Source organism: Oncorhynchus tshawytscha, linkage group LG26 (assembly GCF_018296145.1).
Source record: "Oncorhynchus tshawytscha isolate Ot180627B linkage group LG26, Otsh_v2.0, whole genome shotgun sequence".
In the NCBI taxonomy this organism is placed as follows: Eukaryota; Metazoa; Chordata; class Actinopteri; order Salmoniformes; family Salmonidae; genus Oncorhynchus; species Oncorhynchus tshawytscha.
In genome coordinates this window covers 27222085-27294173 of record NC_056454.1, presented here as the reverse complement: position 1 = coordinate 27294173, position 72089 = coordinate 27222085, and the positions used below count along the sequence as shown (strand labels likewise).

Here is a 72089-nt window from a genome sequence, read left to right as displayed (position 1 = left end):
CCAACATGTCAGATTTCAAAAAGGCTTTACGGCGAAAGCAAACAATGCTTTTATCTGAGTACAGCATCCCAGCAAACAAACACAATCATATTTCAACCCGCCAGGCATGACTCAAAACGCAGAAATAAATATACAGTATATCACAAGTAAGTACACCCCTCACATTTTTGTAAATATTTGTGACAACACTGAAGAAATGACACTTTGCTACAATGTAAAGTAGTGAGTGTACAGCTTGTATAACAGTGTAAATTTGCTGTCCCCTCAACTCACACGGCCATTAATGTCTAAACCACTGGCAACAAAAGTGAGTACACCCCTAAGTGAAAATGTCCAAATTGGGCCCAAAGTGTCAATATTTTGTGTGGCCACCATTTTCCAGCACTGCCTCAACCCTCTTGGGCATGGAGTTCACCAGAGCTTTACAGATTGCCACTGGAGTCCTCTTACACTCCTCCATGATGACATCACAGAGCTGGTGGATGTTAGAGACCTTGCACTCCTCCACCTTTCGTTTGAGGATGCCCCACAGATGCTCAATAGGGCTTAGGTCTGGAGGCATGCTTGGCCAGTCCATTACCTTTACCCTCAGCTTCTGGTCGTCTTGGAGGTGTGTTTGGGGTCATTATCATGTTGGAATACTTCCCTGCGGCCTAGTCTCCGAAGGGAGGGGATCATGCTCTGCTTCAGTATGTCACAGTACATGTTGGCATTCATGGTTCCCTCAATGAACTGTAGCTCCCCAGTGCCGGCAACACTCATGCAGCCCCAGACCATGACACTCCCACCACCATGCTTGACTGTAGGCAAGACACACTTGTCTTTGTACTCCTCACCTGGTTGCCACCACACACGCTTGACACCATCTGAACCAAATAAGTTTCTTGGTCTCATCAGACCACAGGACATGGTTCCAGTAATCCATGTCCTTAGTCTGCTTGTCTTCAGCAAACTGTTTGCGGGATTTCTTGTGCATCTTTAGAAGAGGCTTCCTTCTGGGACGACAGCCATGCAGACCAATTTGATGCAGTGTTCGGCGTATGGTCCCCCCCCCACCCCCCCACCACCCCTTCAACCTCTGCAGCAATGCTGGCAGCACTCATACATCTATTTCCCAAAGACAACCTCTGGATATGACGCTGAGCACGTGCACTCAACGTCTTTGGTCGACCATGGCGAGGCCTGTTCTGAGTGGAACCTGTCCAGTTAAACCGCTGTATGGTCTTGGCCACCGTGCTGCAGCTCAGTTTCAGGGTCTTGGCAATCTTCTTATAGCCCAGGCCATCTTTATGTAGAGCTACAATTCTTTTTTTCAGATCCTCAGAGAGTTCTTTGCCATGAGGTGGCATGTTGAACTTCCAGTGACCAGTCAGTATGAGGGAGTGTGAGAGCGATGACACCAAATTTAACACACCTGCTCCCCATTCACACCTGAGACCTTGTAACACTAACGAGTCACATGACACCGGGGAGGGAAAATGGCTAATTGGGCCCAATTTGGACATTTTCACTTAGGGGTGTACTCACTTTTGTTGCCAGCGGTTTAGACATTAATGGCTGTGTGTTGAGTTATTTTGAAGGGACAGCAAATTTACACTGTTATACAAGCTGTACACTCACTACTTTACATAGTAGCAAAGTGTAATTTCTTCAGTGTTGTCACATGAAAAGATATATTCAAATATTTACAAAAATGTGAGTGGTGTACTCACTTTTGTGATATACTGTATAATTCATGCCTTACCTTTGACGAGCTTCTTCTGTTGGCACTCCAATAGGTCCCATAAACATCACAAATGGTCCTTTTGTTTGATTCATTCCGTCGCTATATATCCAAAATGTCCATTTATTTGGCGTGTTTGATCCAGAAAAACACCGGTTCCAACTCGCGCAACATGACTACAAAATATCTCATAAGTTACCTGTAATCTTAGTCCAAACATTTCAAACAACTTTCCTAATTCAACTTTAGGTATTTTATAACGTAAATAATCGATAAAATTTAAGACGGGATAAACAGCGTTCAATACCGGAGGAAAACAAAGTGTAGCGAGCTTTCAGGTCACGCACCTCTAACAGTGCTACTTCTTCATTTCTCAAAGGAAAAACCTCAACCAATTTCTAAAGACTGTTGACATCCAGTGGATAGGAACTGCAAGCAAGTCCCTTTAGAAATCTGGATTCCCAATGAAACCCATCAAAAAAAAATCGGAATGGTTTGTCCTCGGGGTTTCGCCTGCCAAATAAGTTCTATTATACTCCCAGACATCATTCAAACAGTTTTAGAAACTTCAGTGTTTTCTATCCAAATCTACTAATAATATGCATATCTTAGCATCTGGTCCTGAGTAGCAGGCAGTTGACTTTGGACAAGCTTTTCATCTGGACGTGAAAATACTGCCCCCTATCCCAATGAAGTTAATAAGAGCATCGTACCTACATATCCCAGACAGAAGCCAAGAATTACAGGCAACATCCGCACTGAGCTGAAGGCTAGAGCTGCCGCTTTCAAGGAGCGGGACTCAAATCCGGATGCTTATAAGATATCTTGCTATGCCCTGAACCATCAAACAGGCAAACTGTCAATACTGGACCAAGATCAAATCCTACTACACTGGCTCTGACGCTTGTTGGATGTGGCAGGGCTTGCAAACTAAATATTTTTAGAAATCTGGATGAAATCTGGATCCATGAGCAGTGCAGTGACACGTGCCTACCAGATGATCTAAATACCTTCTATGCTCGCTTTGAGGCTCACAGCACTGAACCATGCATGAGAGCACCAGCTGTTTCGGACGACTGTGTGATCACACGCTCCGTAACCGACGTGAGTAAGACCTTTAAACAGGTCAACATTCACAAGGCCGCAGGGCCAGACAAATTATTAGGATGCGTTCTCAGAGCATGCAATGACCAGCTGACAAGTGTCTTCACTGACATTTTCAATCTCTCACTGTCCCTGTCTATAATACCTACATGTTTCAAGCAGACCACCATAGTCCCTGTACCCAAGAACGCCAAAGTCATTTAGACGGGTTACCATCGGCCCGTAGCACTTACATCTGTAGCCATGAAATGGTGCACATCAACACCATCATCCGCCCCAACAGATCCACAGATGACACAATCCCACCTGGACAAAAGGAACACCTATGTGAGAATGCTGTTCATTGAGTACAATCCAGCGTTCAACACCATAGTGCCCTCCAAGTTTATCACTAAACTAAACACCTCTCTCTACAACCTGATTCTGGACTTCATGACGGGTTGCCCCCAAGTGGTGAAGGTAGGCAACAACACATCCGCTACGCTGACCCTCAACATGGGGGCCCCTCAGGAGTTCCTGGTTAGTCCCATCCTTTACTTCCTGTTCACCAATGACTGTGTGGCCGTGTATGACTCCAATACCATCATTAAGTTTGCCGACGACACAATGATGGTAGGCCTCATCGACGACGATGAGACAACCTAGAGGGAGGATGTCAGCGATCTGGCAGTGTGGTGCCAGGACAACAACCTCTCCCTCAATGTCAGCAACACAAAGGAGCTGATTGTGGACTACAGGAAACGGAGGGCTGAGCATGCCCACATCAACAGGACTGTAGTGGAGCAGGTCGAGACCTTCAAGTTCCTCTGTGTCCACATCACTATTGAATTATCATGGTCCAAACACACAAACACATTTGTGAAGAGGGCACGATAACATCTCTTTGGCAAGATTTGGCATCGGTCCTCAGATCCTCAAAGTTAAACAGCTACACCATTGAGAGCATCTTGACTGGCTGAATCACCACTTGCTATGGCAACTTCTTGGCATCTGACCACAAGCCGCTACAGAGAGTAGTGTGTACGGCCTAGTACATCACTGGGGCCGAGCTCCCTGCCATCCAGGACTTCTACACCAGTTGGAACCAACAGGACCCTGAACAGCTTCTACCCCCAAGCCATAAGACTGCCAGATACAGTGGGGCAAAAAAGTATTTAGTCAGCCACCAATTGTGCAAGATCTCCCACTTAAAAAGATGAGAGGCCTGTAATTTTCATCATAGGTACACTTCAACTATGACAGACAAAATGAGATTTTTTTTTCTCCAGAAAATCACATTTGTAGGATTTTTAATGAATGTATTTACAAATTATGGTGGAAAATAAGTATTTGGTCAATAACAAAAGTTTATCTCAGTATTTTGTCATTGCCAACAAAGGATATATAACAGAGGTCAAACATTTTCTGTAAGTCTTCACAAGGTTTTCACACACTGTTGCTGGTATTTTGGCCCATTCCTCCATGCAGATCTCCTCTAGAGCAGTGATGTTTTGGGGCTGTTGCTGGGCAACACGGACTTTCAACTCCCTCCAAAGATTTTCTATGGGGTTGAGATCTGGAGACTGGCTAGGCCACTCCAGGACCTTGAAATGCTTCTTACGAAGCCAATTCTTCGTTGCCCGGGCGGTGTGTTTGGGATCATTGTCATGCTGAAAGACCCAGCAACGTTTCATCTTCAATGTTCTTGCTGATGGTAGGCTTTGTTACTTTGGTCCCAGCTCTCTGCAGGTCATTCACTAGGTCTCCCCCATGTGGTTCTGGGATTTTTACTCACCGTTCTTGTGATCATTTTGACCCCTCGGGGTGAGATCTTGCGTGGAGCCCCAGATCGAGGGAGATTATCAATGCTCTTGTATGTCTTCCATTTCCTAATAATTCCTCCCACAGTTGATTTCTTCAAACCAAGCTGCTTACCTATTGCAGATTCAGTCTTCCCAGCCTGGTGCAGGTCTACAATTTTTTTTTTCTGGTGTCCTTTGACAGCTCTTTGGTCTTGGCCATAGTGGAGTTTGGAGTGTGACTGTTTGAGGTTGTGGACAGGTGTCTTTTATACTGATAACAAGTTCAAACAGGTGCCATTAATACAGGTAACGAGTGGAGGACAGAGGAGCCTCTTAAAGAAGAAGTTACAGGTCTGTGAGAGCCAGAAATCTTGCTTGTTTGTAGGTGACCAAATACTTATTTTCCACCATAATTTGCAAATAAATTCATTAAAAATCCTACAATGTGATTTTCTGGATTTTTTTCCCCCTTCATTTTGTCTGTCATAGTTGAAGTGTACCTATGATGAAAATTACAGGCCTCATCTTTTTAAGTGGGAGAACTTGCACAATTGTTGGCTGACTAAATACTTTTTTGCCCCACTGTAGTTTGTCCGGGTAGTTATTGGTTAATTATCTACATAATAATTTTGGCAAGTCGGTTAGGACATCTACTTTGTACAAGACACAAGTAATTTTCCCAACAATTGTTTACAGACAGATTATTTCACTTATAATTCACTGTATCACAATTCCAGTGGGTCAGAAGTTTACATACACTAAGTTGACTGTGCCTTTAAACAGCTTGGAAAATTCCAGAAAAATATGTTATGGCTTTAGAAGCTTCTGATAGGCTAATTGGCATAATTTGAGTAATTTGGAGGTGTACCTGTGGATGTATTTCAAGGCCTACCTTCAAACTCCGTGCCTCTGCTTGACATCATGGGAAAATCAAAAGAAATCAGCCAAGACCTCAGAAAACAAATTGTAGACCTCCAAGTCTGGTTCATCCTTGGGGGCAATTTCCAAATGCCTGAAAGTAGTGCGTTCATCTGTACAAACAATAGTATGCAAGTATAAACACAATGGGTCCATGCAGCTGTCATACCGCTCAGGAAGGAGACGCATTCTGTCTCCTAGACATGCACGTACTTTGGTGCGAAAAGTGCAAATCAATCGAAGAACAACAGCAAAGGACCATGTGAAGATGCTGGAGGAAACCAGTACAAAAGTATCTATATCCACAGTAAAAACGAGTCTTATATCTACTTAACCTGAAAGGCCGCTCAGCAAGGAAGAAGCCAATGCTCCAAAACCGACATTTAAAAAGCCAGACTACGTTTTGCAACTGCACATGGGGACAAAGATCGTACTTTTTGATCGTCCTCTGGTCTGATGAAACAAAAATAGAACTCTTTGGCCATAATGACCATTGTTATGTTTGGAGGAATAAGGGGGAGGCTTGCAAGCTGAAGAACACCATCCCAACTGTGAAGCACAGGGGTGGCAGCATCATGTTGTGGGGGTGCTTTGCTGCAGGAGGGACTGGTGCACTTCACAAAATAGATGGCATCATGAGAGAGGAAAATTACATGGATAAATTGAAGCAACATCCCAAATGGACAATGACCCCAAACATACTTCCAAAGGTGTGACAAAATGGCTTAAGGACAAAGTCAAGGTATTGGAGTGGCCATCACAAAGCCCTGACCTCAATCCCATAGAACATTTGTGGGCAGAACTGAAAAAGCGTGTGAAAGCAAGGAGGCCTACAACCTGACTCCGTTACACCAGCTCTGTCAGGAGGAATGGGCCAAAATTCACCCAACTTATTGTGGGAAGCTTGTGGAAGGATACCCAAAATGTTTGACCCAAGTTAGGCAATGCTACCAAATACTGTGTTTGTAAACTTCTGACCCACTGGGATTGTGATGAAAGAAATTAAAGCTGAAATTAATCATTCTCTCTACTATTATTCTTACATTTCACATTCGTAAAATAAAGTGGTGATCCTCACTTACCTAAGACAGGGTATTTTTACTAGGATTAAATATCAGGAATTGTGAAACTGAGTTTAAATGTATTTGGCTAAGGTGTATGTAAACTTCTGACTTGGAAGTGTACATATCTACCTCAATTACCTCATACTCCTGCAAATCTATCCTGTTGCCTAGCCACTTTATTATCACTACCTTTTATGTACATGTCTCCCTCAATTACTTAATTCCTCTGCACATCTATCCTGTTGCCCATCCACTTTATCACTAACTATATGTACATAATTACCTCAATTACTTTACTTTCCTCTGCACATCACCTCAGTACTAGTACCCAGTGTATAAAGCCAAGTTATTGTTACTCATTGTGTATTCATTCCTTGTTTTTTATTTTTCTATTTCCTTTTTTTCCCCCTCTGCATTGTTGGGGTAAGCATTTCACTGTTAGCCTGCAACTGATATTTTTCTATTAAATTAATTTTTTTGTACCTTTTAAAAATTTTTTTTTGACTAGATCTGTATACTGCAAGTGCGTGGATTGTAAGCGTGTATCACCATTGTAGAGCTATGTGGGGTGCAGTGGGACTTGATGCATTATTGATTTATTGAGGCGTTTTGCAGGTTGCCCCTCTGTTCCATCTCACTACTCTCTGCTCCACACCAGCACGACTGTGCCCACCGGCCACGCCACACACAGTCAGGATTTAAATATTTCATAACCCAGTTTTCATTAATATAATCACACACAGTCAGGCTTTAAATATTTCATAACCCCGTTTTCATTAATATAATGGGAATTATCCAAGTCACTAAATCTAATTATCAGGTGTGAAGTTCACTCACCCATCCCCTCCCTCCACCTCTCCTTAGCCCACACACATAATAAAATGTAAGCTCTACATAATCCTCCACTCCCCACTTCTACCTTCGCTCTCCCGTGCTCCTCATTTTCTCTACCTTTTGATGTGCTTATAGTCCTCCCCTCTATTGTCTTCCTCTCCTAGTCTCTCTGGCCAGCTCTCTCTCCTTACTTTCTCTCTCTGTCCTCCAACTTTCAGTTAGGAGGATGTGTCTTTGGCCCCAGGCTGTGGGGATTAGCTCTGTTGGACCTGGAGATAATGGGACTGCCTCGATGGAGAGGGGAAGGACGGGAGAGGCCTGAGGGTAGATAAGAAGTGGAGATGACAGGAAAGGCAATGAGAAGAAAAGAAAGGACTGGATTGGTGAGAGGAAGGCAGAGAGGAGAAAGGAAGAGGGGACAGGAGTGGTGGGTTATAGTGGGGTGAAGGAGATGATGGGAAGGTGAAGGGTGTGCTGGAGGAGGATGGATGAGTGGTGAAAAGGAGTAAAGCCCAAGTCTGGTCCTCTGCCTTAAAGCCCCTGGTGACCGGCTTAGCAACAAACAACTGTGCATTTAATTAGGCCTGTCTGGTACTGAACGAAAACACACACACAAACTTGCTTGGGTGGGGGATATGTAAAGGACTACCTCTGCCTTGAGGGTTACTGGAGCAATAGCTAGAAATAGCCAATCAAGCATAGAGATGGTATCTGTTCTTCTGCCAGATTTTTCTAACCCATTTCCAATTTACTTCCTGAATTGGCTGAACTGAAACGGAATTGACCCCGACCCTAGCTAGCAGACGTGGCTACTGTATGTATAGCAGTCAGAGAATGAGGGTTTCTAGTATTCACTATGCACTGCTCTGCTCTCCATGTGGTTTGTCAGTTGGGGATTAGCTCCTATCACTTCTGAGACATCTTGCTCCGTCTGCTCTTCTCCTCTGTCAGTCTCTCTCCTCTCCTGCTCAGTTTCTCTCGCTCTCTCTTGGTCTTGAATGCGCACACATGAGAACATATTAAACTATTTCCTCACAGAAATAGCTATGTTTGGCTATAGGATGGGTATCACTGCTATGACACAAAGGAAAGGATATTTACACAGCTCCATACCTCCCTTACCCTCAGTCTGTCTCCCCTGTAGAGCATCAGAATTATCTCCAATACCAGCATCCACGCCACATCATAATTCTATGTATACAATGCACACCTTTGGGGCACTGTCGTGTTCAATTGGACCACTGTGCTGAAGGGGAAAAAGTGGTCTACATGCAAGATTTGAGGTCCTGTAGCTCCAATGTCAGAACTCCTCAGTGTCATTGTGGTCCATCGTGTTAATGATGCAGTGTTATTCATCTCCGAGCATAAGAGGTTAATCCTACATAAATTGTTTTCTGTGCCCCCGTCAGTGTTTAAATCCCTGTTGAGTGGTGTGGGGCAGGTTTTTAAACATTTACATTAAACCATCCCTCAAGGTGTCTGCCACGTTGTTGCCCACCAGTGAAACACGCACTCACTATGCGTACAGTACATCTGAACCCAGTTTTGGTCTCTTCTAGACAGTAGTCTGTACATGAACCAGGTTTACCTGTGATTGTGTTAAGAGGCTTTTCTCTCTGACCAGCGTCACAGTCCAGCTTCAGACCATCAGATGATGGACCCACAGCTAGCACAACACTGACGTGTGTGTGTGTGTGTGTGTATGTGTCTATCCTAGTGTACTGTTGAAGACAACAGTGGTATGGTCTGAGGAAGAGAGCCAGAGATGTGTTTTCTATTTATTTATCTGGTGATACTGAGAGCTCCTTCCTTTGTCTGTGACTGCAGGTGTGTGTGTGTATTACTTGACTGGGCCCCAGGAGCTCTATCTAGCTCTATATACAGTCATGGCCAAAAGTTTTGAGAATGACACAAATATAAATTTTCACAAAGTCTGCTGCCTCAGTTTGTATGATGGCAATTTGCATATACTCCAGAATGTTATGAGTGATCAGATGAATTGCAATTAATTGCAAAGTCCCTCTTTGCCATGCAAATGAACTGAACCTCCCCCCCCAAAAAAAAGATTCCACTGCATTTTAGCCCTGCCACAAAAGGACCAGCTGCCATGTCAGTGATTCTCTCGTTGACACAGGTGTGAGTGTTGACGAGGACAAAGCTGGAGATCACTCTGTCATGCTGATTGAGTTTGAATAACATTTTGGAAGCTTCAAAAGGAGGGTGGTGCTTGGAATCATTGTTCTTCCTCTGTCAACCATGGTTACCTGCAAGGAAACGCGTGCCGTCTTCATTGCTTTGCACAAAAAGGGCTTCACAGGCAAGGATATTGCTGCTAGTAAGATTGCGGTTCAATTGTTGTGAAGAAGGCTTCAGGGCGCTCAAGAAAGTCCAGCAAGCGTCAGGACCGTCTCCTAAAGTTGATTCAGCTGCGGGATCGGGGCACCACCAGTACAGAGCTGGCTCAGGAATGGCAGCAGGCAGGTGTGAGTGCATCTGCACATACAGTGAGGCGAAGACTTTTGGAGGATGGCCTGGTGTCAAGAAAGGCAGCAAAGAAGCCACTTCTCTCCAGGAAAAACATCAGAGACAGACTGATTTTCTGAAAAAGGTACAGGGATTGGACTGCTGAGGACTGGGGTAAAGTCATTTTCTTTGATGAATCCCCTTTCCGATTGTTTGGGGCATCCGGAAAAAAGCTTGAATGGAGAAGACAAGGTGAGCGCTACCATAAGTCCTGTGTCACGCAGCGCATCTTCAACCCCAGGAGGCTGAAGAAATTCGGCCTGTCACCAAAAACACTCACACTTTTACAGACGCACAATTGAGAGCATCTTGTCGGGCTGTATCACCGCCTGGCACGGCAACTGCTCCACCCACAACCGTAAGGCTCTCCAGAGGGTAGTGAGGTCTGCACAACGTATCACCAGGGGCAAACTAAGTTTTTTTAAATTTTTATATTTGATCTTTATTTAGTCAGTTAAGAACAAATTCTTATTTTCAATGATGGAAGGCCAAAAAGATCATCAAGGACAACAACCACCCTAGCAGCTGCCTGTTCACCCCGCTATCATCCAGAAGTCGAGGTCAGTACAAGTGCATCAAAGCTGGGACCGAGAGACTGAAAAGCAGCTTCTATCTCAAGGCCATCAGACTGTTAAACAGCCATCACTAACATTGAGTGGCTGCTGCCACCATACTGACTCATCTCTAGCCACTTTAATAATGAAAAAATTGATGTAATAAATGTATCATTAGCCACTTTAAACAATGCCACTTTATATAATGTTTACATACCCTACATTACTCATCTCATATGTATATACTGTACTCTATACCATCTACTGCATCTTGCCTATGCCATTCGGCCATCACTCATTCATATATTTTTATGTACATATTCTTATTCATTCCTTTACACGTGTGTAAGGTAGTTGTTGTGAAATTCTTAGGTTAGATTACTTGTTAGATATTACTGCATGGTTGGAACTAGAAGCACAAGCATTTCGCTACACTCGCATTAACATCTGCTAACCATGTATATGTGACAAATAAAATTGGATTTGATAGGTCCTCTCTCCTTGTGCACGCTCCTGATAGATCCTCTCTCCTCGTGCACTCAGTGGTGGAAAAAGTACCCAATTGTCATACTTGAGTAAAAGTAAAGATACCTTAATAGAAAACGACTCAAGTGAAAGTCACCTAGAAAAAATCATACTTGAGTAAAAGTCTGAAAGTATTTCGTTTAAATGTATCATAAGTAAATGTAATTGCTAAAATATACTTAAATATCAAAAGTATAAATCAAATTTGATTTGTCCCATGCGCCAAATATAACCGGTGTAGACCTTACCGTGAAAAGCTTACTTACAAGCCCCTTAACCAACAATGTAATTTACCCCCTTTTCCTCCACAATTTCTTTGCGTTCTTGTCTCATCGCTGCAACTCCCCAACGGGCTCGGGAGATGCAAAGGTCGAGTCATGCTTCCTCTGAAAAATGACCCACCAAATCGTGCTTCTTAACACCCGCCCGCTTAACCCCGAAGCCAGCTGCACCAATGTGTTGGAGGTAACATGGTCCAACTGACATCCGAATTCAGCATGAATGCGCCCAGTCTGCCACAAGGGGTCGCTAGATTGTGATGAGCCAAACCGTCCCCTACTCCAGACAATGCTGGACTCCCAGTCACGGCCACTCGGGAGGCCACCAACAAAGCAGTTTTATGAAAATCGAGTTAAAGTATTTGCTAAATAAACTAAAGTAAAAAATGAATAAAAATTAACACAATAAAATAACAATAATGAGGCTATATACAGGGGGTACCGGTACCAAGTCAATGTGCGGAGGTATAGGTTAGTCGAGATAATTTGTACATGTAGGTAGGAGTAAATTCCTTATATTTAACAACATTTGAACATCTTGGCCATGTTCTGTTATAATCTCCACCCTCCACCCGGCACAGTCAGAAGAGGACTGGCCACCCCACAGCCTGGTTCCTCTCTAGGTTTCTTCCTAGGTTTCGGCCTTTCTAGGGAGTTTTTCCTAGCCACCGTGCTTCTACACCTGCATTGCTTGCTGTTTGGGGTTTTAGGCTGGGTTTCTGTACAGCACTTTGAGATATCAGCTGATGTACGAAGGGCTATATAAATACATTTGATTTGATATTAAGCAAACCAGACCACACCATTTGCTTTTTTTACAGATAGCCAGAGGCACGCTCCAACACTCTGACTTAATTTACATACTAAGCATGTGTTTAGTGACTCCACCAGATCCGATGCAGTAGGGATGACCAGGGATGTTTTCCTGATAAGTGTGTGAAGTAGACACTTTTCCTGTCCTGCTAAGCATTCAAAATGTAACAAGTACTTTTGGGTGTCAGGGAAGATGTATGGAGTAAAAAGTACATAATTTTCTTTCAGGATGTAGTGAAGTAAAAGTTGTAAAAAAATATAAATAGCAAAGAACAGATACCCCAACAAAAACTACTTATGGAGTATTTTTACTTAAGTACTTTACACCACTGCTTGCATGCTCCTGATAGATCCTCTCCTCGTGCACGCTCCTGATAGATCCTCTCCTCGTGCACGCTCCTGATAGATCGTCTCCTCGTGCACGCTCCTGATAGACTGCTGCGCCACTCGGAAGCCCCAAAAAGATCTAAGGCACTGCATCTCAGTGCTAGAGGCGTCGCTACAGACCCTGGTTCGATTCCAGGCTGTATCACAACTGACCGTGCTTGGGAGTCCTATAGGGCGACGCATAATTGACCCAGCACTGTCTGGGTTAGGCTGTCATTGTATATAAGAATTTGTTCTTAACTTAAAAATCCTCTCCTCATGCGTGCTCCTAATATAGCCTCTCTCCTTGTGCACACTCCTGATAGATCCTCGTGCATGCTCCTGATAGATCTTCTTTCCAAGTGCACACTCATGAGGCCCATCCTCTGCTTGTGCACACTGCTCTAAATGTGTGCATGCTCTTCAAGCATCTATTTCAGCGTGTATACTTCTCACTGCTAGTGTATTGTCCCCGGCTTCCTCTCTGTTGGTGCTACTGTACTGTACTGTATATCCCCAGGCAAGTGCTGTCAGCTGAGTCAGCTAACTATTCACTGGGATATAGACTCCCTCTGTCACCCTTCTTATTGCTAGAGGCCAGCCTCTCCTCCTCTTCTGTCAGCCTCTCCTCCTCTTCTCCATGCCAGCCTCTCTTCCTCATTGGGGTTTTATCAGGACACAGCTTCTTGCCTAGCTGCTCAGTATTTTACTGTTGGCTGGCTGATACTGTACGTCTGGCTGGGCCTGACTTGCTGCAGTCACACACACACTGGAGCAAGGGAAGTTCTTCCACACGGACTGGAAGGGAGATGGATGGCCACATATTTGGACTGAAGCTACAAATGACCCATATATTTTTGATGGGCTAAATGTGTCTTGATGTTTGGGTACGAGACTTGTTGCAGTTGTTCTGAGGCCTCTGTGTTCCATAGGTGGGATTAAGATGGCGTGTGTTTTCATTAATGGGTAAAAGATCGTATGACTTTTATCTGAGGCGATGAATTAACATACTTATGATGTCCTGGATTGCATTTGATTGTTTATTGCCCCTTGTGCAAATCTGTAATACTTAGTTTCTTCCCTTTTCTGTCTCTGTCTTTGGCCCACCTCTCAGCTCCTAGAACAGAACAACACTGCAATATTCACTCCTCAAGTTCTTCAGGCACAGAGGATTTACTTTTTAAAGCGGTGAATAATTCAAACCCATGGAGTTCTGTTTCTGTACAAGTAATGTTTACTCATTCATGCACTAAATGGCACAGACAAATGGCTGCTGCTGCTATTCTGGTGCCAAATCACTGCTATCGGTTCCCTCTTTGTGTGTGTGTGAGAGAGTGTTTTCATGTTTGTGGCACAGACCTCTTGGCTACATCGTTGCTCAACTTAAAGTGGTAGTTGACCCAAATTAGGAAATGACAATGTGTGTGTAGATGTCCTACAAGAGGATAGGGATATTTCTAGAAGAATGATAAGCAGTGGACCACACACTCTCCCTCACATCTTCAGCAGAAGACTGCACACAGGTGCCCACTCAACACAGTCTGATTAAATCCAACATCCATGTGAACACACATTAGGCTTTAGCTCCTGGCTCCCTCTCTCTAATTCCCATGCAGCGACGTGTCCCATGCAGTGTACTGGGTTCAGTCGTGGCTGCTGTATACATTAACAATATGTGTTCTCTTCTCTCCAGCTGTGAGATAAAGGGGACTGGGTGCAGCTGAGTAGACTGATAGAGGGGGGAGCAGCCTGCCACGTGGGCTTTGTGATGCATACTTCTATAAATGTATCTTTGGGGAAGTTAACATGTGTGTCTGTGTATAGATCAATGTGCGTGTCACCACCATGGATGCAGAGCTGGAGTTTGCCATTCAGCCCAACACCACCGGCAAACAGCTCTTTGACCAGGTAAGCATGGTTTTAATTCAGCTCTCATGCTCACTCCCTCACATACAGACTAGCTTCATGACCAGGTAAGCATAAGGTTAATTTACTTCTCACTTACGCCACTCACTTACAGACTAGCTTTATGACCAGGTAAGCATGGGGTTAACGTACAACAAACACACACTACTGAGTGTCAACAAGGCTGGGAGCTGGACTGGTCTAGCCTGTGTGAAAAAATAAATAAAATGTTTTTATATATATGCAGGAGTTTGGGGTAGATATGTACAGTTGAAGTCTGAAGTTTAAATAGACCTTAGCCAAATACATTTAAACTCAGTTTTTCAAAATTCTTGACATTTAATCCTAGTAAAAATTCAGTTTTAGGTCGGTTATGATCACCACTTTATTTTGTGAATGTCAGAATAATGGTAGAGAATTATTTCAGCTTTTATTTCTTTCATCACATACCCAGTGGGTCAGAAGTTTACATACACTCAATTAGTATTTGGTAGCATTGCCTTTAAATTGTTGAACTTCCACAAGCTTCCCATAATAATTTGGATGAATTTTGGCCCATTCCTCCTGACAGAGCTGGTGTAACTGAGTCAGGTTTGTAGGCCTCCTTGCTCACACAAGCTTTTTCAGGTCTGCCCATACATTTCCTATAGGATTGAGGTCAGGGCTTTGTAATGGCCACTCCAATACCTTGACTTTGTTGTCCTTAAGCCATTTTGTCACAACTTTGAAAGTATGCTTAGGGTCATTGTCCATTTGGAAGACCCATTTGCAACCAAGCTTCAACTTCCTGAATGATGTTGCTTCAATATATACACACAATTTTCCTTTCATCATGATGTCATCTATTTTGTGAAGTGCACCAGTCCCTCCTGCAGCAAGCACCCCCACAACATAATGCTGTCATACTTGCTGAGTGGCCTTTCAGGTTATGTCGATATAGGACTCATTTTTCTGTGGATATAGATACTTTTGTACCTGTTTCCTCCAGCATATTCACAAGGTCCTTTGTTCTGGGATTAATTTGCACTTTTTGCACCAAAGTACGTTCCTTCCTAAGCGGTATTTTTAGGTCCTGGCTGATTTCTTTAGATGTTCCCATGATGTCAAGCAGAGAGGCAGTGAGTTTGAAGGTAGGCCTTGAAATACATCCACAGGTACATCTCCAATTGACTCAAATTATGTCAAATTACTCAAAGTATGCCTAACAGAAGCTTCTAAAGCCATGACATCATTTTCTGGAATTTTCCAAGCTGTTTAAAGACACAGTCGACTTAGTGTATGTAAACTTCTGACCCACTGGAATTGTGATACAGTGAAATCTGTCTGTAAACAATTGTTGGAGAAATTACTTGTGTCATATACAAAGTAGATGTCCTAACCGACTTGCCAAACTATACTTTGTTAACAAGAAATTTGTGGAGTGGAGTGGTCATTTGCAGCTCCACACCAAAGATTGTCTGACAATTCTCCCCAATGCGACTAGTTCATTCTGTAGTGTTGGAAGGGAGCCCAGCTCTGACTCAACAGGAATCCTCTTCCGTTGACTGGGCTCTGCTGGTTCCCCTCACAGCTCATCAGAGTGTGTGCGCTACTCAGTCATTGGACTCCATTGACCTTAACTTACTCTCCCATGCACACTCGGTCATGCTCACTACAACACGTTGGTCAAATTTTTGTTTGTTACTATTCTTGTGGGGACTGCTGGTCCCCACAGGTATAGTTAAACACCTCCACCAACTGCTGTTCGCTGCTGATGGAGCACATCGGGCCTGCATCAGTCAGTTTTGGACAGCTGGTTTCCATGGTGACTGACAAATACACAGAGAGACAGAGATCCGGTGAGTCAGGCTTTCTGTCTGTCAGAGCCTCAGTGTGTGTTATAAATACAAAGACAGGAGCAGTGTGTGCATGTGTGCTTAGATACGGACACCACCTGACGTCAGACTAGGATCAATAGTTGGCCCAGTGTAGAGGCTCTTTTTGAGAGAGAGTATGTCCGCAGAGCTGAGTGCAACGGAGTGGCTTGTAGTGTGTGTGTGTGTGTGTGTGTTTGCATTTCTGAATTATAGTAAGATGAGCACAATAAAGAAGACTCATTTGATAATTTCATGACGTCAATGATAACATATTTAATCGAATATGACTTGTTTCTCCTATCGCACAATAGGCATCAGGGTGATATGCATCAATATTATTATTCACATAGCTACTTCACATACTCATCCACTTCTGCAATTTTGGATCCATTTGTTGAGAGAGTGCGGAAGGTATTCCGACCCCTTGACATTTTCACATTTTGTTACGTTCCAGTCTTATTCTAAAATGGATTAAATAAAAACAATTCTTCATCAATCTACACACGATACCCCATAATGACAAAGTGAAAACAGGTTTCAGAAATGTTTGCAAATGTATTAAAACTAAACTTTTACAGAAGTATTCAGACCCTTTGCTATGCGACTCGAAATTGAGCTCAGGTGCATCCTGCTTCCATTGGTCATCCTCTAGATGTTTCTACAACTTGATTGGAGTCCACCTGTGGTAAATTAAATTATTTGGACATGATTTGGAAAGGTACACACCTGTCTATATAAGGTCCAATAGCTGACAGTGCATGTCAGAGCAAAAACCAAGCCATAAGGTTGAAGGAATTGTCCGTGTAACTCCGAGACAGGATTGTGTCGAGGCGCAGATCTGGGGAAGAGTACCAAAACATTTCTTCAGCATTAAAGGTCCCCAGGATAACAGTGGTCTCCATCATTCTTAAATGTAAGAAGTGGAACCACCAAGACTCTTCCTAGAGCTGGATGTCAGGCCAAACTGAGCAATCGGAGGAGAAGGGCCTTGGTCAGGGAGGTGACCAAGAACCTGATGGTCACTCTGACAGAGCTCCAGTGTTCCTCTGTGGAGATGAGAGAGATGAGAAACAAGATTCTCTGGTCTGATGGAACCAAGATTCAACTCTTTGGCCTGAATGCAAGTGTCACATCACCTGGCACCATCCCTATGGTCAAGCATGGTGGTGGCAGCATCATGCTGTGGGGATGTTTTTTCAGCGGCAGGGACTGGGAGACTAGTCAGGATCGAGGGAAAGATGAACGGAGCAAAGTACAGAGAGATCCTTGATAAAAACCTGCTCAAGAACTCAGACTGGGGGCGAAGGTTCACCTTCCAACAGGACAACAACCCTAAGCACACAGCCAAGACAACGCATTGGTGGCTTTGGGACAAGTCTTTGAATGTCCTTTAGTGGCCCAGCTAGAGCCTGGACTTGAATCCGATCAAACATCTTTGGAGAGACCTGAAAATAGCTGTGCAGCGATGCTCCCCATCCAACCTGATAGAGCTTGAGAGGGTCTGCAGAGAAGGATGGGAGAAACTCCCCAAATACAGGTGTGCCAAGCTTGTTGTGTCATACCCAAGAAGACTCGAGGCTGTAATCGCTGCCATAGTTTCTTCAGCAAAGTACTGAGTAAATGGTCTGAAAACTTATGTAAATGTGATATTTCAGTTTTTTGTATTTTTTTATAAATTTGCAAACATTTCTAAAAACCTGTTTTTGCCTTGTCATTATGGGGTATTGTGTGTAGTTTTGAGAAAAAATGAAAAATGTAATCAATTTTAGAGTAAGGCTGTAACGTAACATAATGTGGAAAAAGTCAAGTGGTCTGAATACTTTCCGAATACACTGTGTGGGTGGAACGAACTGAAGATGGGACAGCCGGGCATTCATGCGGTTGCGTCTGTTTATGCTGTTAAATGGACTCTACAACATTTTCTCAGATTGAGCAGCCCCCAACTCCACCCCCATAAAAATACATTGCGATCCTCCACACAATCACATTACACAACAAACACAGTACAATACACCAGCAAGCACCACATTACAAGTGTACATCCAGTTGTGCAACTGAGTCCTGGACTTCCTGACAGGCCACCCCTAGGTAGTGAAGGTAGGAAACAACACCTCCACTTCGCTGATCCTCAACACAGGGGCCCCACAAGGGTGCGTGCTCAGCCCCCTCCTGTCCTCCCTATTCACCCATGGCTACGTGGCCACGCACGCCTCCAACTCAATCATCAAGTTTGCAGACGACACTACAGTAGTAGGCCTGATTACCAACAATGACGAGACAGCCTACAGGGAGGAGGTGAGGGCCCTGGCGGAGTGGTGCCAGGAAAATAACCTCTCCCTCTTCGTCAACAAAACAAAGGAGATGATCGTGCACTTCAGGAAACAGCAGAGGGAGCACGCCCCATCCACATCGACGGAACCGCAGTGGAGTTTCACGTTCCTCTGCATACACATCACTGACAAACTGAAATGGTCCACCCACACAGACAGTGCGGTGAAGACCAGGACACCTACACCACCCAATGTCACAGGATGGCCAAAAAGATCATCAAGGATATCAACCACCCGAGCCACAGCCCGTTCACTCCGCTACCATCCAGAAGGCGAGGTCAGTACAGGTGCATCAAAGCAGGGACTGAGAGATTGAAAAACGGCTTCTATCTCAAGGCCATCAGACTCTTAAATAGCCATCACTAGCCGCCTACCACCCATTTACTCAACCCTGCACCTTAGAGGCTGCTGCCCTAAAGACATGGAATCACTGGCCACTTTAATGGATCACTAGTCACTTTTTAATTATGTTTTACATGCTGCTTTACTCCTCTCATATGTATATACTGTATTCTATTCTACTGTATTTTAGTCAATGACACTCCGACATCGCTCATCCTAATATTTACATATTTCCTAATTCCATTCTTTTACTTTTTAGTTTTGTGTGTTGTGAATTGTTAGATACTACTGCACTGTTGGAGCTAGAAACGCAAGCATCTCGCTACACCCACAATAACGTCTGCTAAATATGTGCATGTGACCAATAAGATTTGATTTTAATGATAACTCTGGGTTTGTTGCTCCTTCTTGTTAGCCATATTGCCAACTTGGACTGGCCAAACAAAGTTCAACATTGCTTGAATACCTCGGCCCCATCCCAAACATCCCCACAGAGAAGACCACCCTCAACCTCACACACACAACCCACCCCAACGCACCTATAGATAGCCTGCTAATCATTGATGCATTTTGTGTTTTCAGGTGGTGAAGACAGTGGGCCTCCGGGAGGTGTGGTTCTTTGGCCTGCAGTACACAGACAGTAAAGGTTACAGCACGTGGCTCAAACTCAATAAGAAGGTGACACAGCAGGATGTGAAGAAGGAGAACCCTCTGCAGTTTAAGTTCAGAGCCAAGTTCTTCCCTGAGGACGTGTCTGAGGAACTCATCCAGGAGATTACGCAGAGACTCTTCTTCCTGCAGGTAACACACACGTGCGCTCGCACACACACACAGTTCTACAGTGTGTCCTTTGTACTCACAATGTACATTGCAGATCCAAACAAAGTATTCAAACAAGCGTGTGTGTGTTCCCTGCCCATTCCAGGTGAAGGAGGCCATCCTGAACGATGAGAACTACTGTCCTCCAGAGACAGCTGTGTTGCTGGCCTCCTACTCTGTCCAGGCCAAGTATGCAGATTACAGCAGAGACGTCCACAAGCCTGGTTACCTCACCTCCGACCGCCTGCTGCCACAGAGGTCTGTACTTCATAACCATTCCTCTGTTCCCTCTCTGTCCCCTTCAGAGGGAGTGTGTTCTTTCTTAAATGAGCTGTTCTTTAGTAAAGTGGCTCAACTCCCTGACAATAAATCTGTTTGGTCTTTTGATGCCAGGCCTCTACTGTGGCTCTGTTTGAATAACCCTGTGTGTGTTCTGCAGAGTGCTGGAGCAGCACAAGTTGACTAAGGAACAGTGGGAGGACAGAATACAGACCTGGCATGAGGAACACACAGGCATGCTCAGGTAGGTCTGTGTATGAGTGTCTCTGTCTGTGTGTGTGGCTTTGTATTAGGGTGTTTGTATCACACTTTATCCTCTACACAAGTTATAACTTTCTAATGTGTGTTTGTGTACATAGAGAGGACTCTGTGATGGAGTATCTGAAGATAGCCCAGGACCTGGAAATGTATGGAGTCAACTACTTTGAGATCAAGAACAAGAAGGGAACCGAGTTGTGGCTGGGTGTGGATGCACTGGGACTCAATATCTACGAACATGAGGACAAGTACGCAATACTGACTTATACAATGTGGAATAATTATTTGTCCACTTATTTATTTGATATACTCCATGACATTATCGCCCTCTGCTGGCCATAGATGGTACCTCTAGTTTCATTTTTTTACTACTCTGACATCAAATCAAATGTTATTAGTCACATGCGCCAAATACAACAGGTGTAGGTAGACCTCACAGTGAAATACTTACTTGCGAGCCCCTAACCAACAATGCAGTTTAAAGAAATACGGATAAGAATAAGAAATAAAAGTAACAAGTAATATACTGTAGATAGGTAGTTATCTTCCAATTGCATATTACTGTACTAGCATAGTGTTGAGACAGTCTGTGTTATCCCTTCCCTCCACCCCAGGTTGACACCAAAGATTGGCTTCCCCTGGAGTGAGATCAGAAACATCTCCTTCAACGACAAGAAGTTTGTCATCAAACCCATCGACAAGAAAGCCCCAGTAAGTCCGTCTACCGGGAAGGCAGGGGACCCGTCTACCGGGAAGGCAGGGGACGGTGGGAGGAAATAATACAACACAATGTACAATAAACAATGAGAATATTATAATAATAATAATAATATTGGAGTAGAGTTGTCCACCCCTGTTCTCCACCTTGCACAGTCTGTAAATGACCTGTAAATTGAATTAAACCCTTCCTCTCCTCTTCCATTTTCTCCCCTCCTCCTCTCACTGCAGGACTTTGTATTCTACGCACCACGGTTGCGGATTAACAAGCGTATCCTGGCCCTGTGCATGGGGAACCACGAGCTGTACATGAGGAGGAGGAAGCCTGATACCATCGAGGTGCAGCAGATGAAGGCCCAGGCCCGGGAGGAGAAACACCACAAACAGATGGAGAGGTACAGTACTGGGCGAACACATGCAGACATGTGGTTGTGATTCTGACCAGAAGGGGGCAGCATTGTATTACAATATGTCTAGTCTGCATTAGAACCACATAAAAGGTAAATCTCTGTATTTCCTTGATTCCCAAAAGGAGGGGAGAAGAGAGGATACAGGGAATTACAGAAATGAAAATGAGATACAAGTCTGATCTACCATCCTGACAGCTGCTCTCTGAAGATCAGGATGGTCCAACGAGGCTATTGAGATACAGCCTTGGACTGCATATCTCTGTATGCAGTGGTGTAAAAATATTTTAAAGGACTATTTACGTAGTTTTGGGATGTATCTGTACTTTACTATTTATATTTTTCACAGCTTTTGACTTTTACTTTACTACATTCATAAAGAAAATATGTACTTTTTACTCTACTACAGTTTCCCTGAAACCAAAAGGTACTTGTTAAATTTCGAATGCTCAGACAGAACAGAATTATGGTCCAATTCACACACCTATCAATATAACGCGTTGTCATCCCTACTGCCTCTGATCTGGCAGACTCACTAAACACAAATGTATATACTGTGTTTGTAATTCATGTATGAGTGTTGGAGTGTGCCCTTGACTGTCCATAAAAACATTTTTTTATTGTGCCGTCTGGTTTGCTTAATATAAGGAATTTTATGTATAGCTTTTACTTTTTCACTTTTACTCAAGTATGACAATTGAGTCGTTTTTCCAATACTGTTATGTGCATTTTTGTGTCTCTTGTCTTTTTGTAAAGCATCTTGTTGTACCTATTTTGTGATGATAATATTTTATACATAAAAATATAGTTATATATATATATATATATATATATCCGTCAACCAGGATATATATTCTACAATTAGTTTAATTAATTTGAATATATTATTAGCCCAGGCATGTTCATCGTCTTTTGTTTTACAGAGCCCAGCTAGAAAACGAGAAGAAAAAACGAGCGCACGCAGAGAAAGAGAGGGAGAAGATGGAGAAAGAGAAGGATGAGCTGATTGAGAGACTCAGACAGATTGAGGAACAGACGCTAAAGGCCCAGAAAGGTACACACACACACGCTAAGGATACATCAGAGGAAAAATGACTTATTTGCATTCTCTCACTTATTTTTAAATGTCATAGGTTAACCTTGCAAGCAACACCTTGGTGTTACACTAAAGGAATCCGCGTGCTTCCAAGCCGAAACAATTCTCAAGAGTTTGTGTATATTATGACAACATTTTGTGACATATTTGTTCGTTCTAGAACTTTTTTCCGGCTGTTCTGCCACACTGAAAAATAAAATCATACTGCGCCAAACAACTTAGTTAGATGTAAAATTGCACTACTAAGATCTCCTTGTCAAAAATGTCAAAATTAATGACAGATTTCTTGAATTATTTTCGATTTATTCTGACTATTTTTAGGAAATGTATACTGGCTACGTCATCTCAAAATGGACGCCTTTTTATAGTTTTTCAAGGGAAGGTCTTTTAAGGGAGTATGCGAGCACACTCATTCGGTTCAGCTAGCTGAGGCACCAGCCGAACTGAAGCATGCTGACGCCTTAGCATCCTCTATAGTACACAACTGGTGTTCAGACACACAATTACCACAGAACAAGTTCACAAGTTCACAGCTACAAAATTTGCATTCAAGCCTCTTATCATGAGGAGTGAGGAATGGAATATCAGTTAGAGATGGGCATAGGATGACACTGCCAGCTGTTATATCATGTTACGGGAACATTCTCTCTATTGTTGGCTCTTGACTTGTTGCACCACAGCTTTTCTGTTAGGACAGGACATAGCATGCCTGGGATGTATTTGTGGTATTAGTATTAGTATTTGAGCCATTGAGGCTGTAGTGCTGACATTATGGTGCCTCTAGAAATCTGATTTTATAATATAGATGAGGCCTTTCTCAGGTAAACACTGTCATTCCATTGGAGATTATTTGAGTACTCCTCTTGTTTCATAAAATATATAGATTAATGTGTGAATGTATTTCAGGAAAGATGGGTGTGATTCCTGCTCAGATCGGAGTATATTTGCCATAAATTGTTGTCAATTGTGTGTGTATCTTTGTCGGTCTCTGTCTGTGTCGTTCTGTGTACACTCATACAGAGCTGGAGGATCAGACACGCAGGGCCCTGGAGTTGGACCAGGAGAGGAAGAGAGCGAAGGAAGAGGCAGAGAGGTTGGAGAAAGAGAAGCAGGCAGCAGAGGAGGCCAAAGCAGCGCTGGTTAAACAGGCTGCTGACCAGATGAAGAACCAGGAACAACTGGTAACACATCACATCAACAGTCTGGGCCACGCTTTGGATCAGGGCCCCGTTCACTGAACATTCTTTCAGTGCATACTTCTTTCCTTCCTTCCTTGAAAAAATCACTGATCTTATATGAAATGATTAGTGAATGCAATATGATAAGACACCTTACTCTGCTTTCTATTTATTGATTACGTCAAGGAAGGATGGGTCTTAGTGTAGTTAACCATGTAAATATACCTACTGTCGGCAGGTATACACCCCTGAGGTGCATTATTGCTTAGACATATCATCACTGTAATAACCCTGTCCCTGCTCTATTATCACCATGTCAATACATACAGTTGTATGTAAATAAGTGAGACTGACTTTTGTAAACACCTCCTCTGGTCACACTAGATTTTATGGATGGTTTTACTAGCATTCCACAGGTGATTTGGTTATTCCTCATGGTATTGGTTTTTTCTTGGTCTTTCACTTGACATGCCTAAGCCCAACGCCTAGCTCAACTTTGTGCTTCAGCTCCAAATGACTGATTATTGTCTTATTTAGAGAGAGTCATTGTTTTAAAGGGATAGTTCACCCAAATGACAAAATAACATATTGCTTTCCTTACCCTGTGAGCAGTTTATGGGAAAGGTATGACAGCAACCCATGCTTTGGTTTTGTTTACCTGGCCACTGTTTCTGGCCATTGTGGCACAACTCCAATGCAAGTCATGCACTTCATGTCCAAATCATCCTAAAATTAAAAAAAATGTATTGTATAACTCAATGAAGTTGCAAATGGATGATTTGGACATGCATTTGATTTGTGGCCAGGTAAACAATAGCGAAGCATGAATTGCTGGCACACCTTGTCCATAGACTGCTTACAGGGTAAGGAAACCTAAATGCAATTTGGGTGAACTTTCTCTTTATGCGTTGGGAAATAACATTGATATATTTGGTTTGATGCTGTGTTGGAAGGCCCTGAGGCAGTAACCTTTTTAGAGTGCTGACAGATATGTGCGATTGAGGTGTTAATGGGGGGGAATTCTATCCTCTTACCAGCCTCTCTCCCTCTGGTATTCCAGGTAATATTTCATAGGTGGTATAACATGTTAACAGTACTCACCACAGAACCAATTTATATTGATATTGGTTGGTCATTAAGTTTAATGTGGAGGAGAATGGGCCATGGCCAACTCTTGCAGTCTGGTGGCCAGTGTGTTGGGGTGTGTGTGTGTGACAGAAGTGTGCCTTGTGCTTGTCGCTCGCAGGCCGCTGAGCTAGGAGAATTCACCGCCAAAATCGCTCTGCTTGAAGAGGCCAAAAGGAAAAAGGAAGAGGAAGCGACAGAATGGCAACACAAAGTAACAGTTACCACCTCTACCTCTCTCTGACCCCCACATGCCCCCTGCGCTTACTGAACTAATGCATTATTATAATGGTGTCTGTGTCTAAATGTGTGACCTCAAACCAAATAGTATAACAGCTTTCCTAAAATAACTTCAAAAGGTTTTGTGTATGTGTGGGAGCTGAGGTTGAAATTGTGAGCGAGGACTTGTTTTCATTGTGTGTCTGTCCTTTTTATTTGCATGTTAACCCGTTACTGTGTGCATGAATGTTTTACTGCTTTTTACAAGTATCTGGCCTGCTCAGGCCCTACACGTGCATTACCTTTCAATACCAGATGTCCCTGTGTTTTGGCTAATGTATCTTAAAATGTGTTGGTGTGTGAGTTTGTGTGTGAAAGCAACAATGTTTGTTCTACCTGTTGTGGATCCAAATAGAATATTGAAATGTGTCAGTACTGTGTGATAGTTATGTACAATAAAATAGATAAGCACTTTATTGAATGCCAAGTGACACTATTTCGCACATTAACCTCCCCCTCCCCACTAGGCCATCTCAGCCCAGGAGGACCTGGAGAAGACTAAAGAGGAGCTGAAGTCTGTGATGTCATCACCCCCGGCGCCAGAGCACGATGAGCAGGATGAGACGAATGCTGAGGGTAGCACCGAGCTGCACAGTGATGGGGTCACCAGCCACCACAGCGAGGAGGAACGTGTCACAGAGGCCCAGAAGAACGAACGCGTCAAGGAACAGCTGCAGGTAGGCTAATGAAGACATGGCCTCACTTACATTTAACATTTTAGTCATTTAGCAGACGCTCTCTCCAGAGCGACTTAAATCAAATCAAATCAAATGTATTTATATAGCCCTTCGTACATCAGCTGATATCTCAAAGTGCTGTACAGAAACCCAGCCTAAAACCCCAAACAGCAAGCAATGCATGTGTAGAAGCACGGTGGCTAGGAAAAACTCCCTAGAAAGGCCAAAACCTAGGAAGAAACCTAGAGAGGAACCAGGCTATGTGGGGTGGCCAGTCCTCTTCTGGCTGTGCCGGGTGGCGATTATAACAGAACATGGCCAAGATGTTCAAATGTTCATAAATGACCAGCATGGTCGAATAATAATAAGGCAGAACAGTTGAAACTGGAGCAGCAGCACAGTCAGGTGGAAGACTTACTCTACAATTAGTGCATTCCTCTTAAGATAGGCAACAATACATCACAATGGTCCTCTGTAGCTCAGTGGGTAGAGCATGGCTCTTGCAACGCCAAGATAGTGGGTTCAATTCCTGGAATTACCCCTATGTGAGAAAAGGTTGTACTCTATGGATGTTGAAGATCATTAACCTGCAGGTGTGTGTCACCGCTTTGATGTTTGCAGAGAACGACAGGGTGTTGTCCAGGGTCACGCCAAGGTTCTTTGCACTCTGGGAAGGGGACACTGTGGAATTGTCAACCGTGATGGAGAGGTCATAGAGTGGGCAGGCCTTTCCCAGGAGATAGAGCAGCTCTGTTTTGTTGAGCTTGAGGTGGTGGTCAGACATCCAAGCTGAGATGTCTGCCAGGCAGGCAGAGATGCGTGTTGCCACCTGGGTGTCAGAAGGGAGGGAAGCAGAAGAGTAGTTGAGTGTCATCCGCATACCAATGATCAGAGAGACCATGTGACTGTTGAGAGACCTGGTGTAAAGAGAAAAGAGAATGGTGATGATATAAAGAGACTTGGTGTAAAGAGAGAAAAAACTTGTTGAAAAGAGGATGAGCACCTAGAACCGAGCCCACGGGGACACCAGTAGTGAGAGCACGTGGTGCAGACACAGATCCTCTCAATGCCACCTGGTAGTAGTGACCTGCCAGGTAGGATGCAATCCAGGAGTGTGCAGATGCCATTAGGATGGATAGACCCCTAGAAGCTCAAACTAACAACTGCAAAAACATGTAGGGTTATGGTTAGGCCTAGTGTTTGGGTTAATGGATCAACAGTTTGCTGATAATTTGTTAACTATAGACCCTGTCTGCAACTACCAAAATGAAGTGTTCTCTCTCTTCCCCTCTCCCTCTGTCAGGCTCTCAGTTCAGAGTTGGCCCAGGCGAGGGATGACACCAAGAAGACCCAGAATGACATGCTACACGCGGAGAACGTGAAGGCTGGGAGGGACAAGTACAAGACCCTGCGTCAGATCCGCCAGGGAAACACCAAGCAGCGCATCGACGAGTTTGAGTCCATGTGAGAGACCTCGCCCTCCCACCCTTGCATTGCCACGACAGCGGCTCGTTTTTGTGTACAGCAAAACCTGCCCGTTCCCGTCCCATTCCCCCAAATCCCTACTTGCAAAAAGGCCAGAGGTGTGTGGATTCAATGTCCCGCCAACTATGCCTTGCCAAAGCTCTGCCCACTAGCGGATGGCCAATCAAACTGCTCCATGCTTAGAGCTCTGCCTAACCACATCTGGACTCGCCTAATCTGGAATGGCAAGCAACATACTGTCGAAGAGAACTTCTCCATGAACCAAGGATCATTTGATGCTTGCATGTCTGATGTAAGAATGGATAGAGAAATTGGTTGATATCTTGCATTCATTGAGAGGGAACAATTGCAGTTTAACTTTTGGATGTCGCTGGCCAGCTTGTATGTAAAAGCTTTAAATACCGTACCTTACGTTTATTTGTTTGCCATTAGATTAAGAATTTTAATAGTTTTCTTTTTTTAACGAAACAGCCTTATTTGTCTCATTTTAATTTCGGCTTCATATTTAACTGTGGTGAGTTAGCTGTGCTCTAGTCAGTCATGGGTCAGCTGATGTTGAACCGGTGGTTTAATTCCTCCAGAATTTGACAACAGCGTTTATCTGTCCGTTCTGACCTATACCTTTTGTGTCGTTTATCGTCAATTGAAGCATTTACCATTTATTTATTTTCGTTCACAATAAAGATTCCATGTATGTTTCTTATTTCCAGTCAGTCAAAGTGTTCATCCCCAGGTTGAACGAGGTAAAACCAAATTGGAGGGAGGCAGCAGTGCATTATTATATGGATGGAGTGATATGAGGAACTGTTCATTTTGAACATTCCAGATTCATCACCTTCCAGACATGTAATAATGGGGAAAATAAAAGCACCACAAAACCGCCCTAGCCACGTTGCTTTTCTAAATCAGGGTTAAGGAATAAGGAATGATCAGGAGGAATGATAAGGAATGATCAGGTCAGCAACCTCCATGAATTTACAACTGGTGTTGTTTCTGGTGAAAGAAAAAAAAACTGTTATTAAATTGTAAATATCAATTGTTTTATCCTTAATGTCAATCGATGTACAATAATGTACTTTACTAACCTTTATCATCTTCAGTTATAACTTTGAACCCATGAATCATTAGTTAAAAACATTTAAAAAATAAAAATGTAATGTTGTAGTAACCTTTCCAGAGATATTACCTTTCATGTAGTGTTGTAGTAACCTTTCCAGAGATATTACCTTTCATGTAGTGTTGTAGTAACCTTTCCAGAGATATTACCTTTCATGTAGTGTTGTAGAAAGATGACGACATATTATAGGCTATTCATTCAACTTTATCACCACAGTAAATGTAGCATCCGTTTGATTTAAAATTTCAGATGTCAGAGTGCCTTCAGGAAAGTATTCAGATCCCTTGACTTGTTTCACATTTTGTTACATTATAGCCTTATTCTAAAATGTATGAAATGTTTTTTTCCCCTCATCAAACAGTACCCCATAATGACTAAGCAAAAACAGGTTTGCTCATTTATTTTTTAAAAACAACTGAAATCTACTTTATTGAAGCACCTTTGGCAGCGATTTACAGCATTGAGTCTTCTTGGGTAATGACGCTACAAGCTCAGCACACCTGTATTTGGGGAGTTTCTCCCATTCTTCTATGCAGAGACTTTGTGGTTCCAAATGTCTTTCATTTAGGAATGATGGAGGCCGCTGTGTTCTTGGGGATCTTCAATGCTGCAAAAATGTTTGGTACCCTTTTGGTGTGCCTTTCCAAATCATGTCCATTCAATTGAATTTAGCACAGGTGGACTCCAAGTTGTAGAAAAATCTAAAGGATGATCAATGGCAACAGGATACACCGGAGCTCAATTTTGAGTCTCATGGCAAAGGGTCTGAATACTTACAGTACCAGTCAAAAGTTTGGACACACCTACTCATTCAAGGATTTTTCTTTATTTTTTACTATTTTCTACATTGTAGAATAATAGTGAAGACATCAAAACTATGAAATAACACCTATGGAATCATGTAGTAACTAAAAAAGTGTTCAAAAAATATACTTTATATTTGAAATTCTTCAAAGTAGCCACCCTTTGCCTTGATGACAGCTGAGCACACTCTTGGCATTCTCTCAAACAGCTTCACCTGGAATGCTTTTCCAACAGTCTTGAAAGAGTTCCCACATACCCTAAGCACTTGTTGGCTGCTTTTCCTTCACTCTCTGGTCCAACTCATCCCAATCCATCTCAACTGGGTTGAGGTCGGGTGATTGTGGAGGCCAGGTCATCTGATGCAGCAATCTATCACTCTCCTTCTTGGTCAAATAGCCCTCCACAGTCTGGAGGTGTGTATTGGGTCATTGTCCTGTTGAAAAATAAATGATAGTCCCACTAAGTGTAAACCAGATGGGATGGTGAATCGCTGCAAAATGCTGTGGTAGCCATGCTGGTTAAGTGTGCCTTGAATTCTAAATAAATCACTGACAGTGTCACCAGCAAAGCACCCCCACACCATAACACCTCCTCCTCCATGCTTCCTGGTGGGAACTGCAGATGCAAAGATCATCCGTTCACCTACTCTTCGTCTCACAAAGATACGGCAGTTGGAACCAAAAATCTTACATTTGGACTCATCAGACCAAAGGACACATTTCCACCGGTCTAATGCCCATTGCTCGTGTTTCTTGGCCCAAGCCAGTTTCTTCTTATTATTGGTGTCATTTAGTAGTGGTTTCTTTGCAGCAATTCGACCATGAAAGCCTGATTTATGCAGTCTCATCTGAACAGTTGATATTGAGATGTGTCTGTTACTTGAACTCTGAAGCATTTTATTTGGGCTGCAATTTCTGAGGCTGATAACTCTAATGGACTTATCCTCTGCAGCAGAGGTAACTCTGTATCTTCCATTCCTGTGGTGGTCCTCATGAGAGCCAGTTCAATATAGCTCTTGATGGTTTTTACGACTTCACTTGAAGAAACTTTCAAAGTTCTTGAAATGTTCTGAATTGACTGACCTTAATGTCTTTACAGTAATGATGGACTGTTGTTTCTCTTTGCTTGTTTGAGCTGTTCTTGCCATAATATGGACTTGGTCTTTTACCAAATAAGGCTATCTTCTGTGTACCACTCCTACCGTGTCACAACAAATCAAATCAAATTTATTTATATAGCCCTTCGTACATCAGCTGATATCTCAAAGTGCTGTACAGAATCCCAGCCTAAAACCCCAAACAGCAAGCAATGCAGGTGTAGAAGCATGGTGGCTAGGAAAAACTCCCTAGAAAGGAGATTCCATGGAGGCCGCAACACAACTGATTGGCTCAAATGCATTAAGAAGGAAAGAAATTCCACAAATTAACTTTTAACAAGGCACACCTGTTAATTGAAATGTATTCCAGGTGACTACCTCATGAAGCTGGTTGAGAGAATGCCAAGAGTGTGCACAGCTGTCATCAAGGCAAAGGGTGGCTACTTTGAAGAATCTCAAATATAAAATATATTTTGAATTGTTTAACACTTTGTTTGCTATGTACAGGATTCCGTATGTTATTTCATAGTTTTGATATCTTCACTATTATTCTACAATGTAGAGCATAGTAAAAATAAAGAAAAACCCTTGAATGAGTAGGTGTGTCCAACCTTTTGACTAGGTATTTAAGGTATTTCATTTTTTATACATTTTCTAAATTTTCTAAAAACCTGTTTTCGCTTTGTCATTATGGGGTATTGTGTGTTTTATAATAAGGCTGTAACAAAATGTGGAAAAAGTCAAGTGGCCTGAGTACTTCCGAAGGCACTGTATGTACACATCATCTTCTGACATTCTTTTCAGTATGACAATGTTTATGGGGGGAAGAAAGAAAAAATATTTGAGTAACATTAAAGTTACAGTAAAGCCTAGCAATGATATCGAAACAACGATGTTGACATGACAGGCTTCTTAAGTGTTATTTAAATTCCTTAGTTAATGACTATTTCCCTGTCAACCCATTCACTGTAGGCTACAATACACTTATCTGACATACACCCTAGATCATTGAACTATCGTCGTCACATGACACACACTTGCCTCATCAACATCCTATCTTAATGAACCTGAGCACCATTTTGGCAGCACACCCATCCCATCCCCAAGAAAGAAGACACATTGTCATCATCTGAAAGCTTGAATAGGTCTTTATTGCTCTTATTATTCATCTTAACATGAAGGAGTCAACATGTACCACTTGGCCACAGTTCCCTGAATTGGCATGTAAGTCTGCTACAGGCCAGAGTGTCATAGAGAGTCACATGCTCTGGGGTTCCAGTACCTAAAGCTCATTGTTGCAACATGTGTTTCCTCCCATTCACATACAGTACAGTCACCAAGGAAAAACATCACATCAGGCCAAAGTTCTTGTTCTCCATTCCCTAGATTCCATTTTGGCTTGAAATGACCCATGTTGACCTGTGAAGAAAGCAGCATCATAATTCAGAAACACAAGTTAACTCTCAATTATTTTGCCAATTGCTTTGGTCCCTGACAGAATACCTGAATCCCAACCTTATTTTTGTGGATCTTTTTTTTTTAAACAATCATTTTAAGACATTTATTATATTTAACAGTTTTATTGTAACACAAATGGTTGGATTTAAAGCACAGCAGTGATGAATATGAAAATAAATTATACTTGACATTGGAAAGTTTGACACATTAACATCTATTTGTTTTGCTTGAATTGTAGGCCCTGGATGCAGACTGGCAAAATTAAACAAACAGTTAGCAGTCAAATAGAATTAGAAGTCAACCAGTCAGACCAATGACATAAAACCAATTACTATCCAAATTCCAAAATGACCAAAAAATGGCCATGGTGGAAGAAATTGAACCCAGTACTATATCCAAAACCCAGCACATGTACATACACTCTTCAAACAACCTCAGGTCATCAAACGGTGATTCATTATACAGAAGGTGAACAGTCCCGTACAGCCTATATCCAGAGACTGTGAGGAAAACCACCCAAACAATTTCCCTAAAATGTCTTAATGCTGATTAAAAAAATACATCACATATAATTCCAATATCAACTCTTTAAAAATCAGGACATGGAAAAATAAATGTTTAACTGAACATGGTTCAGACTATCATCAGATGTGTTTAAAAAAGTAGAGGCATTTACTACTCTGCCCACACCCCGGCACACACTGGCACACACTGGCACACCCTGGCACACACTGGCACACACTGGCACACACTGGCACACACTGACACACACTGGCACACACTGGCACACACTGGCACACACACTGGCACACACTGGCACACACTGGCACACACTGGCACACACTGACACACACTGGCACACCCCGGCACACACTGGCACACACTGGCACACACTGGCACACACTGGCACACACACTGGCACACACTGGCACACACTGGCACACACTGGCACATGCTGGCAAACACTGGCACACACTGGCACACACTGGCACAGCGTGGCACACACACTGGCACACACACTGGCACACACACTGGCACACACTGGCACACACTGGCACACACTGGCACATGCTGGCACACACTGGCACACACTGGCACACACACTGGCACAGCGTGGCACACACACTGGCACACACACTGGCACACACACTGGCACACACTGGCACACACACTGGCACACACACTGGCCCACACTGGCACACAGTGCCCTGCAGCTAATGAGAAGGCTCTTTTTTTAGAAAGGTGCTAGACGTCAAGTCTTGGGTGGCGGTTTTATTCGGCCACAATGTCACATGCTCGCTCAGCTCAAAGCTAATATGCCAACCAACTCAGGGGGCCAGAAAAGAACACTGCTATTCAGTGACTTGCCATGTAATACTACTATGTGAATGGACATGGTTTCCTATATGTAAAAAACAAAAACAAACATATTTGAACCTTTTGGCTGTTGTCATGTTGAGAAATTGGTTCCAGAGAGCAAGTATTGTCTTTGTCAAGTCAGCTGTGTTCCACTGATCCTCTGAAGGGATAGGCTTAGTTTAATGAGAGAGCTGAGAACCACGGTAGAAAAACATGTTAAGTGAAAGATCATGACCATCAATAGGGGCTGATGGGGAAGAAAACATTCTTTGCTTCCCCATAAAGCTGACCCCCACAGTCACACTCACATGACTGTGACCAGAGTTAGATTGTGACCAGCCAACGAGAAAACACACTTTCAGACGAATGATAATAAAACAACCAATATTTTCTGTCCTATGTGTCTGTTGATCACCAATCACAGTACAGTAGTTGGAAGAAATTGCATTTGATGCCTTTTCTTTCCCAAATAATTCTTAAAAACACAATACAACATTTCCCAAAATATATTTTAGAACATTAACAAATGTGACCAATTACGGCACATGAATCTCAAAATACTTTTTGTATACATATTCTCATATAAAACAATGATCTGGTTTAAGTTAATAGGATACAATTTGTATCAACGAGGAGAGGGATTCTCATGGCCACTAAAGTTTGTTGTGGTCAGGTTACCTTGGCAACACAAGTCCAGTGTTTTGGACTGTAACGGGTAGATGTAAGTCCCTGCTGTGTGTGAGCAAGGCATTTCCCAACACGGTGTCATTGCCTAACTATTCCTATTCACTGAGCAATTGTGGCAACTTACAATGGATTCTAAGCCAGGAGGTAGAGAATTACCTTGTCCACAGAGTTAAGTACATAGACAGTTACAGTACAGCACCATCTGTCTGTCTGTCCGGATGGTTACACCTGATGTCTTCTCTTGTTATGAAACCCTAGCAACAGAAACCCCCTTCAACTAAAATAATCTCACACAACAAAAAGGACAAAGGGACAATAATAAATTAACACATTCATACATTTAAATAAAAACGTTAAGATAAACACCTGCACCTGCACTAGTTTGCATATCCTTAAGAACCATCTGATTTCAATGGCCAGAATGGTTGTTGGAGGACAAAAAAGTGGTTCAAAAAAGAAAGTGAAAATCAATATCACAATCTCTCAAGCTGTGAAGTAAGCTTCAGAGCTTTCCCCAGAGAGGAACTGTGAAGTAAGCTTCAGAGCTTTCCCCAGAGAGGAACTGTGAGAGTAAACAATGCTCTGGGGTTTTCACATGGACTTTACCAGGCCTTTAACAGCTGGAGTTCTTCACTTCTCTAAAGGGGAAGTTCATCAAATTATTTCAACAACGTTATTCAATTCACCACCTGCTTTTATGAATCGTTAATGAACTAATTACAGGGATACAACTAAATCAGTGTAGCTTAGATTTATGAATTTGCTTTGTCTTTTAGTTTGAAATGTTTGGAAGTAACATGTTTATGACAACAAACAATACCTTCGATTTGGAATCCCAGAATTCACCCCGTGTTAACACCTCAGGATTTTATGATATGATTGGCAAAATGTTGATTAAAAAAAGCAACGAAAAGTGCCATAACAAAATATAAAGACAATAAAAATAATTTAAAACATACAAAATAAATACATTTAAGCAACACATCCCATTCAAAGAGTCTCCTGAAATAATGCTGACACACATGTTCACTCCTACCCACACACCATAAACAATCCTGACCGTAAGTGCTTGAGGTGGTCTCATACCGCACAAAAGTAACGGACAACAATAAGGTAGCTCGGATTCTCCTTAAAAAATATAATTAAAAAACATCTCCCCCTGTATCGTAGATGTTTTGGGAGGACTATAGAGTTGGGCACGTCACCTCTTTCCTCTACTACAGTAGTGTCAGTACTCAGTAGCGAGCCTGGGACTTCTCAGCCAGGATGGCTGCAGCCAGCTGCTGGGCGTCCATCACATGGGGGTTCCTCTCCATCACCACCTTCACCAGCTCTGGAGGAAAGATGTTACATAGATTGACAAACACTTTATCCCTCACATCCTGGCATCTTCCCCCCTGGTGCAAGGGGTCCATGGAGGGGTGGGGTGGAGGATGGGAGGAGGAAGGGGGTTGAGGATGGGGCGAGTGTGTCCCCCTGGGCCAGTAAGAGTGCCAGGGTTGTTCGTGGCCCTCAGGCTGGGACTGGAAGTTGAAGGCCTCGTAGCAGGGCTGGAGGAGCTGCTGGTAGTGGGAGTCCCAGCTGGCCAGCCGCTGCTCCTGTCCCATCCCAGGGTAGGTCCTCCGTGGGCGGACAGGGGAGTGCTCGTAAAGCCGGGAGTTCTGGAGGCTGTTGTTGTCCTGCCAGGTGGAGCCCCCCAGGTTATGCCCCTGAGTTGAGCTGTGAGAGTGGCAGTGGGGGCTGGAGGTCTGGGGTGGAGGTTGGGGAGGGTAGTCCTCCGAACAGCCAGAGCTGCTCCCCACAGATGGGTGCTGAAGATGGGGAGGAAGGTAGGTGAGATGGGCCTTGAAGTGGTGAAGGGAGGAGGGATGATCCTCCAAGCTGAAAACCTGTGGCCTCCCCATGCTCTGAGATAGGGGGTAGCTATGGTGGGAGCCTCCATGTGGGTGCAGGGTCAGACCAGGGGGCGGGTGGTTGGTGTGGTGTGGGTAGCGGCTGGAGCAGTGGTGGTGATGGGGGTGGTGGCATTTGAGGCCATCCTCCAATAGGGGGTCAGGGGAGAAGGAGTCAGAGCTCATGCTGCCCTCGCTGCTGCAGTCAGATGCCAGCAAGCCTGTCCGTAGGTCAGTTGGGAACAGCCGCTCGGGTATCAGTGGCACCACCAGGTTTAGGCTGGAGTACGCCCTCATTAGGGAGTTGTAGCCCAGCTTTGGGGACTCACAGGTGGGATATGACTCAGAGTGACCAAGCTCCAACAGCCCTGGAGCTCTGCAGGAGCCGTTCCTCCCTGCGTTGTGGTCCCTCCAATCCTGCAGAGAGAAGCCTTGGCTGGAAGGAGGACCCCCAGAGGCAGGAACCAGGAGGCTGTTGCTACAGCTGCTGCTACTGCTGCTGCTACTACCTCTGCGGGCCTCTGATTTGATCCTCCCGCCCAGCCGCTCCTCCAGGAGGTCGTTGTAGGGAGGGGTGCACAGGCCGGGGTCCGACCGCCTCTTTGGGGCGGCTCGGTGGGGTTCTGGGAGCCCGTCTGCACTGGAGCTGCTGGACATGCTGTGGCTCTTCACCAGCGAAGCAGAGCCCAGGCTCTTGGAGGAAGAAGTGGAGGAGGAAGAGGAGTTCTTGGCACTGGCACGCAGCTCGTCGGCCACAGAGCGCTGGGGCTGACTGCCTCTCTCAGGGTGGTAGAATTTACACTTGTGGCCGTAAGTGCACTTCTTCCCTTTAGAGAATACAGGGTGGTTAACTCTCAATCATGAGACAAGCCAGAGGAGGCTGGATGAATAATGTATAAGAGGATGGCTAGGTGTTACCATAGGGGCAGGGCTGCTTCCTGTGTTCTGGGATCACTGGTCTCTTCCTCAGGAAGTTCTCCAAACTGGGACCATGGCGACCCAGAGGATCATCAGGAGGCATGAACCTGGACACATAACCACATACCAGACACACGGTCAGATAACCACTCAACATCCACATATCGATGCCCGGGAAAAACAACTCCAGATACTAATAGTTATAGGCTTGGTGGAACCTTACTTGTCATTGACGAATGAGTACATGAGCAGCCGCTCGTCAATGAACTTCTTCCACTCTGTCTTCTCATTGGCCAGGTCCCGGTAGTTGTCGTTAGAGACGATGATGCCGTCGGACTCGTAGGCCAGCTTGACGATGAAGCGGTCATCGTAGCAGACCACCCGGCGGCCCTGGACCCGACGAGACGGAGTGAACACCAGGATCTTGTCTTTCTCCAGACGCCGCAATATCTCCTGGTCTAGAGAGAGAAGAGAGGGGGGGAACAGGAAGAGAGGGCGAGAGACAGAGAGAGAGAGATGGGGTATGCATTTTGCTGCCAGGAATATACCTGACACCTGCAGTGTATTTGTATTTGGAGATCTGGGTAAGGGTAAGACATGGGTAAGGGTAAGACATGGGTAAGGGTAAGACATGGGTAAGGGTAAGACATGGGTAAGGGTAAGACATGGGTAAGGGTAAGACATGTAAAACCTATGAATTCATGAGCCAAGCCCTCCAGCATTTAAGGTTTGTGTGTGTCTCTTCTTAAGAATTATTTAAAACCAGGCTCTACTTTTGCCTTTAGAAAAGATTAATGTAATTTCCACCAATATGAAAATCAGCCATGATATAGGTTAAAGGTTAGACAAGTCTATACAGTCTAGTCTATTTTAACCCCCAAATTTTATGGGATGACATTGAATCAATGTGGAAAACTGATTGGATTTGCAAAAGTCATCAATGTAAGAGAATTTCGTGTTTTTTTCACCCAGCTTTTAAACTAAATCCAATTACAGGGTGACATTTTGCTTGATTTCACGTTGAATTCACGTTGGTTGACAACTCAACAAAATGTAAATCAAAACTACAGTAGACATTGAACTGATGTCTGTGCCCAGTAGGTAAGTAGAAAGTCAACGACTATAGCATGTGTACCTAAGGGCTCTACTCAATCTGTATCGCTGAAGTTTTACAGATTGCAAGCTAGAAATGCAAAAGTCATTTCAGATTGAGCCAACATACCTGTAGACCTATGCAGCGTTTATTGCATGCAGTATATCGTGGGAACATTGCCTTTAAATTTCAATTAAGCTGTGATGCTGAACTTCCACCATACAGATCGAATAGAGCCATACATTTTTATGTCATTGGTGTTAGTAATTACAAAGACAAGGACCTTCAGCATTCCCTCCAGTGGCAAACTGTTATTGGGGTCTATATTTAGAAAAATTATTTTCTAATTAGGCGGGTTGCGGAGCACCGATTTACAAAAAAAAACGCAAATGTAATCTGTTACATTACCATTACAAAATATTGTAATCAGATTACAGATACTTTAAAAAAACGTTTACTTATAGGATTACTTTTAAATTTTGTAAAGGACGTTTGCCACAAAAATATTGAACACCTTTCTGTTTTCTTAATGACATTCAAATCAGCATTGAAAAAAGGCACAAGTTTTGATCCCAGCTGAGCAAGTCTGACCACAAGTCAGAGACCACTATGCAGGGCTGGAACCAGAACAAATCAGTTGGACGGGCCTTTCATTTCTATAGGTGGGCACGTTTTTTTCACGGGACCTCCTATGTACGCTTGCAAGGATCCCCATTCCTGGGGTCCAGCAACATTAATGCAGCTAAATACAATTTAAAATATTATATGACATTACATTTCATAACACTTTACCCAATACATTTAGTGTGTTCCCTCAGGCCTCCACTATCATATATTTACAATACAACATCCATGTGTACGTGTGTGTATAGTAAGGGTCTTATCATGTGTATGTGTGTCTGCGGCTGTGTGTGTCTTTTCACAGTCCCCGCTGTTCCATAAGGTGCATTTTTTATTTGTTTTTTAGTAAAGATCATAGGCAGCTCGTGAGTTTCAAGTTTGGGGAAGCTTACAATTTATTCTAACATTTCAGCAGATTTCCATGCCAGCTATGATTATTTATTATTATATGCACATTTTCGTGGAACAATTTCATTTTTAGAAATATCGTTTTTGTTTCTCAACATCATTATCACGGGGTTAATCCAAAAAGCCCGAAGTAAAGCGCTAAAAATGTCAAAGTTCAAATGTAACTAAGGCGAGAGCATCAGCCTCTGTCATATGGACACGTTGATGCACTGTGATCCATTGGTGGCTAAAGAAATGAGTGCATAGAACTCAGAGAACTCAGAGCAGTAAGCCTAAAACTTCTTCGTCAGCTAAGTAAAATACATAGGCCTAAAGCCGACAAATAAAACCAGTAGAAAATGATTCACATTCATCCCTCTATTCCGCCTGTCTGCCTCCCTTTCTTTCTGTCTTGACTTGAGCTATTTATAGTGAAGTTCAACATTGTATCAAATCCTCAACTGGGTCAGCCCAAAGCTGTCACTAGCAAACATGCAACATTATATCAACTAGCCTATTCTGGGCCCTCAGAACAGACAGCTGTTTTTTTATGACATTTCCACTGGATATATGGAATCATCAGATCATTATATTTTGCTCTATCACACCCGAGACTTGAAAGTTATCGAGTCTGGAAGTGTTGAAAACATTTTAAAGTACTGAGGAACTATCATTCACAATAAATGTTAAAAATAACTGACTTTGTTGACTTACTGTGTGAGGTGAAGTCAAAATGACTGAGAAGCTCAAGTTATTAGTGGTGGACGTGGTGAATTATAACAATCACAAAATCAGACACTTTCCTACTTTTGCACGCAGAATGCCAGGTAGGCCTACTTCGGTGTGTGCTCAGGCGTGCTCAGACACATGTTCCTTGCTCACATGGAGTACTCCAAACAATAGACAATGAACACATTTACAAAACTCATAATGGTTATGAAAGAAACCAAAACTTGTTTCTCACAAGTGTAGCAGGTTGTGAACTCCGTGAACAACGTTTCCAGTCCGAGAATGAGAACGATAAATGTCAGTAATTAATACGTGCATTAACAGAAATGAATATAACCAAATGATGGGGGATGAACGGTACGTTTATTAGGCCTACTGGTGATATACGTAAGGGGAAATTGATAAAAATCCAAATCAAAGGGCAAACAATTCACACAATGAATGCCCAAGAATTGGCAGGAGACAACTGAGTGGATGCATTCTGGAGAGAGACACGCCATATCTTTGCCACACACACCTCCCATTCCTCTTGTTGCAACATTTGAAGTTATACTCAAGACACATTATCTTCACACATATTTTAGATACTTATCACTGAAAGCTGCAACTCAATCAGCTAGACTTATTGCCATGCACAACACCCAAATTGCGGGCTTCCCAAATATGCATAGGACTACACACTTGTGATTTGAAACAATCCACAGCCAATTAAAAAATGAGCTAATGATCATCTGTGGCATGCTCCCTGGTGAAGTATTTTGAATTATATTATTTAGACAGGAGTAATTATAGCCTATCATTTTTGTCATAACATCAATTTACTTTATGGGAATCCAGCATCCTAACAAAGCACTGTAATCCTGCCAACTTTCATTTCCAATTTGCAAGAGGCTGAAACCAGAGATCTGTATATAATGATGAGATGTCTCCTCCCTAACAATTGGAGTCTTTGTACCAAAAGCGGAAGGCAGGCGACAAGCTTAAGTGTGCAAATTATGCCCATAGAAACGCATTGGGCTTATTCTGCAAAGATTTTGGCGAGAGTGAACCCTCTCGATTCTCCTCTTCTTCTCTACTGAAACTATGTCACCGGAGAAAGTATCCGAGCATGTGAAACAGCCCCCCTCTATATTTAGCCCATATATCTCATGTTGTCTGGACAGGAATATACTGACCAAAAATATAAATGCAACATGCAACAATTTCAAATATTTTACTGAGTTACAGTTCATAGTAGGAAATCAGTCAATTTAAATAAATAAATTAGGCCCTAATCTCTGGATTTCACATGACTGGGCAGGGGCACACCCATTGGGGAACCAGGCCAACCCACTGGGGAACCAGGCCCAGTCAATTCAGAATGAGTATTTCCCGACAACATTTATTACAGACAGAAATACTTGTGAGTTTCATCAGCTCTCCGGGTGGCTGGTCTCAAATGATCTCGCAGGTGAAGAAGCCAGATGTGGCGGTCCTGGGCTGGCGTGGTTACACATGGTCTGCGGTTGTGAGGCCGGTTGGACGTACTGCCAAATTCTCTAAAACGACGTTGGAAGCGGCATATGGTAGAGAAATTAACATTCAATTATTTGGCAACAGCTCTGTTGGACATTCCTGTAGTCAGCATGCCAATTCACGCTCCCTTAAAAATTGAGACATCTGTGGCATTGTGTTGTGTGACAAAACTGCTCATTAGATTGGCCTTTTATTGTACCCAGCACAAAGTGCCCCTGTGTAATGATCATGCTGTTTAATCATCTTATTGATATGCCACACCTGTCAGGAGGACAGATTATCTTGGCCAAGGAGAAATGCTCACTAACAGGGATGTAAACATATCTGTGCACAAAATTTGAGAGAGATTAGCTTTTTCTGCGGTCTTTTAGTTCAGCTCATGAAACATGGGACCAACACTTTACATGTTGCATTTATATTTTTGTTCAGTATAGTATGACATGCCATACTGTTTTGGTCCAGACAGCATCAAAAACATGATCTACACATATTGAGAGAGAGGGGCGCTGTCTCGCTCGCTCGGATGCTTTAACTGAGATTCATGCGTCTTCCTGTCTGCACACGTTTGAAGCACGTAAAAAATCGTCTGTTCTCGGTTGCAACACTGATTATTCCAAACTGCCTCTGGAAACAACGTCAGCACAGTAACTGGGAGCTTCATGAAATGGGTTTCCATGAGCGAGTAGCTGCACACCAGCCTAAGTTTACCATGTGCAATGCCAAGCGTCATCTGGAGTGGTGTAAGGCTCACCTCCATTGGGCTCTGGAGCAGTGGAAACACGTTCTCTGGAGTGATGAATCACGCTTCACCATCTGGGAGTCCGGTGGACAAATCTGGGCTTGGCGGATGCCAGAGGAATGCTAGCTATCCGAATGCATAATGCAAACTGTAAAGTTTGGTGGAGGAGGAATAATGGTCTTGTGCTGTTTTTCATAGTTCAGGCTAGGCCCCTTAGTTCCAGTGAAGGAAATCTTAACGCTACTGCATACAATGACATTCTAGATGATTCTGTGCTTCCAACTTTGTGGCAACAGTTTGTGGAAGGCCCTTTCCTGTTTCATTGTGACAATGACCCCGTGCAAAAAGGGAGGTCCATACAGAAATGTTTTTTTGAGATCGGTTTGGAACAACTTGACTGGCCCACACAGAGCCCTGACCTCAAAGCCATAAAACACAGACTGCGAGCCAGGCCTAATCGCCCAACATCAGTGTCCAACCTCAGTAATGCTTTTGTGGCTGAATGGAAGCAAGTCCCTGCAGAAATGTTCGAACATCCAGTGCAAAGCCTTCCCAGAAGAGTGGAGGCTGTTATAGCAGCAAAGGGGGGAACAACTCCATGTTAATGCCTATGATTTTGGAATGAGATGTTCGATGAGCAGGTGTTCACATACTTTTGGCCATGCGGTGTATCACAGACCTATTATAGGCTACATAACACATTGGTATTGGTATTTGGTATTTTATTAGGATCCTCATATTAGGATCCATATTAGCTGTTGCAAAAGCAGCAGCTACTCTTCATGGGGTCCACACAAAACATGAAACATAACATATTGTAATACAGAACATTAATAGACAACAGCTCAAGGACAGAACTACATACATGTTTTAAAATACAAAAGGCACACCTAGCCTACATATCAATACACACACACAAACTATCTAGGTCAAATAATGAAGGGCAAAACGTGCCACTCTGTTCTGGGCCAGCTGCAGCTTAACTAGTCTTTCCTTGCAGCACTCAACCACACGACTGGACAATAATCAAGATATTGCTTTTTGGAGTGTGGTGTGAAAAAAGCAGAGCATCTCTTTATTACGGACAGACCTCTCCCCATCTTTACGACCATTGAATCTATATGTTTTGACCATGACCGTTTACAATCTAAGGTAACACCAAGTAATTTAGTCTCCTCAACTTGTTCAACAGCCACACCATTCATTACCAGATTCAGCTGAGGTTTAGAACTTAGGGAATGATTTGTACCAAAAACAATGCTCTTAGTTTTAGAGATGTTCTGGACCAGTTTATTGCTGGCCACCCATTCCAAAACAGACTGCAACTCTTTGTTAAGGGTTTCAGTGACTTCGTTAGTTCTGGTTGCTGATGTGTATATAGTTGAATCGTCAGCATACATGGACACACATGCTTCGTTTAATGCCAGTGGCAGGTCATTGGTAAAAACAGAAAAGAGCAGATGGCCTAGAGAGCTGCCCTGCGGTTCACCACACACCACACTGTTTGACACTGCACTGAAATCTAACTGTACAGCTCCCACAATCTTCTTATTAACAATTTCTTTCAACCAATCATCAGTAATTTGTGTCAGTGCAGTACATGTTGAGTGCCCTTCTCTTTAAGCATGCAGAAAGTCTGTAGTTAATTTGTTTACAGAGAAATATCATTGTATTTGGTCAAGCACAATTGCTTCCAGCAGTTTGCTAAGAGCTGGCAGCAAGCTTATAGGTCTGCTGTTAGAACCAGTAAAGGCCGTTTTATCACTCTTGGGTAACGGAATTACTTTGGCTTCCCTCCGGGCCTGAGGACAAAGACTTTCCTCTAGGTTCAGATTAAATATATGACTATAGAGTCAGCTACCATCCTCAGTAGCTTTCCATCTAAGTTGTAAATGCCAGGAGGTTGTCATTATTGATCGATAACAAAAACAAATCTACCTCTCCCACACCAACTTGACAAAATTCCAACTTTCTTTTTTATGCATGGATACGATGGCTCACTGTTCAGTAGTTTGCATTTCCTGCCTAAGTTTGCCCCCTTTGCCAATGAAGTAATCATTAAAATAATTGGCAACATCAAATGGTTTTGTGATGAAGAAGCCATCAGATTCAATGAAAGATCGAGTTGAATTTGTATTTCTGCCCATAATTTTATTTAAAGTACTCCTAAATTCTTTCCATCATTCTTTATATCATTGGTCTTGGCTTCACAATACAGTTTCTTCTTATTTTTGTTAAGTGGGGTCACATAATTTCCAAAAGTGTAGGGGGTAGATCAGCTTTAATATTGCAGATAGATTGTAGCTTCCATCAATGGGGGATTGGCAGTAATGCAGACAATAACATTGATGGAAGCTACAATCTATCTGCAATGTTAAATATTAAATCTCTCTATATATACATATACATACATACAGATACATAAATACATACATACAGATACATAAATACATACATATACACATGCACACATACATATAAATACATATACATACTGTATACATATCTTTAAAAATATATATATTTCCTTTACTACCCTCCAACCATACCACCCTCCCCCAATTGGAGCAAATAGTGAAAAACAACGCTTAGGCCTGTATTTCCAGCTTATACATACTATGTACATTTTATGGACACAGTCTATTTTACAATAGTTTTATTTTGTTTGTTTTTACTCTTGTCCTTCCTCTACCCTCAACCTCTCCCATATATTTATGATGACGATCCGTTTTGATATCTATTTGCCATATCTTTCAAACTGTGCTCTTTCAAAAAGGTTCTTAACCTATATAGGTTTTACGGGCACAGTATGTTTTACATTAGTAATCTTGTTGTTATTAGTTGTTATTAATCCCAACCTTCAGCTCCATTCAACCCCTCCCATCTATCTCTTAACACCATCCACATTGGATTTCTATTTGCCATATATTTTTCAACTGTGCTGTGATGTTTCACAAAAGTTCTGAACTTTCTATTCTCATTGTTTCTACAGATTGTAAATTGAAAATAAACATTTTTGCTAAAAGTATTATTATATTGTTGATCGATTGACTATGACTTTTTAGATCGCACAGTAGTGCTATCTGCAGAGTTAGCTCCAAGTAAATATTGCAATTCTTCAGCCATTCCTGGACCTGTGACCAAAAACAAGCTACATATGGACAGTACCAAAACAAATTATCTAATGATTCTGCCTCTTCGCAGCAAAATCTGTAGAGCTGAAAATGTTGTATCCCCCATATAAATAACAATACATTGGTTGCAAAAATTCTGTATAATAATTCAAATTGAAAAATGTTAAGTTTTGAATCCAACGTCGTTTTACGTTGATTTTCATAAACCATGTGCCATGAAATCGGTACGTCAACCATATAGTTTTTAAATTCCACATCAATCCATGGAGCCTTAACAGTTCTATCAGTCAGTTTCTTAACAGGTGCATGTTTATCAATAATTGGAAGAAGCAATTTCATAAATTCCTCAAGTGCAGCATCTAGATGCTCCTTATTAATCACATCAGACAAACAATATATTTTTTAACATCATCCACATAAGAGTCACAGCAAAAATCTTTTGTATGATCTCTTTTACACTATTTTGACCCAACTTTTGGAACTTTGGCTTTCCTGGATATAGACTATATTGTGATCACTCCATTCAATGGTTACGGATACAGCTTTAGAACTATGTTCTACAGTATTAGTACAAATGTGATTGTTACATGTGGATGATGTTGTTCCTGTAGTGTTTGTAAACACCCTGGTAGGTTGATTAATAACCAAAACCAGATTACAGGCACTGGTTACAGGGAGAAGCTTCCTCTTGACTGGACAGCTTGATGAAAATCAGTCAAAATTCAGGTATGCAAGAAAGTAGACCTCTCTGTTTACATCACATACACTATCAAGCATTTCACACATATGATTTAGATACTGACTGTTAGCACTTGGTGGCCTATAGCAAAACCCCAAAAGAAAAGAATTTGATGTGAAACACACTGCTGCTTTCTCATTTAGCTACAGTGCCTTGCGAAATTCGGCCCCCTTGAACTTTGCGACCTTTTGCCACATTTCAGGCTTCAAACATAAAGATATAAAACTGTATTTTTTTGTGAAGAATCAACAACAAGTGGGACACAATCATGAAGTGGAACGACATTTATTGGATATTTCAAACTTTTTTAACAAATCAAAAACTGAAAAATTGGGCGTGCAAAATTATTCAGCCCCCTTAAGTTAATACTTTGTAGCTCCACCTTTTGCTGCGATTACAGCTGTAAGTCGCTTGGGGTATGTCTCTATCAGTTTTGCACATCGAGAGACTGAAATTTTTTCCCATTCCTCCTTGCAAAACAGCTCGAGCTCAGTGAGGTTGGATGGAGAGCATTTGTGAACAGCAGTTTTCAGTTCTTTCCACAGATTCTCGATTGGATTCAGGTCTGGACTTTGACTTGGCCATTCTAACACCTGGATATGTTTATTTTTGAACCATTCCATTGTAGATTTTGCTTTATGTTTTGGATCATTGTCTTGTTGGAAGACAAATCTCCGTCCCAGTCTCAGGTCTTTTGCAGACTCCATCAGGTTTTCTTCCAGAATGGTCCTGTATTTGGCTCCATCCATCTTCCCATCAATTTTAACCATCTTCCCTGTCCCTGCTGAAGAAAAGCAGGCCCAAACCATGATGCTGCCACCACCATGTTTGACAGTGGGGATGGTGTGTTCAGGGTGATGAGCTGTCTTGCTTTTACGCCAAACATAACGTTTTGCATTGTTGCCAAAAAGTTCAATTTTGGTTTCATCTGACCAGAGCACCTTCTTCCACATGTTTGGTGTGTCTCCCAGGTGGCTTGTGGCAAACTTTAAACAACACTTTTTATGGATATCTTTAAGAAATGGCTTTCTTCTTGCCACTCTTCCATAAAGGCCAGATTTGTGCAATATACGACTGATTGTTGTCCTATGGACAGAGTCTCCCACCTCAGCTGTAGATCTCTGCAGTTCATCCAGAGTGATCATGGGCCTCTTGGCTGCATCTCTGATCAGTCTTCTCCTTGTATGAGCTGAAAGTTTAGAGGGACGGCCAGGTCTTGGTAGATTTGCAGTGGTCTGATACTCCTTCCATTTCAATATTATCGCTTGCACAGTGCTCCTTGGGATGTTCAAAGCTTGGGAAATCTTTTTGTATCCAAATCTGGCTTTAAACTTCTTCACAACAGTATCTCGGACCTGCCTGGTGTGTTCCTTGTTCTTCATGATGCTCTCTGCGCTTTTAACGGACCTCTGAGACTATCACAGTGCAGGTGCATTTATACGGAGACTTGATTACACACAGGTGGATTGTATTTATCATCATTAGTCATTTAGGTCAACATTGGATCATTCAGAGATCCTCACTGAACTTCTGGAGAGAGTTTGCTGCACTGAAAGTAAAGGGGCTGAATAATTTTGCACACCCAATTTTTCAGTTTTTAAATGTGTTAAAAAAGTTTGAAATATCCAATAAATGTCGTTCCACTTCATGACTGTGTCCCACTTGTTGTTGATTCTTCACAAAAAAATACAGTTTTATATCTTTATGTTTGAAGCCTGAAATCTGGCAAAAGGTCGCAAAGTTCAAGGGGGCCGAATACTTTCGCAAGGCACTGTATTTGCGCCTTAGGGATTGTGGTTGTTGTGGATGGCTGTTCACAAATGTACGTCCAGTATATGTGTATTTTAACCCAATGATGGTTGAATTGAAGAAATATAAGCTGCCTATCAATCATTGTTTTTATGACCAGGGGTGTATTAATTACGGAAACCGTTTACCGTTTAAGAATCAAATCGAAGCAAACAGAGCAAAACGAGAGTTTCTATTGGACAAATTCAGGTAGGTCCCTCCACATTTCGTTACATTTGCTTCCATTTAAGAAATGTTTTGCAACAGAATCGACGTAATGAATAGCCTACGAGCCTGTGGACAGCCAGTGAAAAATGTTCTCTTGGAACAGCTGTATAGTATGGATCACAGCCTGTGGAATAACAGTTTGAATTCCTCCCTTCTAAACTCCCTCGTGGTATTGTGCTCCATACTGTCAAAAACAAGTTTCATTTAAGAAGGGGCTTTTAGCCTATTGCTCAATCTCATTAATGCTGATTCTTAATGCTGATTCAAAAAGAAAATTCTCTTAACCTAACTGACATTCTCAAACTTGCACACTTTTGATGGGATTGAAAGAGTAGTTTACTATTTAAAACTTGATGTTAGATGGTTCATCACCCTGAAAGTAGTCTATGGGCCAGGAGAATGGAACCTTTATTTAACTAGGCAAATCAGTTAAGAACAAATTCTTATTTACAATGACGGCCTACCCCGGCCAAACCCGGACGACGCTGGGCCAATTGTTCACCGCCCTATGGGACTCCCAATCCCAGGCGGATGTGATACAGCCTGGATTCAAACCAGGGACTGTAGTGACGCCTCTTGCACTGAGATGCAATGCCTTCGACCGCTGTGCCACTCGGGAGAAATTGTAATCCATGGATCAATATTCTTTAATAAGCCACTACAAGCTTAAATAGTGAACTACTCCTTTAAACAGCTGCAAATTATCACCAACAAAAACAAACAATAGGCCTATAGCAAATGCAACATATGGAATACATTTTTCACAGGCAAATAGCACTTTTCTGTTGTGCTCAAAGCATGCCAATCTGAGAGCAGTATTTATTTTTCAACTTGAAGCAATGAGCCCAATGAGTCCTCCATGACAAAAGAAATCATAAACAAAAGGCTAGACTAAATAGTCCTTAGTTTTTGGGTTATGCTCAGGTAAAACAATTTTTCTAATCATGATTTCCATATTTCCAAGTCCTATTTTTGAAGATAAAAGGCTATTAAATCAATTGGAATGACTGAAAATCTGACAGACTCTGTTGTTGTTTTTTATGTAAAGATCTATCCTAGTAGTAGACAGCAATGGGTAAGTAGAAGCCTACATAACCAACCCATAAAGTTAAACGGAACATCCATTTATGGCCAACTATGTAAACTCTAACATTGATTTGTCTTGCAATAGATTTTCAATTGGTAATATACATTTGTGTCTTATTCTAATGCCTCTTAAGCAGAATGAGCTTTTTGGTCTTAATTTAATGTTAGGCATTAGGGTTATCAGTGTGGTTAAGGTCAGGGTTAGGGTTAGCTTTAAAATCAGATTTGATGACTCTGTGGCTGTGCCAACTACTAACCTGCGCCTATTAAGAGGAAAGTAACCTAAAAGTAAATGATAGTAATCAGATTACGTTACTGAGTTTGTGTAATACAAAAATTACATTACTGATAAAAAAATGAATAACTGTAATCTGTTACTAGTAACTGTAACAGATTCCATTTAGAAAGTAACCTACCAAATCCTTAGACCCTTTTAAGTATGTCAGAATTTAAGGGATTCCATTGATCATTTGGTATGTCTAAATACAAAGATTCATTGGTGTTACTCCATTTAAATGAAGGGAAATTACATTGTGAGCAAAATGATTAATCATATCGCTTTAGAAAATATTTTTATAAATGGTTAATGACCTTAAATTTGAGCCTCCTCAATTACCAAAAATGTATTATTGGTGTTATTGTCATTGAGAAGACCCAGATGTTGGGAGATTTAGAACAGGTGTGAGGGTGGGGTTTGAACAAAATAAGGTGGTAGGGGTTTGGAGGGGGGATGTTGGGAGTGGACATGGAAGTGCTGGTTTACCTGTGATGAGGGCATCCGGTCTGGACTGTTCCTTTCTCCAGGCGGGCACAAACACAGTGATGTCACGGTGACCACGCTCCAAGAACCAATCAACAGCCAGCTGGATGCCATGACAGGAGAACACTTCCTTATTCCCATGACTGTGGAGAAACGCACACAAATTCATGATCATGACATGTGTTTTTGTTTATTTGTATAATACTATAGATCAAGAGAGCAGTGTATGAGGTCTTACAGACAGAAAAGGAACCTAGGTAAAGTGTTTCTGAATGCAGCAGCAGTTTGTGTTGACTCACCTCATGGCTACGTTACTCCCATCCACCACCACAGGCCTGATGTTCTCCTTGTCATCCAACAGAAGCTGGGAGGAGCAGTCCAGTCTGGAGGAGTCCAGAGAGGGGGAGGATAAGGAGGAGGAGGACGACTGGGAGGCGGCAGACTCCCCTGCCTCCTCCGTCTCTGTCCTGGTGCCTAGTTTGACCAGTTCTCCCAGTATGTCGTTGATGAGGGCGTCAGGCCCTAGCTTCCGCAGCACCAGCAAAACCAGCACCTCAGAGTAGCCCAGCTTCAGGGCAAATTCCATCTTGGAGCGATACTCTGTGAGGGGGTCGGTGGGGAGTTTGGGGTCCCTAGGGGGGGGGCTTTGTGGCAGGCCCAGTCCAGCAGGGTGACAGGGGTGCGGATGGGGGGTCTCAGCGCCAGAACCAGTGCCATGGTGGATCCCCCGCTCATCTTCGCTGTCCGACGCAGCACTTTCTTCAGAGGAGTTACTACTACTACTACTGCTGATGCTGCTACTACTGACACTGCTATGGGTGCCTCCCACCGGTGACTCTTCCCCCTCCAAAACTCCTGAGTGAGTGCCGGCTGTGGCACTCAAGCTGGCCTGGCGGTCGGTGCCTTCCACATGGAGGTAGTCCAAATCCAGCCCCAGATTGAGGTTGTGGCCTGTTCCATCCTCCAGATGGTCCTTCAGGCCCATGAAGCCGTCTTATACATCCAGCCTCTGACCCCGGACCTCTGACCTCAGATGACCCTGGACAACCCCACTGTCACTGCTGCTGATGGGCTGCTCTCTGACCAATCCTGGGACGGAAGCCTGGTGGAGAGGGCTGGGCAAAAAAGTTACCCCATTGGTTAGACCGGTTTCCACCTTGAAATCTGGAGAATTTTCTGTGCTTTTCTATCTGAACATTTCATAATGTTACAATTAGCCCCCAAGTGATTTAAGTCACATTTTCTAACTTGTTGAGCTACTTTATAACAGCCAGTGTTAATCACTGGACCCAGCCCTCCCCTCCAACACCCATGCTTCAGGGTGAGAGAAATTGCTCTTAGTGAGTAACCTGAGCTGTAATAGAGCTTCTCAAGTATTAGGCTGAATGACACACCACAAGCATTTCCATTTAAAACCACAATCTCCATTGTTCACTTCCACTGATTAGCATTTTTGCAGTGCTAAGCTCAGCAGTCAGAAAAGCTCTCAATCAACGTTGGTGATAACAACACACCATGCCAAGACACAAACATAGCTGACTTGGCCCTCAATAATATACTCTACATTGCACCTACACCCATACAGGAAAACGCCGTATGAATGCTTTTTTGGGGGGAACTCTTACCATCCACCACCTGATATTTAAACTAGGAACAGGTGTCGCTTGCAGTCCCAGCAGGGGTTTGTGATTGACTGAAACAGAGAAAGAACTGTTCTAATGGACCTGCCTCCTAGTTTTTCAGTGACCCCTTTAAAAAGGACATGTGTCCCAGCATCATCAGAGCACAGTGACACACTAATCTGGGGGCCCAGGGCTCCTGCTTTACAGGCATGGGCTTCACTTACTTACTGTATTAAAATATATATTTCTACTGTATATCTAAGCATGTTATGTACGCTAGGATGTGTGTGTTGTGTTCACTGTGTTGCAGACTAAGTGGAATGTGGACGGTAAAAGACAAGGGTGGAATGTGGACGGTAAGAGACAAGGGTGGAATGTGGACGGTAAGAGACAAGGGTGGAATGTGGACGGTAAGAGACAAGGGTGGAATGTGGACGGTAAGAGACAAGGGTGGAATGTGGACGGTAAGAGACAAGGGTGGAATGTGGACGGTAAGAGACAAGGGTGGAATGTGGACGGTAAGAGACAAGGGTGGAATGTGGACGGTAAGAGACAAGGGTGGAATGTGGACAGTAAGAGACAAGGGTGGAATGTGGACAGTAAGAGACAAGGGTGGAATGTGGATGGTAAGAGACAAGGGTGGAATGTGGATGGTAAGAGACAAGGGTGGAATGTGGACAGTAAGAGACAAGGGTGGAATGTGGACGGTAAGAGACAAGGGTGGAATGTGGACAGTAAGAGACAAGGGTGGAATGTGGACGGTAAGAGACAAGGGTGGAATGTGGACGGTAAGAGACAAGGGTGGAATGTGGACGGTAAGAGACAAGGGTGGAATGTGGACAGTAAGAGACAAGGGTGGAATGTGGACGGTAAGAGACAAGGGTGGAATGTGGACAGTAAGAGACAAGGGTGGAATGTGGACGGTAAGAGACAAGGGTGGAATGTGGACAGTAAGAGACAAGGGTGGAATGTGGACAGTAAGAGACAAGGGTGGAATGTGGACGGTAAGAGACAAGGGTGGAATGTGGACAGTAAGAGACAAGGGTGGAATGTGCTTTCGACTATTTCCTCAATACACAGTGTTTAAAATGGTTCTATAATAAGACATGAAAGGAATAATCCCATGATAAGGGCATATAAGGAGACCAGCACTTGTTTGATTCAGTTGTGTTGATTTATTTAATCAATGCGCACAGACAGTTGTCCTATAGCCCTGTATTTTAAGTTACACAAAACTACTGCACATCAAAGGCAATTTCTGGATTGGTATATCAGTGTGTGTAAGTGTGTGTGTGTCTGCATGCATGTATATAATAAGACATGAAAGGAATAATCCCATGATAAGGGCATATAAGGAGACCAGCACTTGTTTGATTCAGTTGTGTTGATTTATTTAATCAATGCGCACAGACAGTTGTCCTATAGCCCTGTATTTTAAGTTACACAAAACTACTGCACATCAAAGGCAATTTCTGGATTGGTATATCAGTGTGTGTAAGTGTGTGTGTGTCTGCATGCATGTATAATTAGGGTAAAGGTAGGGTCTCAGTACCAGTCTCAGTACCCCTATTGACCTGCCTCTCAGAACCAAGCTGCTGCCTCACTGTGGCTCCTCATGAATGCCACAAGAGAGATTGAATAATTTAACCCTCCAACAACAAAAAGGGGCACAAAGAAAGCGACAGTGTGTGCATATGTGTGTGTGAGGGGGGTCAGGGGCTGGGGGTGGTGGGTGATATGGGGGGGCTAAAGTATGTCTGGCTTGCCATCCCCAAATAAAGCAGCTGCCATCCCAATCTGGACTCCTCCGATGGAGCATTGTTCCGCAGGCCGTGTGGCGTACACAGACGGAGGCTGGTGCTATTCAAACACACACACACACACACACACACACACACACACACACACACACGCACACACTCAACGACCCTGTTAGAATCAGAACAAACGTACTGGTGTGAGCCCGAGTTACTGCTCATCAGTCTGATTTCGCAAGTGTTTAAACATGATACAACACACACTCATACACATATACCAATACACACACACACACACACACACACACACACACACACACACACACACACACACACACACACACACACACACACACACACACACACACACACACACACACACACACTCAACGACCCTGTTAGAATCAGAACAAGCGTACTGGTGTGAGCCCGAGTTACTGCTCATCAGTCTGATTTCGCAAGTGTTTAAACATGATACAACACACACTCATACACACACACACACACGAGCACACACATTCCTATTCTCTTTTGTAGCATAAACACACAACCTACAATTTTTTACACAAACAATCTTCCAAACAAACACAGACACAATTAAAATCTTCCACAGCCAGTGGATAATGAGGTCAGATCTACACATTCTCCCTATAACTTCCTGGGACAGACTTCTTTCTGTAAGTTGCATAAATATGAGAGAAATTGTATCAGTAAGAAGATATGCTAAATTGTCTTTGAGATAAGCAGTGCAGTGCACAGTCCAGTAATGTTACTAGAGTTAGATGTGAAAGACCACGGCTGAATAGACACTGAACTGAAATTAGAATGTTGCGAGGTTCAAGGCTTTTGCGACCAGATCAATGAACACCCTTTGGTCCTTTGACTCATATATAGAGGACTGTGTCCATTGCTTCTTTATTTTACTGTGCTTTATATGATGATTTAAGGTTGACCTTATTTGATCAAATGCAACAATAGAAACCAGAACTATTCTGGATTAGATATAAAGAGAAACTTGAATGATTATTTATAAAATAAGATCTTTGTTGCAAACTGTATTTTTAAAGCATGGAAGAAGATACGACAAGATAAAATATATAATAAAATGGCAGGTTTTGGTTTTCCAATTGTTTTTTGTATGAATGTATATATACAGTGCCTTCAAAAAGTATTCAGACCCCTTGACGTTTTCACATTTTGTTACGTTACAACCTTATTCTAATATGGATTACATTTTTTTAAACTACTCACAATACCCCATAATGGCAAACCAAAAACACGTTTTTAGAAATGTTAGCAAATTTATTCAAAATAAAAACAGAAATACCTTATTTACATAAGTATTCAGACCCTTTGCTATGAGACTCAAAACTGAGCTCAGGTGCATCCTGTTTCCATTGACCATCCTTGAGATGTTTCTACAACTTGATTGGAGTCCACCTGTGGTAAATTAAACTGATTGGACTTGATTTGGAAAGGCACATACCTGTCTATATAAGGTCCCACAGTTGACAGTGCATGTCAGAGCAAAAACCAAGCCTTGAGGTCGAAGGACTTGTCCGTAGAGCTCAGAGACAGGACTGTGTTGAGGCACAGATCTGGGAAAGGGTACCAAATTATTTCTGCAGGATTGAAGGTCTCCAAGAACATAGTGGCCTCCATCAGTCTTAAATGTAAGAAGTTTGGAACCACCAAGACTCTTCCTAGAGCTGGCCACCCGGCCAAACTGATCAATCGGGGCAGAAGGGTCTTGGTCAGGGAGGTGACCAAGAACCCAATGGTCACTCTGACAGAGCTCTAGAGTTCCCCTGTGGAGATGGGAGAACTTTCCAGAAGGACAACCATCTCTGCAGCACTCCACCAATCAGGCCTTTATGTTAGTGGCCAGACGGAACCCACTCCTCAGTAAAAGGCAAATGACAGCCCGCTTGGAGTTTGCCAAAAGGCACCTAAAGACTCTCTGAGAAACAAGATGCTCTGGTCTGATGAAACCAAGAGCGAACTCTTTGGCCTGAATGTCAAGCGTTACGTTTTGAGGAAACCTAGCACCATTCCTACGGTGAAGCATGCTGTTGGCAGCATCATGTTGTGGGTATGTTTTTCAGGGGAAGGGACTGGGAGACTAGTCAGGATCGAGGCAAAGATGAACGGAGCAAAGTACAGAAATCCTTGATGAAAACCTCTTCCAGAGCGCTCAGGACCTCAGACTGGGGCAAAGGTTCACCTTCCAACAGGACAACAACCCTAAGTACACAGCCAAGACAATGCAGGAGTGGCTTCGGGACAAGTCTCTGAATATCCTTGAGTGGCCCAGCCAGAGCCCGGACTTGAACACGATCAAACATCTCTGGAGAGACCTGAAAATAGCTGTGTAGCAATGCTCCCCATCCAACCTGACAGAGCTGGAAAGGATCTGAAGAGAAGAATGGGAGAAACTTCCCAAATATAGGTGTGCAAAGCTTGTAGGGTCATACCAAAGAAGACTCAAGGCTGTAATCGCCGCCAAAGGTGTTTCAACAAAGTACTGAGTAAAGGGTCTGAATACTTATGTAAATGAGATATTGCCATTTTTTTTATTTCTAAAAACTTTAGAACTTTAGAGATTTCTAAAAACTTTTTTTGGATTTGTCATCATGGGGTATTGTATGTAGTTTGATGAGAGAAAAAACAATTTAATCTATTTTAGAATAAGGCTTTAACGTAATAAAATGTGGAAAAGTCAAGGGGTTTGAATATTTTACGAATGCACTGTCTATTTAAGCAATTTAACCCGAGGACATGTGGTATATAGCAACGCATCGTGGAGTGCCTGGACACAGCCCTTAGCCATGGTATATTGGCCATATATCACAAACCCCTGAGGTGCTTTATTGGCATTATAAACTGGTCACTAACATAATTAGAGCAGTAAAAATAAATGTTTTGTCATACCCGTGGTATATGGTCTGATATACAATGGCTGTCAGCCAGTCAGCATTCAGGGCTCGAACCACCCTGTTTATAAATGCACATAAACACTGAGTGTACAAACATTAAGAACACCTGTTCTTTCCATGACATAGACTGACCAGGTGAATCCAGGTGAAAGCTATGATAGTTTATTGATGTCACTTGAATCCACTTCCATCAGTGTAGATGAAGGGGAGGAGACAGGTTAAAGAAGGATTTTTAAGCCTTGAGACAATTGAGACATGGATTGTGTATGTGTGCCATTCAGAGGGTGTATGGGCAAGACACAAAATGTAAGTGCTTTTGAACGATGTATGGTAGTAGGTGCCAGACACACCAGTTTTATGTTGAGAACTGCAATGCTGCTGGGTTTTTCACGCTCAACCAGTTTCCCGTGTGTATCAAGAATGGTCCACCACCCAACGGACATACAGTCAACTTGACACAACTGTGAGAAGTATTGGAGTCAACAATTGAGGCTGTTCTGAGGGCAACAGGAGGTGCAAATCAATATTTATGAATGTGTTCCTAATGTTTGGTATACACAATATGTATACACTGTATATATCAGGGATGGGAACCTGGCCAGGAATAGACAAGGGTGAAGTCTATTTTGAAGTCGTTTTGAAGGCCTCCCCCCGACTGAGCTCCTCATTCGGGGTCTCAACTTACTGTTGCAAGTTAAAATAGTAGAATACGGCCTCCCGGGTGGCGCAGTGGTTAAGGGCGCTGTACTGCAGCGCCCTTAACCAGCTGTGCCACCAGAGACCCTGGGTTTGCGCCCAGGCTCCGTCGTAACCGGCTGCGACCGGGAGGCCTGTGGGGCGACGCACAATTGGCCCAGCGTCGTCCGGTTTAGGGAGGGTTTGGCCAGTAGGGATGTCCTTGTCTCATCGCGCACCAGCGACTCCTGTGGTGGGCTGGGCGCAGTGCACACTAACCAAGGTTGCCAGGTGCACGGTGTTTCCTCTGACACGTTGGTGCGGCTGGCTTCCGGGTTGGATGCGCGCTGTGTTAAGAAGCAGTTAGTCTTGGTTGGGTTGTGTATCGGAGGACGCATGACTTTCAACCTTCGTCTCTCCCGAGCCTGTATGGGAGTTGTAGTGATGAGACAAGATAGTAGCTACTAAAAACAATTCAATACCACAAAATTGGGGAGAATTTAAAAAAAATAATTGTAGAATACACAAGGTGCAATTTTGAAATTTGGTTGTGCATCGGGCAGTTTTTCTCTTGTTATGTCAGTCACTGATAGTCACTCAATTAGCCCATATCAGATCACTTTAATTAGATTGGTAAGTTATTCTAGTGGCCTACTATTTAAGTGTAGTAGTGGCCGGGGTGTCCCCATTGATTTTGTTAGTCAGTCTCACTCCGATATCATTAAAACCTACAAACTTTTCTCAGGAAATTAGCTGTAAAACAGGAAATTAGCTGTGTGTACGAAGACCGGCAAGCAACTGATTTTTTGTGGCTCCTCCCCCATATGATTATTTTATTTTGTTACCACAAATACAGTGTGCTTGGTATCCTAAAGATGTAAGACACCATAAAAATAAAATCAATAAAATCTCAAATCTAAAGAAGAAATGTGATCTCTAATACATCAGCTCAATGAGTTGTGATTGGAACCGGGGTACTTACAGATGACTTTACAACTAGTTTCTATTCAATATTTCCCCCAAATGCCCTTACTTCCCCTCCTGAAAAACAATGACTCACAAAATCTACACAACTGTTAGCCAAACTGCAAACAATAACCACAGGCACTCGCAGTCCTAGAACCTCCAAACCTGCTCTCCCCTCTTGTACTCCCAGCAAATATGTGGAGGTAGAGGTAATTCTAGACTTCCAGCTGGAGCTGGAGCTGGTGAGATAGATAAAAAGGAAGATAAAGAATGTGATGGAAATATGGGAATACAGGCCAAGCTAGATCTAGACATGAAAATGAACACTGAGATAGAGAGAGAGGTGGGAGTTAAGGTCCTACTACATTGAGCAGATGCTGCAGCCTCATGCTCCTCCTCAGTGTCCCAGCCTGCTGAGGGAGAGAGCCAGGGTTAGCCCCCTAGGGCCCTGCTATCTCCCCTGGGGCTGGGGCAGACCTGACCTGAGCTAGTCCCCTTGGCCACGTCAGACTCAGGATGCTGAGCCATGCCACTCTGAAGTCTGCACCAAGCCAGGGACAAAGGGGGGAGTTAGAAGGAGTGAAAGAGAGATGGGGAGAGGGGGAGTGTATAGGCAGCAGGGGCAACAGATGCCTTCTGAAACCACAGGGGACCACGGCAACTGGTGTCCTGTCTTGCTTATCCTTCTACAGAGCGCGAACAGTAGAGGATGATACATATCACCACCATCATGTGACCCGGGAGTAGACCTCACTTTCACCCGTAAGCGCAGACATGCACATGTCCATAATGCTCAGTCACTCACTCACTTTATATTCTGACTTGCTCCCCATTCTCTCTCTCTGTGTGTTTCATATGCACAATACACTGATATCTTGACTGAACATATTTCCTTTCCTTGTCTAATTTTCCCCCAAGATGATAACATTTGACAATGAGTTCCCAAAATATCCACTGCATCATAGACTACTGTATGTGAAAGTAAAATTATATAACTTCTATAACTATAAAACATAGAGTTCACAATCCTTAACAAGAGTTCGACAGAGTTTTTACCAATTCACTTTCATTGCCTGTCACACTTAGCTACAGTAAGTTCCCTAATTTAAAACAATTACTTGTACAGTTTTATTGTCATTGGCAGCAATCCCTGACCTGTTTTCCCCTGTCATTAAACATGAAAACTGATGACTCTGAAAGCGTCTGACTAGATGGATTCAATAATTCTATGTCAATCCTAAACTGTAACTTTAGCCCAAAACGACAGGCTTCTACACCGACACACTCCATCTTGTGTCGTCTCCGCTGACACTGTTTTATGGCTGTGTGTGTATTCCCTGGTGCTTGCTATGCTCCAAAGAGAAATATAGAGCTACATTTAGTACAATCAGCAGGTCCTTACTGTTTTACTGATAGCATACTTGTATTGAAAAGTATATCAATTATAGGCTACTTATCCATGAGTTATCAAATGAACAAATCATCAAACTGGGATAATTTAGGATTTTATTTACCACCAATAATTCAGAAAACAAAAACATTTAATCAAACATACATAATCAATTCTGAAAATGTATGAAAAGGTTTGAGGGGGAAAATGAACAATTGTGCACCAAACTGCAGTGGATTACTGCAAGACCAGACAAAAAAACACAATGAGATTTAAGATGTAATTTTTACACCTGCTATAACTATAATATGAACCTATGCAACGGCCTATATACAAATGTATTAAAAGCATAAAAGACTTACCACAGGCTCCAAAGAAAAAGTAAAGCTGCAATACAAAAACAGAAGGAACTCCTAAAGATTCACTCCTTACAGAAAACCTTCCAGCATGCCAGGGGGACTGGCTCAGCTTTGTCAAGTTTTCTCCAAGTTTGGACTTGTTGACACTGGTACATAAAAATCCAGGTTCTCTGTATCCAGCAGAGAATAAATAAAGTGACAAAAAATCCAAAGGGAGGTGAAGTGAAACAAGCTTCCTTGTAGCACAGTGGTCCCAACTCAACTCAACTCAACGCATGTTAGATTTGATAGTGCTGCAGTCTGGTCCCAAGGCAGGAGGGTTGAACAATGTGAGTGTGAACAGATGGAGCTGCAGTGTCTACCATTCCCACATTACACACAGTCTGCCTAGTGACCAATAAGAGCACAGCAGTGACCACAAGCCCACTCCTCCGGCAAGTGTTTATTCACACACACACACACACACACACACACACACACACACACACACACACACACACACACACACACACACACACACACACACACACACACACACACACACACACACACACACACACACACACACACCAAAGGCCACTAAGATAAGCAAGTGGCTGCCACCCCTCCTCCCTCTAGCTCGAGCCATGAATGGACGAGGGGTGTGCGCTGACAATGGGAGTCACACAAAAGCGTCCCGGGCCGGCGGGCAGCTGCAGAGGCACCAGGCTGCAGCCATTACAGAGCGGCGGCCTTGCCCTGAGGAACACCTGGCTCACTGGGGACCACTGTCTCCCTGGCCCCTTTGTCCCCTGGAGGGTGGAGGGGGAGGGGGCCAGGCAGACAATGAGCTGAATTATGTTAAAAGTAGTGTGTGTTCCTAAAGGATGTTAGAAGAGACGGGAAGGAGGAAGAGGGGAGAGAAGGGAAAAGAGAGGGGGAAGGTTAGGAGGGGTTGGGAATGAGACACTGAAAAGCTTTCAGTGTAATTAGAGGTCCAGAGAGAGAGAGAGAGAGAGAGAGAGAGAGAGAGAGAGAGAGAGAGAGAGAGAGAGGAATGGATAGAGAGAGAGAGAGAGAGAGAGAGAGGGAGGGAGGAATGGAGAGAGAGAGAGAGGGGTTGAGGGCCGGAGCAAAAACCCTCATTGTTTGGACACACTTCGACAAAATGGTGCTCTCTTTTCAAAGGAATCGGACCGGAGACAGACAGGGATTACTTTCGGACTTTGAGGTTGTCAATGACAAAGAGTCAGTGTGAGGCAACAGTTAAACAACTGGGGTTGGCATCTCTCTTTCCCTGAGTGCCAGGGTGACATTATATACTTACTCCTCCATTATCACCGGTCATCACCACTGTTGGCTGCCATCCAGAAACATTAGTAGCGGTAATATTTCCAATACAAGTAACAGATGTCTTTTACTACATATATTTGCATTAGTGCTGAGCGATTAACCAAAATGTTTTATTTGAATTCCATTTTTTTTTCTTTTTTTCTGTGAGCTCAATGCGTACATTGCGCAGCAGTTTCTCTAGAGATAACTCAGATCACATGCCGGAACTGTGAGATGTAGAAGGGAGTTGTAGTTTCCAACAGGCTAACACATTTTTTATTTACAATGACAGCCAACCCCGGGCCAAAACCTAACCCGGACGATGCTGGGCCAATTGTACGTCGCGCTATGGATAAACTACATACTGTCGTTTAGCGCAGAAAACATGATAATTAATTGCAATGACCATAATCCATTGCGTGGGTAGCCTTGTCAGGTCTGTGTTTCTTTTACGCCTCGTAAGAGAGAAGAATGCACGGTCAAGAGGGGATACAGAGAGAGCAATTTCTTTGTGAGGTATCTCTACCTGAAAATACTTGATCTAAGTCAGGGATGGGCAACTCCAGTCCTCGGGGCCGGACTGGTGTCACACTTTTTCCCCATCCCTAGCAAGCACAGCTGATTCAACTAATTGCGTTCTAAAATGAAGATCATGATTTGTTGATTATTGGAGTCAGGTGTATTAGCGTGGGCTGGGGCAAAAGTGTGATACCAATCAGGGCCCTGAGGACTGGAGTTGCCCATCCCTGATCAAAGTGACTGATAGTTGGTATTCAGCAGTCAAAAAAGTATGCCTTATTTACTTTGAAGAACTGCTAAAATAGTGATTTTGTCAGACAGCATAAGCAGCAGCTTTATTTGGACCTTTATTTAACTAGGCAAGTCAGAGTGTGCAGAGCTGTCATCAAGGCGAAGGGTGGCCATTTGAAGAATCTCAAATACAAAATATGTTTAGATTTGTTTAACCCTTTGTTGTTACTACATGATTCCAAATGTGTTATTTCATAGTTTTGATGTCTTCACTATTATTCTACAATGTAGAAAATAGTAAAAATAAAGAAAAACTCTGAATGAGTAGGTGTTCTAAAACTTTTGAACAGTAGTGTAGTTCAATACAATACAATGCAGTACATTATAGTGTACTCAACTCTAGTGTGGTCTACTATGTACTGTACTGAACTCTAGTCTACTCTACTGTACAGTGTACTGTACTGAACAATACTTGGCTCAACTGTTTTTAAACTTTACTGTACTGTACTATACTATGCCCGTCAAACTTGTGAAACATAGACGTATATGATTGGTTCAGATTTGGTCTGGTCTGAACTGGACCAAATCTGAACCAATCATGGACGTGTATGTTTGGATCAAATCAAGGCCTGTACAGACAGGACCAAAAATCAACATCTGTAGAAGTTGAAACTAAAACTGATCTGTACCAAAAAACGACATCTGTGGATGTTGAAATCAAGGCCAGAGCAGACTGAACAAATTTCAACTAACGTAAACTCACCCCATTCCTTACAAATGTGCGCAACCGCAACATTCAAACGAGGCTACAAAGAAAACTAATGGGACTGTAGCGACTGTGTTGTTGACTTCAAAATCTGGGGTGTGAACTAGGTTTCTATTCAAGTGTTGATCGACATGGTAATGGCTCTATAGTATTGGAGAAAAGTTGAAAAAACGGACTCTCCGTTACATCGTGACGTGTCATGCCGTAGCGTACAGCACGCATAAAGCAACTATTTCTGTCTTACAATCTCTCTCCACCAGATGTAGCACTTCTCTCATCCTTTAAAAACAAGAAATGGACAGTGACGGGGTAAGGAGGGGATACCAAGTCATTTTTTGCGTCATCATTGCATGCGATCATCATTCTCAAAGCCGCTGTTTACTTCTAAGATCACTTTAGTACCGCCCTAAAAACCTGATTCAAATTCGACACAAACCTTCAACTAGTTATGTAATGACACATTATATAAACTCTTTATAGTGTTTTATTTACATTTTAGAGGCGATAAGGTGATAAGTTGGACAGATCGAGTGGGAAAAAAGCAATTTTCCCACACAACATCTCCTTCTCACGATCACGCATTAGTTTCGCTTCCCCACCCGCCATTTTTAAAAAGACCCGACGGGGCTCGTCGCCTGCTTGAATTATGCAGAAACGGGCCGCGTTTAGGTCATGTAATGGATTCTGTTGGAAAGGGGAGAAATTGTGCTTTACAATGGTATTGACATTACAGTTGATCTGGAAGTATTACGTTTTTGGGGCACTAAAATAAGGTCAATTGTACGGACCAAGGGGATGTACAAAAGTGAGAGAGTTTACATCACTTTTCAATGTCCATGGAAGTCTGGTGTCCTTTTACATGGAAATGCCCACATATTGTCAATGTTAAGCAAGCTAGCTAACTTTATTATTAGCAACCTTATGTTAGCTCATCTAGCTAGCTATTTTAAATTGTATTGGTTGAAGAATTGCTCCGACATCAAAAGCACTTGAACACGGTCATGTCAGACTTACAACTGGAAAGTTTTCCACTTGCGAAAAGCATATGGAGGTAGCATACTTCATGCCATTCTGTTGTATATGTGTGGTATGCTGGGGGGAAGGCTTGGGCTTTTGTAACTGTAGGTAATAACAGGTTTTGGGTGATAGGGCAGCTAGGAGCTGAGGGAGTCAAGTAGTGGATGTGTGATGGGTCTTCATGGAGGTGAAATTGTGTTTTTGGAGCACAAGGTGAGTTGTAGACTGAATATCATGCAGTCGCTTATAAGAGTGTGTGTGCCTACATACAGTATGTGCATGCCTATGTGGGTCCATATGTGTGTGTGAGCACGTAGGCAGGCGGGCGAGGTATACTGAGCCGTTTGAGTTGCGTTGCCGAGCGGTGCATGGGTGACTTCCTAATTGAGGCTCATCTGACTGCTTTCCCCTGGGGGGCCGTGAACTGACAACCATCTGCTGCTAAGGCCAATATAAACGGGTGTCCTCCTCCTCCTCTTGCCTGCCTCTCTGCCTGCCTGCCTGGCCCTGCACCTCAAACTCTGCTTTAGTCTGTTTATACAAGAACAAGCTCTGCCCTGCCCTGCCTCTCCCCTCTTCATCAGGCTTATCTCAGCCTAAAGGGAATGAATGCAACCTGCTTGCCTCACTTACTTTGAATTCTATCCTTAAAGAGTCACTGAACACGCTGATTGTCACGTGTTTTTCTGTTGCTCATTAGAAAAATGAGATTTCAGTCTTGGAGGTGTGTTTCTTGACTGATTCCACATTTGCTTAATGATGTTTGTCCCCCATGAGACACTGTAAATGCGGACACCTATTTCACTTCCTCAATGTGTCTTAGAATGAATCTAAGATAGGTCAAGAAATCTGTCATTTATTTTGATGTGTTTGCCAAGGATGTTTTAGTTGTGCAATTTTACATCTAACTAAGTTGTTTGGTTTAGTATTTCGCAAGTTAAAAAATGTGCGACGTGTTGTCTTATGTAAACCAAGTCGGAGCTGCTGGGCAGGTCTGTCTCACTGTCTATGCGATAAAGAGCAATCACCCCATGTTAGTGGGCAAAAAGAGATCGGCAAATTAAACCCAACCTTCATTTACCCGTTGTAACGCACAGATGTTCCAAACTCAATTTACGACCAAAATTATATTATTTACACTTTGTAGTAAATTTTGACACTAAAATAACTCTTTCTGACTCATATCGATGCCAACACTCTACTCAGCAAATTGGATGCAGTCTATCACAGGGCCATCAGTTTTGTCACCAAAGCCCCATATACTACCCACCACTGCGACCTGTATGCTCTCGTTGGCTGGTCCTCGCTACATATTCGTTGCCAAACCCACTGGCTCCAGGTCATCTATAAGTCTTTGCTAGGTAAAGCTCTGTCTTATCTCAGCTCACTGGTCACCATAGCAACACCCACCCGTAGCATGCGCTCCAGCAGGTATATTTCACTGGTCATCTCAAAAGCCAACACCTCCTTTGGCCCCCTATCCTTCCAGTTCTCTGCTGCCAATGACTGGAACGAATTGCAAAATTCACTGAAGTTGGAGACTTAAATCTCCCTCACGAACTTTAAGCATCAGCTCTCAGAGCAGCTTACAGATCGCTGCAGCTGTACACAGCCCATCTGTAAATAGCCCATCCAACCAACAACCTACCTCATCCCATATTTGTTAATTTTTTTCTGCTCTTTTTCACACCAGTATTTCTACTTGCACATCTTCATCTGCACATCTATCACTCCAGTGTTAATTGCTAAATTGTAATTACTTCACTACCATCGCCTATTTATTGCCTTACCTCCTTACTTCATTTGCACACACTGTATACACATTTTGACTGTACATTTGTTAATCCCATGTGTAGCTCTGTGTTGTTGTTTTTGTTGCACTGCTTTGCTTTATCTTGGCCAGGTCGCAGTTGTAAATGAGAATTTGTTCTCATCTGGCCTACCTGGTTAAATAAAGGTGAAATAAATAAATAAATATAGGCCGTTTTCAAAGGGATTCATTAATGAAGATGTGTGGGTCTCTTGAAGACGTTGGTACATGCAGTGCCTTAAGAAAGTATTCACACCATTGACTTTTTTGTTATATTACAGCCAGGAGATTTTTTGTCACTGGCCTACTCATAATATCCCATAATGTCAATGTGGAATTATGTTTTTTCAACATTTTTAAAGCTGAAATGTCTTGAGTATGTAACTCCTTTGTTAAGGCAAACCTAAATAACTTCAGGAGTACAAATGTGCTGAACAAGTCACATAATATGTTGCATGGACTTACTCTGTGTTCAATAATAGTGTTCAACGTGATTTTTGAATGACCTCATCTCTGTACCTCACACAGACAGATAATTGTAAGGTCCTCTCAGTCGAGCAGTGAATTTCAAACAAATACCAGGTGTCACGGATTCCCCCGGTACTGCAGCTCATTCCATGCACCAGGTCTTCATCACATGCTTCTAGGTGTCACTGAACTGGTTCATTACCACCAACCCCGGACTGTCTTGTCTATTACGCACATCTGGTTCCTATTTCCACCTGATTTGTAATTGTATACAGTTGAAGTCAGAAGTTTACATACACTTAGGTTGGAATCATTAAAACCCATTTTTCAACCACTCCACAAAATTCTTGTTAACAAACTGTAGTTTTGGCAAGTCGGTTAGGACATCTACTTTGTGCATGACACAATACATTTTTCCAAAAATTGTTGACAGACAGATTATTTCACTTATAAATCATTGTATCACAATTCCAGTGGGTCAGCAGTTTACATACATTAAGTTGACTGTGCCTTTAAACAGCTTGGAAATTCCAGAAAATTATGTAATTGCTTTAGAAGCTTCTGATAGGCTAATTGATATCATTTGAGTCATTTTGGAGGTGTACCTGTGGATGTATTTCAAGGCCTACCTTCAAACTCAGTGCCTCTCTGCTTGACATCATGGGAACATCTAAAGAAATCAGCCAAGACCTCAAAAAAAATTGTAGACCTCCACAAGTCTGGTTCATCATTGGGAGCAATTTCCAAATGCCTGAAGGTTCCACGTTCATCTGTACAAACAATAGTACGCAGGTATAAACACCATGGGACCACGCAGCCATCATACCGCTTAGGAAGGAGAAGCGGTCTGTCTCCTAGAGGTGAACGTACTTTGGTGTGAAAAGTGCAAATCAATCCCAGAACAACAGCAAAGGATCTTGTGAAGATGCTGGCCGAAACAGGTACATAAAGTATCTATATCCACAGTAAAACGACTCCTATGTCAACATAACCTCAAAGGCCGCTCAGCAAGGGAAAAGCCACTGCTCCAAAACCACTGTAAGAAAGCCAGACTACGGTTTGCAACTGCACACGGGGACAAAAATCATACTTTTTAGAGAATTGTCCTCTGGTCTGATGAAAAAAGTAAAATGTTTGGCCATAATGACCATCGTTATGTTTGGAGGAAAAGGGGGAGGCTTGCAAGCCGAAGAACACCATTCCAACTGTGAAGCACGGGGGTGGCAACATCATGTTGTGGGGGTGCTTTGCTGCAGGAGGGACTGGTGCACTTTACAAAATAGATGGCATCATGAGGGTGGAAAATGATGTGGATATATTGAAGCAACATCACAAGACATCAGTCAGGAAGTTGAAGCTTGGTCGCAAATGGACAATGACCCCAAGCATACTTCCAAAGTTGTGGCAAAATGACTTAAGGACAACAAAGTCAAGGTATTGGAGTGGTCATCACAAAGCCCTGACCTCAATCCTATAGAAGATTTGTGGGCAGAACTGAAGAAGTGTGTGCGAGCAAAGAGGCCTACAAACCTGACTCAGTTACACCCGCTCTGTCAGGAGGAATGGGCCAAAATTCACAACTTATTGTGGGAAGCTTGTGGAAGTCTACCTGAAACATTTGACCCAAGTTAAACAATTTAAAAGCAATACTACCAAATACTATTTGAGTGTATGTAAACTTCTGACCCAGTGGGAATGTGATGAAAGAAATTAAAGCTGAATGATTCCAAGAACACAGGATGAGATGTTACTATCCTTTGTGCAAGCACTTCCAAGAGTTAATGAACAGTGAGCAGGGTGAAATTTGGGGAGCGCATCGTCAGCAGTGTACCTTTGGTTCCTAGGGTGTTTCGGCCTTTCACACTATACACCCTCCCCAAAGGCGGCCAGCGACAGGGTGATCAATCCTATGCTTGCGTCCCATTCCCAATTAGTCATAGGAGTTGCCTTGTTGTTGATAGCCAACATCCCATGGGACTATGCATGGCAGGGGCGTCCTCCTCCCTGAGTCAAGCATTGTTGACCGCATACCTCCTGGCCCTCTCACTTCGGGGCCCAGCTGGGGTCTTTCCTCTTCATCCAGAGCCACTGACTGCTGCCTTCTGCCGCCTCCGATACAGCTTTGATTGCCGAACGCTGGCTCTGGCCCTTAATTCCCAGGTCTCTAAGCAGTCTGGTTGTAGATGTTGCCACAAAACCTCTGCAGCCCACCTCCACTGGTCGGACTTCTGTGTTCCAGCCATGATGCCGTGCTTCGGCAGCTAGATCAGCATAGCGCATATGTTTTCGCTCATAAGCCTCATCTACTGAGTCCTCCCAGGGTACTGTGAGCTCAATGATGAAGACCTTATTGAGCGAACGGGACCAGAGCACCATGTCAGGTCTTAGGGTGGTGGTTGCGATCTTCAGAGGAAACACAAGTTGCCGGCCAATGTCAGCTAGCATTTTCCAGTCGCGGGCCAAGCACAGCTGGTCTCGCTCTAATGGTGTAGAGCCGCTCTTCGGTGGTTTAGCCCCTTCGCGGACAAAGTTTGTCCGTAAGGAGTGTGATGCTGCTGTGGGTGGTAGGGAGTTGGTGGCAGCTCGCTTGTCCTCCAGGGCGGACGCAAGGTTTTTAAGGACTTGATTGTGACGCCAAGTGTAGCGTCCTTGGGTGAGGCTTGTTTTACACCCTGTGAGAATGTGCCTGAGGTTGGCTGGCATGGAACAGAGGGCACAGTCCGGATCTTCACCATACCAACTGGTGTTGGAAGGACGTTATATGTTGCTCTGATGGAAAAGCTCAACCGCCTCGCTTCCATGGCCCACAGATCCTTCCAGCTGATCTTCCTCTTCTCCACACTGTCCCATCGAGTCCACTGTCCCTGTTTGGCAAGAGAGACTGCCTTGGCCCACCTTGCAGCCTCCTTCTGATGGCGTACTTCCTGCACTACCATCTTCCGCCGCTCGGGTGCAGTGGCCTTACTCCAAGCAGCACGGCTAGTTAGCCCAAGGCCTCCTCTCCCTTGCTGAACATGACCCACAATGTCAGCATGTCTGAGGGCTGCTGTTGCCTCCTGGACTGCTTTTCCTGGCCTCCATTTTCGCCCAGTTGCCAAGGTCGGTGAGTTGTTGCTCACCACTGGGTCTCGAGATTCATTCAGTGTCATCTGGAGCCTGGTTTTTGCACACTTCAATTCCTCTGTTAGACTGGTGAGGGGCAGCTTGAGGACACCATCTCCATAGAGGCCTATGGTGGTAAGGCATCGTGGAACTCCGAGCCACTTCTTTAAGTAGCCTGTGACTCCTCTTCCATCTTCTCCACTGTTGAGATTGGAACCTCATACAGTGCTAAGGGCCACAACACCCGGGGTAGGAGACCAAACTGCAGACACCAGGCCTTTAACTTTCCAGGTAGCTGGGTGTTGTCGATGGACTGTAGGCTACTACTGATGTCTTTGCACAGCTGTTGCACCTGGTCTTTGTCCTTCAGGCTTGCATCATACCACCTTCCAAGGCTTTTTACCGGCTGCTCAGACACTGTTGGGATTTGGTCATCTCCGATGAAGAATTTCAGGTCAGAGAGTACTCCCTTCACAATCGAGATGCTGCGTGACTTGGATGGTTTAATCTTCATACGGGCCCAGCTGATGTTCTCCTCAAGTTTTCTGAGCAGTCTCCTGGTGCATGGGACAGTGGTGGTCAATGTTGTAATGTCGTCCATGTAGGCTCTGAGTGGAGGGAGGCGGAAACCAGAGTCGACTCGCTGTCCACCAGCAACCCATTTTGAGGATCTGATGATAACCTCCATTGCCATTGTGAATGCCAACGGAGAAATGGTACATCCCGCCATTATACCTACATTCAGGCACTGCCATGAGGTGGTGAACTCTGAGGTGGTGAAGCAGAACTGCAGATCCTGGAAGTACGACTTCACCAGGTTTGTGATGGTGTCCGGTATGTGGAAAAATCTGAAGGCAGACCACAGGAGTTCATGGGGTACAGAACCAAATGCATTGGCGAGGTCGAGGAAGACTACATGGAGGTCCCTTTTCTCCACCTTGTATTGTGGTGCACCGGTTATTACGGGTCTCGTCCCCTCTATGCCCTCCTTTTCCACTGTATTGTTATTACGGGTCTCGTCTCGTGTATTGTTATTACGGGTCTCGTCCCGTGTATTGTTATTACGGGTCTTGTCTCGTGTATTGTTATTACGGGTCTCGTCCCTGTATTTATTCGAGGTTTAACCTCGCTCTGTTGTTTGGGTTACATCCCTGTGTTTTTGTATACGTGTTTGTTTTGGGCTTCATCCCAGTGCCTTTCATAGCATGTTGTATTTTTGAGTGGAGTATTAAAACTCCTGTGGCAGATGGCAGGGAGAGGCAAGGGGAGTGGTTAGTGAGGGGAGATATCTAGCAGCCCGCTGGCTCCACCACCGGACCTTATATGGACTTCCTGCCCCAACGAGGCAAGGCTGTGGTTCGTTAAGCCAGGGAGTGAGAAGGAAGCAGGAGGAAGCGGCCTGCACAAAGGGGCAGAGTAAGGAGAGAGCAAAGTGCGTAATGAAGAATGGGAGAAGAGAGAATAATATCTGTGTGATTACCCGTTGTGACCTGGACTGTCGGACTACCCCCCTTGTGTACCGGACCGGATTGGCTGAGGACCCGAGTGTGAGGATTACCCCTGGAAAACGGAACGGACAAAGAGAATGGCTTGTGGACTGTGAGGTGATTGGTGAATTCCCCCTTCTTCCCCAGTGTACCAAAATCCCTAAAACTCCCCATTTGCATTCTATTTGTGCTACTGGTGCATGTTTTGCTATTGAACTTGGTGACGTGGAAACCCCACACCCTTGAGCCTACTACATTCCCTATTACGTATTCCTATACCTGTCTCCAATCATTTATATAACGTGACACCAGGGATGTTTTCCAATGCCTCGCTGACAGTGAATATCCCATTTATTTATTACCTTTATTTAACTAGGCAAGTCCGTTAAGAACAAATTCTTATTTTCAATGACGGCCTAGGAACAGTGGGTTAACTGCCTTGTTCAGGGGCAGAACGACCATTGAGATGGCAAAGTTATTAATTACACTTTGTATGGTGTATCAATATACCCAGGCAGCACAAATACAAGCTTCCTTCGTAACTCGATCGCTGGAGAGGAAGGAAACCGCCACATGATTTTACCACGAGGCCAATGGTGACTTTAAAACAGTTACAGATTTTAATAATTGAGGACAGATCAACTCCAAAAAAAAGTGAATTGCTTTGCTACATTTTTTGCGGTATTACTTTAGTGCCTTGTTACAAACAGGATGCATGTTTTACAATATTGTCTCCCCTTCCTGTTTGGGTGATGCTCGGCGCTCGTAGACACCAGCCTACTAGCTGCCACTGATCCCTTTTCCCCTTTCTGTTTATTGGTTTCACCTGTTTTTGTGTGTAGGCTGATTAGTTGAGCTATGTTAGCCAGTAGGCCCACCTGCTCTTTGTGAGGGATTGTTTTGTGTTGCTCTGAGCACATTCGATGTTGACGTATTTCATTCGTGAATTTTTCTCCGGACTGTTTGAGTCCCCGTGTTTATTTGTTTGTTTTGTGTGCGCCCTGTGTTTCGTGGGGTGGCTTATGTTCGCCGTGTGTGCAATAAATAGCACTACCCTGTACTCTCTGCTTCCTGCGCCTGACTTCGGACCCACTATGCCCAGAGCATTACAAATATTTATTTTCTGTACAGGCTTACTCTTTTTCAGTCTGTCAACAAGGTTAGTATTGTAGAGTAACTACAAAGTGTTTTGGGCATATCCAATACAGCACATTTTTGAGTACAACTCTGCATATTTTCAAGCATAGTGATGGCTACTTTGTTATTTGTATGCCTATAATCGTTAAGGACTGGAGTTTTCAAGATAAAAAGAAACAGAATGAAGCTAAGCACAGGCAAAAACTTATTAATCCACCTTTCATCAGGACAATGACCTAAAACACAAGGCCAAATCTACACTGGAGTTGTTTACGAAGAAGACAGTGAACATTCCTGAGTGGCCAAATTACAGTTTTGACTTAAATCTGCTATAAAATCCATGACAAGACTTGAAAATGGTTGTCTAGCAATGATCAACAACCAATTTGACATAGCTTTTTTAATAATAATGGGCTGCTGTGCAGCTACTTCAGTAGAAATAAAGCACCATTGGTTTTGAGGTGCTAATAAAAGTAAGTGAAACTATTTACTTGTTGTAAAGCCCAATGACTGACTAGACTCAGCTCCTTCTCAAAACAAACTACTGTAGAGAAAAAGAAAGAGTGAGAGATGCTCCATCCCATCAATGCTGACATAAATGAAGGACTAGCCACAAGAAAGTGACAGAGAAAGAGATACTAAAAAAGATGGACAGAGAGCTGGTGGTCAATGAGAGAAAAAATACATGTCAGAAGAAAAAGGAAGGAAGGGAGTGGACATAGGGGGGATGGGCAGGAAAAAGGGATAGAGTTTCTAATCCTATTGACCAAAAGACTGCCTGAAAAGAATAGTTCCTATGGCCAGGCAATGCCTCCTCTTCATCCCCACTGTGTCAACACCTTGTAAGGCAAAGGGGATTACTTCAGCCCCAGGCTACTGGGCCTGCACTCGAGTCCCAGGCCTCGAAAGGGGAAGAGGTAGTACAGGAGCCCAGCTGATGTTCAGCCCTCACACACACACACACACACACACACACACACACACACACACACACACACACACACACACACACACACACACACACACACACACACACACACGTCAGCCCTCACAGCACACACACACACACACACACACACACACACACACACACACACACACACACACACACACACACACACACACACACACACACACACACACACACACA

The 72089-nt window shown here is 43.3% G+C and overlaps 2 protein-coding genes across 3 annotated transcripts in view; one reads left to right on the top strand and one right to left on the bottom strand.

Annotated features, from left to right (window-relative positions):
• The window catches only part of LOC112225465 (radixin), a 34375-nt gene extending 6103 nt beyond the window's left edge, over positions 1–28272 (top strand). Inside the window, exons 3-14 of one of the 2 annotated variants that reach the window (XM_024389448.2) lie at positions 14308–14391; positions 19499–19717; positions 19842–19993; positions 20175–20258; positions 20374–20520; positions 20887–20983; positions 21221–21384; positions 22320–22450; positions 23513–23673; positions 24917–25009; positions 25542–25751; positions 27055–28272. In XM_024389448.2, the coding sequence (XP_024245216.1) occupies positions 14308–14391; positions 19499–19717; positions 19842–19993; positions 20175–20258; positions 20374–20520; positions 20887–20983; positions 21221–21384; positions 22320–22450; positions 23513–23673; positions 24917–25009; positions 25542–25751; positions 27055–27219 (1707 nt within the window). In that variant the 3' untranslated portion in view covers positions 27220–28272. Of the gene's footprint in view, positions 1–14307; positions 14392–19498; positions 19718–19841; positions 19994–20174; positions 20259–20373; positions 20521–20886; positions 20984–21220; positions 21385–22319; positions 22451–23512; positions 23674–24916; positions 25010–25541; positions 25752–27054 lie in introns of those variants that run through there. The other variant, XM_024389449.1, reaches the window with a different exon arrangement.
• A 4544-nt stretch (positions 28273–32816) lies between these two features.
• Positions 32817–59400, bottom strand: LOC112225464 (probable ribonuclease ZC3H12C). Its single transcript, XM_024389447.2, has 6 exons — positions 59095–59400; positions 49686–50501; positions 49390–49529; positions 36791–37025; positions 36568–36674; positions 32817–36476 (listed from the first exon to the last, which is right to left on the bottom strand). The coding sequence occupies exons 2-6, from the start codon at positions 50369–50371 to the stop codon at positions 34993–34995; spliced, it is 2652 nt and encodes an 883-aa protein (XP_024245215.1). The 5' UTR covers positions 50372–50501; positions 59095–59400; the 3' UTR covers positions 32817–34992.
• Between the last annotated feature and the right edge of the window lie 12689 nt (positions 59401–72089).

What these genes read in the sequence shown, in the direction of transcription:
- LOC112225464 (XM_024389447.2), bottom strand. Translation starts at nt 50,371, where the DNA reads ATGGGCCTGAAGGACCATCTGGAGGATGGAACAGGCCACAACCTCAAT. An exon ending in ACCGGATGCCCTCATCACAG is followed by an intron (nt 37,026 to 49,389) that starts GTAAACCAGCAC and finishes TTCTCTCTCTAG; the next exon opens with ACCAGGAGATATTGCGGCGT. An exon ending in GAAGCAGCCCTGCCCCTATG is followed by an intron (nt 36,477 to 36,567) that starts GTAACACCTAGC and finishes TATTCTCTAAAG; the next exon opens with GGAAGAAGTGCACTTACGGC.